Source organism: Phyllobates terribilis, unplaced genomic scaffold (assembly GCF_046119375.1).
Source record: "Phyllobates terribilis strain yellow unplaced genomic scaffold, ASM4611937v1 Scaffold_11__3_contigs__length_659146591, whole genome shotgun sequence".
Classification (NCBI taxonomy): Eukaryota; Metazoa; Chordata; class Amphibia; order Anura; family Dendrobatidae; genus Phyllobates; species Phyllobates terribilis.
Window position 1 is genome coordinate 551,611,056 of NW_027362771.1, and position 72,089 is coordinate 551,683,144.

Here is a 72,089-nt window from a genome sequence, read left to right on the forward strand (position 1 = left end):
TGATTGGTGCTCTAAATAGCGCCAGACATGCAGGACACGCTTTTGGTGCACGAACAGTTATCGAACATAACCTCGAACAGCCGAATTTTTTGCAAATCGTTCGGGTTCGTCGAACAACTCGAACACCGCCCAAAACAGCTCGAATTTGAGATTGGCGAACAGTTCTAGTCGAACACCGCTCATCTCTACTCCTTACCTGGATGATGATGTGGCCACGCTGTGCACTGCTGCAACCCATCCCTACGGTGCTACCTGACACTGCTCTGCTCCCCATGTATCAGCCGCCACCAGACACTGTCCGGCATGTGTGCAACCAGATTGTTGAGGGCCATAAGTTTGTACACCTCTATCTTAACGGCTCCCTTTCCAAAAATCACCAGTGACCGAGATGTAGGAGAACTGAGTAAAATCAGCGATGGTGACGGCGGCATCCTCCGGAGAATAGATTTATTTATTAAAATCAGTTTGTGTCCCCCACCCTTCTCAGGTGGCTTTCGCCTTGTTCTGTGGCTCAGTCTCTTGCTCGTACTCGATCTCCACATAGGCTCTTTTTCTGATCGCTCCTTTCAGAGGCGTCTTGCCCTTGGATTTTCCTTTTTCTTCTTCTTCCTCAGACTCCTGTTCGCTGGATTCTTTCTCCTCATCGCTGCCCAGTTTATCCATATCCTGCCAAGACAATTTATGACGACGTTAGTGAACAAATTAATTGCAAAAAAAAAAAAAAATGCTCATCCTGAGTACAGATCCTATAACAGATGTATGGAGCGCTGCCTGGGCGGACACGGCAATTTCGCTGCAGCACGTTGCTCCTGTCCAGGGTTACAGTTTACATGCAAAGGGCACTCAACAAAAATTCCCAAAAAGTGGTAGCTCCTGCGAGGTAAAAGTGGTCTCCTAGATATTTTTTCTCTTTATACATAATCTAAATAAAAGGGAAGTGGAGAATGGTATCTTTTAACCCTTTAATGATTGCTAATATACATTTACAGTGGTCTAAGGGCTCTTATCATAATTTCTGTGAAGTTCTGCACCCGGCTTCTGCCGAAACAGCTAGAAGCTAAGGAACCATTTGATGTAAATCAATCAAAGACTATGGCTTCCCCCAGGGGCCTGACATTATACCTAGAAAGGACCATTAAGCTGCCTGAAGAAAAGGCCAGCTGTTCGGGAACACTTTGGAGTGATTTATCAAGAGCGGTGTTGTCTTATCTCAATCCAGAGGCAGTTGGAGTAGCTCTTAAAGGGGTTCTCCGATAATGTAGTAAAATATCCTCTGTCACATAATTCAAACAGCTGCCTGTCCTAGTCACATATTGGGATGTGCTGCAGTCTGGGGTGGGGGTGGGGGGGATACCTGAGACCTGTGTCTCAACTGAATGAGGAGCTGTATCATAGAATCATAGAATGGTAGAGTTGGCAGGGACCTCCTGGGTCATCTGGTCCAACCCCCTGCTCAATGCTGGATTCACTAAATCATCTCAGACAGATGTCTGTCCAGCCTCTGTTTGAAGACGTCCATTGAAGGGGAACTCACCACCTCTCGTGGCAGCCTGTTCCACTCATTAATCACCCTAACTGTCAAAAAGTTTTTTCTAATATCTAATCTATGTCTCCTCCCATTCAGTTTCATCCCATTGCTTCTAGTCTTTCCTTGTGCAAATGAGAATAAAGATGATCCTTCTACAATGTGACAGCCCTTGACATATTTGTAGACAGCTATTAAGTCTCCTCTCAGTCTTCTTTTTTGCAAGCTAAACATTCCCAAATCCTGCAACCGTTCCTCATAGGACATGGTTTGCAGACCGGTCACCATTCTGGTCGCTCTTCTCTGAACTTGCTCCAGTTTGTCAATGTCTTTTTTAATATGTGGTGCCCAAAACTGTACACAGTATTCCAGATGAGGTCTGACCAAAGAGGAGTAAAGTCCGATAATGACTTCACGTGATCTAGACTGTATGCTTCTATTAATACATCTCAGAATTGTATTTGCCTTTTTTGCTGCTGCATCACACTGTTGACTCATGTTCAGTCTATGATCTATTAGTATACCTAAGTCTTTTTCACATGTACTGTTGCTTAGCTCTATTCCTCCGATTCTGTATATGCTTTTTTCATTTTTATTGCCCAGATGTAGTACTTTGCATTTTTCCCTGTTAAAAACCATTCTGTTGGTTGCTGCCCACTGCTCCAGTTTATTTAGGTCTTTTTGAATCCTCTCTCTCTCTTCTCTAGTATTAGCTATCCCTCCTAGCTTTGTGTCATCAGCAAATTTAATCAGTTTACCCTCAATTCCTTCATCTAAATCATTGATAAAGATGTTGAACAATACAGGTCCCAGGACGGAGCCCTGTGGTACCCCACTTGAGACATTCATCCAGCTGGATGTGAAGCCATTTACAACCACCCTTTGAGTCCGATCACTAAGCCAGTTATGAATCCACCTAACAGTTGCCTGGTCCATTCCATACTTGGTCATTTTTTCAATAAGGATGGTGTGAGATACTTTGTCAAATGCTTTGCTGAAGTCAAGATATACTATATCTACAGCATTTCCCTGATCCACCCAGTCATCATGTATCATAAGTACACATACAGGAGCTGCCAGGGATATACTGTGACAGGAGAAGAAATAAGTCTTCATGGCTGACTGCTCACAGAGAATAAAATCCTTTGTACTCAGTCAGCCGAGGAGAAGGTTTATATCTTCTCATGTCACAGCCTTACTCTCCAGTACGTGTGCTTAGATACAGCTCCTCTGTTAGTTGAGACTCAGTTCTCGAGAGCTGTGTTTCTTCAGACTGCAGCCCAACCTGACACGTGACTAGGATGGGCTGGCTGCTGTTTGAACTAAGTGATTAGGGTCATTGTATTATATCTTCGGAAAACCTGCTAATGAATATGGTGCACCTATTATAATTAGTCAGGCACTTTTGTCCACGCCTCTCCAGCTAAGCTCCAAGTCAAGTCTGGTGTAAAAAAAAAACCAACACACCATAAGTTGATAAAAATGTAACCCAATATTTGTGGAGTAATGTTTTGATGGAATTCCCCTAACAAGTTGCCCTAGGAGTACCTGGGTCATAACTTGGCCTTTAAAATTGTAATTTAATTAAGCAATTAAAAAAAAACCTACACAACAAAAATACTGGTAAAAAAAAGAAAAGACAAACGCAATTATTTCAAGTGAAAGAATCTGAACGTTATGGCTGCCAAGAGGCGATAATGAAAACATTCCGTACCCCAGTGAAAGAGTTGTCCAGTTAAGACAAGTTATCACCAGTCCTAAGGATAAGTGATAACCTGTTGATTGGTGGGGGTCTGACAGCTGGGGGCTGCACTGATAGAGTGGAGCAGCAGTACACATGCTCGACTGCAGTTCCATTCATTCTTTATCAGGCTGCTGACAGCTCCTCTGTCAGTTCAGACACAGGTCTCGAGTGCTGTGTTTCTTCAAACTGCACTTGGCTTTTTCTGACAGTTCCATGAATGAGAATGAATCGAGCGGAGGTCGAGCATGTGCACTGCTGCTCTGTTCTGTACCAAATGTTCCCTGATCTACCAATTATTGCGGTGCTCAGAGCACTTGTTTTCTGAATGCCCCTTTAAAGCCCAAACAGGCCTAATTATTGACAGGTTAAGAAAACAACAGGATTGTCAATGGTCGTCTTCTTCCCAAGCTTACCTCAAAGTCGCTCAGGTCGCTTTCTTCCACGTCTTCGTCTTCCACATACTCTCTCTTACCACTTTCCTGAAAACAAAACAAGTCAAAAGGTTAGTTAATCTTGTACACATCGGTCGTCGAGGAGAGCGATTCTGGGGTCTACGCAGTCTGGTCCAAAATAGCAGGGATGGGAGGGTGACATTTCAGGTTAATATGGTGGAAAAACCATAACAGAGTCGAACATGGCTGCATCTTTATAGCATAACCCAGATGTTTTACATTTTTGTTCGCCGCAGACCTTTGCGCTGCACATAGCTCATGCTGCGGATGTTAAAATTGTGACCACGTGGAGGACTATATCCAGGCTCTAACACATGGAGTCAGCCATCCATACATACTTCATCATCTTCCTCCTCCTCTTCTTCATCCTCAGATTCGCTTGCCTCTTCCTGATGCTCCAAGGCTTTGTCAAAGGCTTGAATTGGGAAGTTGTAGATATCTCCATACTGTAAAGAAATATTACACAGATGACATCTCTAGCCATTAATAATAATACATAATGTCCCCCAATACACCTTCATTTGGTAATGGCAGTGGAGTCGGAAAAAAAGTGCCGCCTCATAAGGAGTGCTAGGCTGTGTAAAGGAGGGTTCCTCGTTTTATGGTCAGAGGGCTCCCCTGGGTCACCAAGTGACTGAGGATTTGAGAGAAGCCCCGAGATCGGCCCTGAGGACATTAAAGCGGCCTGTGCTGCTGGGGCACGCTCGAGTTATGTTCACACAGAGCAGGTCTGCTGCAAAAAATACCTCCAATATTGCTTAAAAGAATTCATATTCAGTTCCATTGTAAAACCAATTTGCATATTCAATGGTTTGAGAATTTATTTTCCGCTTCAGATTGAGAATAAAGGAAGTGCGTGTCGCTCCTTTGCAGCATCTCCTGATGGAATTTGCTTCAAACTAGGCATGGTGTATTCAGAAAGCTGCAAAAAACTACTCCAAAAATCAGGAAACAAAAAGTTGGCGTGTGAGGATGCACTTACAGCTCCTCTGCTGTATCGAAGGCTAAGAAGCTGTAAGTGCATCAGCATGTTCAAAAGCACTTTCAGACAGAACTTCAAAACGTGACTTCTCACTGCTGGATCAGTGCTTTGGGGTCATAAAGGGTTTAACTTGGCTTATCATTCCTTGTAATAAATTTAGCGCATATTTGAGATGGCTGGGCATCAAAAAACAAAATCTATGCCAGTCGTGAGCTGTCGTAGATCTCATCTACAAAGTACAGCAGTTATCCGGTGTACATTATAGTAACTGGACAGCCTCGCCCTTTAATAAACCACACCTGTTTTTTTGGGGGGAAAACACGCCCAGGCCGGCACTGAGGGTTGCAAAGTTTTGCCCAAAATACCACTAAATTCAATAAATTTAGCAGCTTTGTGACCCCAGTCTTGTGCTATAGAGGGGCCGATCACTCCGCCCCCCCACTCAGTGCGTTCAGGCCCACATGGGATGAATTCCAGTTCGCTGTGCTATAAAGCTGGCCCGCTTGATTCCCCATCTCACCGCTCCCTGCTTCAGACGCTCCAGCAGTTCCTTCTCTATGGCGTTGTCCAGCTGAGCAGCCACCAGGGCTTTTTCCTGAAATTAAACGTGGACTATTAACATGGAGCTGAACACACAAGTATATAAGGAGAGCCGCATCCTCCTGCTATAAGGGACATAAGAAAGCTTAGTCCTCACCTCTCTCCTCCTTTCTCGTCGTTCCACCTTCTTGCTCAGTGGTACTAGTTTACGTCTTGGGGGTTAAGAACAGAAAAAAAGTCCATTTTATAGCCGAGAATATAAATAAAACTATTAAAAAAACGCCCACATCAGCCTATGATTTGGACTTACTGTCTCCGGAGGGTGAGTTTGCGGATGCGGATCAGGTACTGTGTGATTTTGGTGAACCGCTGCTTGCACTTGTGTCTGATGAACCGGGGCCAGTAGATCAGGTTCTCGTCTATCTGCTGCAGAGCTTGCTCGTAGTTCTTGCTCAGACGCACCTGCCGGGGACAGTTTCTTCGTTTAGTGCATCAAATTACTAAATACATACGAATGCGAGGGGTCACGGAGGAAAGTCTGGACCTTCCGACTGGCTAGATTGCAGTAGTGATAAAACAGTGACATCAAAACACGAGGCTGCGCACTTGGGACCCACATCGGTACTGTCACAAGACGGTGGGTGGTTAGGATATAGGGTTAAAAGGATATGGATAATCACTCTCAATGAAGTCATTGTGACCTCTTTAAGGGGTTGTCCCTGGCTGCAGAGATTCAGAGAGTGATCGGAGCACAGCGGGCACCGGCCCGGTATGGAGGGGGCACCGTACAGCCGCACCGGAGGTGTGAAGCAGGTGTACAGTTTAGGTCGGGGGTTGTGCAGTGAACCCGATTTCTGCATCAAGCGCTGAGACGCGCTCTGGCACGCCGGGCACACTAGCTGCCAAGGTAAGCATGAGATACAGAGGATTTCCTCTGTATCAGGTATATGTGTATGTAGCCTATAATGGGGGAATAAGGGCTTTTCGGCACTTACCCTTTCCCACAAACGTGCCGGAAAAGCAGCCCTCTCTATTGTCTTCATGTACAAGTAACAGATACCTGCGGGTAACAGACAGGTCAGATTCTCCTCTCCTTCCTCAGCGGTCTCAAGCACCAGCATCTAACATTTACCTTTCTCTTCCTTAATGGTGGCGTACTGGCTGTTAGCGAGCGGACAGGACGAACGGTTACACTGGCCGGTAATGTTGTCTTCGCTCCGGCAGAAATTCTGAGTCTTTGTCCTATAAAATATTAGCATTGGTTACACAGTAGAGCAGAAAGCCGCCCCATCCGTAAATTCAGGACATGTGAATTGCCTATTGATCTCCTCCATTGTTTTATGGCCAGAGGGGCTTCATAACAAGGGCCGACGGATGGAGGGGGGAGGCTACAGCTGCCTTACAGCCAGACACAGGTCTCAGGAGGGAGAATGAACAATGACTTTGTTCTACGTATGGAGGGGTGAAGGATCGAATGTAGCCTGGCTGAAAAATATCAAACATGTCCCATCGGCTTCTGTACGTATGTTTAAGGGGTATTCTGCCGCTGCTCACTTCTGCATTGGAGGGGAGCGGTGCATGATCGGCAGGTACGGTCCTACCCACTTTAAAGACACGTGTACCATACTTGTCGACTATACACGCATTGCACATGCTCACTACCGCTCCATTCACACAGGGGACTTTAGGACCCCCCATTCTCAGTGGAGGTCCCAGCTGTCAGACCCCCAGTAATCATTGATACATCATGAATGTACGTAGTATGGTAAACCCCTATAAATGTTTATGGGAGACTTAAAGAACAAAGCCATCGGATGACCATACGAGAAGATTTACAGAAACAGACACTTACTTTATCTTGAAGGAACAGAACTGTTTATTTCCCACGATGTCCCAGATAACCTGGAAAGAAAGATACGACATAAGTGCAAAGATACAAAACAGCAGAAACTATTAGGAAAACTATGAGATACAGGATCAAACAGAACATCAGAAATGACAGGGATTAGTCGGCAGAACCTACAGATTTCGGCTGGACTGACCGACCTTTAATATAAATGGGGTGCCCTGACTATCCCCCAACATAAGGGACATAAAGTAGTGCCGATGACATTGTGACCGCACAGACCTGCCAAAACGCAGACATGATCAGCAGACATTGTTACAATAACTGAAAAGGTAAGTGGGGTCATAACGTCAGACTACCTTTCACCTCCAATGCCGAAATACCCCTATAAAGAGATATCCTATCACAATGCTAGTGAGGGGCTGACCACAGGGACCCCCACTGTCCGGAGAATAAAGAATCCCCCTCTCCATGGTGGCGCTCTCAGCCAATCACCTGTGCAGATGAAAAGCCGTGTACTCCTCTCTCCCCACTGAGAACACAATACGCCCAGCAGAGCTTTCTGCCGCCCGCCATCTACGGTGTATGATCAGCTATAAGGGGTTGTCCCTTTCAGGAAACTTTCTGCTGTAAGCAAAGTAGTTCTAAAACAACCCTGAGTGTTATCTACCCTCCCCGGGACCAGACTCCGATGCCACCTCCGTCACTAGCAGCGCTGATGTAACACTGACAGCACTGCAGCCAATCACTGAGCTCAGTACTTTGCAATGTGTTGGCTGAATGAGTTTTCTATAGACTGCCATCTACACTGCAGGGCCAGGTTGAAGGTTTATTTCACCTCGTATGAGGCCAAGCACCTCTTGTCTACAGAGACCAGGCGATCGGACATGTGTCCCGGCCGATATCTGTAGATGCAGACGTAAGTGGCGCTGGAACAACCCTTTAATTACAGATTTATGCACATTGCAGGTGTAGGAATCGGATGATCACTTCCTACTTTTCACTACTGAAGAGAAGCCGTAGCCTAAATGCAATGGTGGCATCAGTGATCATGACAACCATCAAGAGTTCGCTACTAGCTAATAACCGCACATCCACTAGACCAATTATAGCTATTCATTCCTGCAGGGAGACAGGTGAAGGGGCAAGCAGACGGCGGACAACAGGAAAGCAACAAAAATATAGAATCTACGCACTCCACCGTCCCTCCTGGGGATGCCACGCTGACACTCACTGGTTCTCCTGGTCTTTGGTTATAAGTGATCATTACGTGACCGCTGCAGCCAATCAGTGGCCTCGGTAGTCACACTGTGTAATACTGGTATTACATGGCAGCAATGGGAGCCAGGATGTCAATAGCACGACATGTGAATGCGGAGGGGCCGCTGATGGCTTACCAGCCATTACATATGACCGACTGTATAGTATAGCATCCGCCCCCACACTAATGAATAGGGGTGAATCTGCAGTACCCGCTGTGGCCATAATACAGATGATGGCGCTGTGCTGCTCCACACCTGATTAGATGCAGCCACCACCTGGAGCAGCTGATCGGTGTCCTCCCCCCCACAGATCTGGTATTGATGACGGATCCTAAGGACAGAATATCTATAGTACAGCACCAGACAGCCCCTGTAAGACGCCATACAGGATGTCAGAAGGGGAAAACATGGCACCTGACGTCCAGGGGCAAAAAGAAATCCCCTGGATGCAGAAGTATGTGCCCCCTTCTGATCACGTGCAAAATAATAATACAAAAAAAGACCCCATAAGCCGGACACGACCGCCTGGAGGTAATTGCTGACTGTACAGTAACGTCTATGAGGCGCTCAGTAATGTTACTGCCCTCCCCTTCCTTACATCGTCGTGCTGCATCTCGGCGGCGTCACGTTAAAGCTTCTCCTCCCGGGGAACCGCACTATACACGCGTGTAGCCCTCAGAGAGCCGCCATCTGTAAAGAGGCCGGATCTCGCGAGACGCTACGTCACTTCCGCGTGCGAGAAAACCGAGTCCTCCTCCAACATGGCTGACGGAGACTGCGATTGGTCAATGTACTGCCTATATTAGCATACGTAAATGTACGGCGGACGATGAATTCGATTGGTCAGTGTACTGCATATATTAGCATAAGTAACGCACACTGCGATTGGTCAATTCCCTGCATATATTAGCATCTGTAATTTTTTACTTTAACATCATTATTACACAGTGAATATTACTACTGACAACCTAATGTTATAATAGGACGAGTCACGTGATGTCGCTGTGTCATGTGACGTGCTTATGATAAAGTCTCCATAATCCCAGTGGCGGGTGTCCGCTCCCGGGGTGACTCCGTGCCCGCTGCCCTGCGATCCTTCTGGTTCAGAAGTGTGATGAATGGGAGCTCACACGGCTGTGTGACATGTGCGGCCTTCCTGTTACGACGCGGCACATTACCCTTCTGATCCTGGACCGGAGGTTCTTGTAACTTACGTTGTCACCCAATCAGCGTGCAGCTTACATACAGTGATGTGTAACAAGCTCAATGATTGGTTGGTTACACTTTAACCCTAATGTTTTACATAAAGTGGCTTTATTCTATTAGTTGTGATCAAGATAACTTTTTCTTATTTGGTTTATGCAGTGTCTATTTTTTTACTGTATTTTTTTAATTTTTGGTCCTATTTCCCAACATTTTCATCTTTGATGAATTCAGTTTCAGTGCAACATTGTAACACTACCTGCGGATTAACCCTATATCAGCCGGGCGGCAGTGTAACACCATTTACCTGCGGATTAACCCTATATCAGCCGGGCGGCAGTGTAACCCTGTTTACCTGCGGATTCACCTTATATCTGGAGGTAAACAGCGTTTTCCCAGCTGACAGGTTCTCTTTAAGACTTGGTTCATTGATGGATTCTCCATTAAAGGGGTGTTCTCATGTTTATAGGTTACCCTCTCTCTATGGTATAGGACAGAACTTTCTGATCGTTGGGGGTCCGACCGCTCAGCAATGTCGGCGCTCCCGTTATGAATCAATGGAACAGTGGTGCATATGATTGACCTCTGCTGTATTCAGCCCCTGTCCTGTGGATCGCTGGGGGCCACAGCAGTAACCACCATCATAAGGTTATTCGTTATCTATTGAATTGGGGATAACTTTGAAAGGGGTTGTCCACTTGTCTCAATCTGAATGTTTGACCCCTGTTAAAATAAAAAAAAACTATAGTCACCTCGTGGAATGGCGCTGTTCCAGCAGCGTCGGCACTCGCGGTACCGGGACTCCTGTGTGGTGGAATGACACGTGATTAGTGTTGAGCATTCCGATACTGTAATATCGGGTATCGGCCGATATTCGCGGTATCGGAATTCCGATACTTAATTCCGATACTTTTACAATATCGGATACCGGAATCGGAAGTTCCCATAATGCCTGCGCTCTGCAGTGTCTGTGAAGGATGACAAGTTGGATGGCAGCGCGATCCAGCCTGTCATCAGAATGCCATCCCAGCGGGGGAGAATTCTCCTGATTGTTTAAAAGCCGGCGGGCGGTATAAAGCCGCCGGCTTTTAAACAATCACACAGCCCCATACTGCTTCCCGCAGCCTCCCACCCCGATCCTCCGCTCCCCTCGCCACCTCCCATCCCGATCGTAAGTTAGGACCGGGCGGGGAGCGCAGCTCCAAGGAGCGGGGAGTGAAGGACCCGGGCGGGGAAGCCGGCAGTGAAAAGACTTCACCGCCGGCTTTCCCGTTCTGTGCTGCGCTTTCCCGCCGGTTATTTCAAATGAACAGCTGAGGTATCAGGTGATGCCGATCAGCTGTTCATTTGAAGTCGCACCGTTGCCCTCAGAGGGTTCATGTGAGTTCATGCTTGACTGCATGAACTCACATGAACTTTCCCACGGCCGCACAGGTCAGCCTCACCTCCCAGACCCGTCATGATTAGTGTGTGTGCGGGGTGTGTGTGCGGGGTGTGTGCGCGATGTCTGCGTGTGTGTGCGGGGTGTGCGCGCGATGTTTGTGCGGGTGTGCGCGGTGTCTGTGCGATGTGTGCGGGTGTGTGCGGTGTGTGTGCGTGCAGGCAGACATAGGCCGATGTGACACTACTACTCCCATCGGCCTATGTCTGTCCCCCGTCCACTCCTGCCAGCAGGATCAGCTCAATGGGAGCAGTAGTTCCCATCAGACTGATCCTGCTATTTAAATTGCCCTACTGTGTCCCCAATAAATGTTAAATACATGTCATTGGTGGCCAGTGGTTACCTAAAAGAAATTAGTTCATACATTACCTGTCCCCGCCGATCGCCACCTAAAATAAAGTAAAAAATAAAAAACTACACCTATACTCACCTAGACACCTAATTCCCCGAAGCCATCGATCTCCTGTAATAAAATATAAAATAATAAACCACAACCTTATCCTTACCCCTCCGTAGCAGTCCACGAGTGTCCCACGAAGATCTCCAGTTCAGAGCAGCCACATAGAATGTGACCGCTCTGAACCGCTGCCGCCGCTAGAATGACGGGGCCGTAAGGGTTCACCGGAGTTCAGGCAGCGCTGCTCCGGTTAGCTCCTTTACGGCCCTGCTGTATCGTGAGAAATTCCCACGGTACAGCAGTGCCGTAAAGGAGGTCTCCGGAGCTGCGCTGCCTGAATGCACTCCGGTGACCTCAGTCAGTGGCTCCTGCTGCCGGGAGCGGACGTGTTCCCGGCAGCGTGAGCTCACAGCAGCCATGCACAGCTGTCACCATCTCCAGATGTGACAGCTGTGCATGGGAGATCAGCGCAGGAACGTGGACAGGTAACTATTATTTTTAGTAAACTAAGAATTAAATAAAATGGTGTGTTTTATTTCAAATAAATTATTTTTTTCTGGGTGTAGTGTGTTTTTTCTTTTTAACACTTTGTAGGTTAGTAATGGGGGTGTCTTATAGACGCCCATCATTACTAACCTGGGCTTCATGGCAGCTGGCGCTGACATGAACCCCACCACTATTACCCCCTGCCACCGCACCAGGGCAGCGTGGAAGAGCGAGGCTAAGTGCCAGAATTGGCGCATCCTATGGATGCGCCATTTCTGGGGCGGCTGACGGCTGGTGTTTCTAGCCTGGGAGGGGGCCGATATTCATGGCACCCTTCCTGGGCTATTAATATCAGCCCCCAGCTGTCTGCCTAGCCTTTGCTAGCTATTAAAATAGGGGGGACCCCACGTCATTTTTTTTGGGGGGGTCCCCCATTTTAATAGCTAGTAAAGGCTAGGTATTCAGCTGGGGGCTGATATTAGTAGCCTGGGAAGCTCCGTGGGTTTTACCCCCTTCCCAGGCTTCAAACATCTGCCCCAGCCGTCTGCTTAGCCTCCGCTAGAGACTAAAATTATGGGGGATCCCACGCCATTTTTTTTTTAAATAAATCCATTATTTTAACACTAAATGACATTTGAGGAGTTAATAAAGATGCAGTCCCTAAATTATTATTTATTTTTTAATTAATTTTTCCCAAAACTTTTGACGTGGGCTTCGCCATATTTTTGTATGCCAGCCAGGTACAGCATCCAGCTTCTATGAACGCGCCATTTTCCGGGGCGGCTGCGGACTGCAATTTTCAGCGGGGGGCAGAAAGCTTGGGCCTCCCTGCGCTGCAGATTCCAGCCCCCAGCTGCCTAGTTGTATCTGGCTGGACACAAAAATAGGGAGAAGCTCCACGTTTTTTTTTTTAAATTATTTCATGAAATTCATGGAATAATTAAGAAAAAAAGGGCTTCCCTATATTGTTGTGTCCAACCAGGTACAAATAGGCAGCTGGTGGTTGGGGGCAGCCCGTTCCTGCCTGCTGTACCTGGCTGGACCCAAATATAGTGCAAAGCCCCACGTCAATTTTTTTTTAATTATTTCAGGAAATTTATGAAATAATTAAAAAAAAAATATGTGGGGCTTCGCCCTATATTTGTGTCCAGCCAGGTACAGCAGGCAGGAATGGGCTGCCCCCAACCACCAGCTGCCTATTTGTACCTGGCCGGACACAACAATATAGGGAAGCCCTTTTTTTCTTAATTATTCCATGAATTTCATGAAATAATTTAAAAAAAAAATACGTGGGGCTTCGCCCTATTTTTGTGTCCAGCCAGGTACAACAAGGCAGCTGGGGGCTGGAATCTGCAGCGCAGGGAGGCTCAAGCTTTCTGGGCCCCACCCGCTGCAAATTGCAGTCCGCAGCCGCCCCGGAAAATGGCGCGTTCATAGAAGCGCCATCTTCTGGCGCTGTACCCAACTCATCCAGGGCCCTGGTGCGGTGGCTCACTGGGTAATAAAGGGGTTAAGGCCAGCTTGGCATTATCAGCTGGCCCTAAGCCCGAAATTCATGGGGTCACGCCAATATTAGACATGACCACCATGAATTTCTAGTAAAGTATTTAAAAAAAACACAAACACCCAGAAAAAAGTCCTTTAATTGAAATAAAGACACAATTCTTTATTGTTCTAAATTAAACCATACTTACAGTCACGCCCATTCCAGCTGAAGCCAACGATCTCCTGCAATAAAAGTAAAATAATAAAGCAACCTCATCCTTACCTTTCCATGGTTCCCAGGACAGCTTCAGCTCTGCTACATCGAGATGACAGGCTGGACCGCAGCAGAACGCTGCCATCCAGCCTGTCATCCCGCAGACACTGAGAAGCGCAGGCATGCTTGCGCTCCTCAGTGTCTCGCTGTGACGGTATCCAGATGAGCGGAGGTCATGTCCAATGAACTCAGCTCACCTCATGCACGTCACTGACAGCGTGGGAAAATTCTCCTGCACTCAGCACTTCAGCGTGAGAATTTTCCCACGCTGTCAGTGACGTGCATGAGGTGCGCCGAGTTCATTGGACATGACCTCACCTCATGCACGTCACTGACAGCGTGGGAAAATTCTCACGCTGAAGCGCTGAGTGCAGGAGAATTCTCCCACGCTGTCAGTGACGTACATGAGGTGAGCCGAGTTCATTGTCGGCTCATCTGGATGCCGTCACAGCCAGACACTGAGGAGTGGAAGTATGCCTGCGCTTCTCAGTGTCTGCGGGATGACAGGCTGGATGGCAGCGTTCTGCTGCGGTCCAGCCTGTCATCTCGATGTAGCAGAGCTGGAGCTGTCCTGGGAACCATCGAAAGGTAAGGATGATGTTGCTTTATTATTTTTCTTTTATTGCAGGAGATCGTTGGCTTCAGCTGGAATGGGCGTGATGGTAAGTATGGTTTAAATTAGAACAATAAAGAATTGTGTCTTTATTTCAATTAAAGGACTTTTTTCTGGGTGTTTGTGTTTTTTTTAAATACTTTACTAGAAATTCATGGTGGTCATGTCTAATATTGGCGTGACCCCATGAATTTCGGGCTTAGGGCCAGCTGATAATGCCAAGCTGGCCTTAACCCCTTTATTACCCAGTGAGCCACCGCACCAGGGCCCTGGATGAGTTGGGTACAGCGCCAGAAGATGGCGCTTCTATGAACGCGCCATTTTCCGGGGTGGCTGCGGACTGCAATTTGCAGCGGGGGTGGCCCAGAAAGCTTGAGCCTCCCTGCGCTGCAGATTCCAGCCCCCAGCTGCCTAGTTGTATCTGGCTGGACACAAAAATAGGGCGAAGCTCCACGTTTTTTTTTTTTAATTCATGAAATTCATGAAATAATTAAGAAAAAAAGGGCTTCCCTATATTGTTGTGTCCGGCTAGGTACAAATAGGCAGCTGGTGGTTGGGGGCAGCCCGTTCCTGCCTGCTGTACCTGGCTGGACACAAATATAGGGCGAAGCCCCACATCAATTTTTTTTAATTATTTCATGAATTTCATGAAATAATTAAAAAAAAAAAATACGTGAAGCTTCTCCCTATTTTTGTGTCCAGCCAGATACAACTAGGCAGCTGGGGGATGGAATCTGCAGCGCAGGGAGGCCCAAGCTTTCTGCCCCCCCCCCCCGCTGAAAATTGCAGTCCGCAGCCACCCCGGAAAATGGCGCGTTCATAGAAGCTGGATGCTGTACCTGGCTGGCATACAAAAATATGGCGAAGCCCACGTCAAAAGTTTTGGGAAAAATTAATTAAAAAATAAATAATAATTTAGGGACTGCATCTTTATTAACTCCTCAAATGTCATTTAGTGTTAAAATAAAGGATTTATTTTAAAAAAAATTGACGTGGGGCTTCGCCCTATATTTGTGTCCAGCCAAGTACAGCAGGCAGGAACGGGCTGCCCCCAACCACCAGCTGCCTATTTGTACCTGGTTGGACACAACAATATAGGGAAGCCCTTTTTTTCTTAATTATTCCATGAATTTCATGAAATAATTAAAAAAAAAAATGCGTGGGGCTTCGCCCTATTTTTGTGCCCAGCCAGATACAACTAGGCAGCTGGGGGCTGGAATCCGCAGCGCAGGGAGACCCAAGCTTTCTGGGCCACCCCCGCTGCAAATTGCAGTCCGCAGCCGCCCCAGAAAATGGCGCGTTCATAGAAGCGCCATCTTCTGGCGCTGTACCCAACTCATCCAGGGCCCTGGTGCGGTGGCTCACTGGGTAATAAAGGGGTTAAGGCCAGCTTGGCATTATCAGCTGGCCCTAAGCCCGAAATTCATGGGGTCACGCCAATATTAGACATGACCACCATGAATTTCTATTAAAGTATTTAAAAAAACACAACACCCAGAAAAAAGTCCTTTAATTGAAATAAACACACAATTCTTTATGGTTCTAAATTAAACCATACTTACCGTCACGCCCATTCCAGCTGAAGCCAACGATCTCCTGCAATAAAAGTAAAATAATAAAGCAACCTCATCCTTACCTTTCCATGGCTCCCACGACAGCTTCAGCTCTGCTACATCGAGATGACAGGCTGGACCGCAGCAGAACGCTGCCATCCATCCTGTCATCCCGCAGACACTGAGAAGCGCAGGCATACTTCCACTCCTCAGTGTCTGGCTGTGACGGCATCCAGATGAGCCGAGGTCATGTCCAATGAACTCAGCTCACCTCATGTACGTCACTGACAGCGTGGGAAAATTCTCCTGCACTCAGCACTTCAGCGTGAGAATTTTCCCACGCTGTCAGTGACGTGCATGAGGTGAGCTGAGTTCATTGGACATGACCTCACCTCATGTATGTCACTGACAGCGTGGGAGAATTCTCACGCTGAAGCGCTGAGTGCAGGAGAATTTTCCCACGCTGTCAGTGACGTGCATGAGGTGAGCTGAGTTCATTGGACATGAACTCGGCTCATCTGGATGACGTCACAGAGAGACACTGAGGAGCGCAAGCATGCCTGCGCTTCTCAGTGTCTGCGGGATGACAGGCTGGATGGCAGCGTTCTGCTGCGGTCCAGCCTGTCATCTCGATGTAGCAGAGCTGAAGCTGTCGTGGGAACCATGGAAAGGTAAGGATGAGGTTGCTTTATTATTTTACTTTTATTGCAGGAGATCGTTGGCTTCAGCTGGAATGGGCGTGACTGTAAGTATGGTTTAATTTAGAACAATAAAGAATTGTGTCTTTATTTCAATTAAAGGACTTTATTCTGGGTGTTTGTGTTTTTTTTAACTTTGACTATGGGGTTAGTAATGGGGGTGTCTTATAGACGCCTCTCCATTACTAACCTGGGCTTGATGTCAGCTGGCATTATAAGCTGACATCAACCCCAACCCTATTACCCCCTGCCACCGCACCAGGGCAGCGTGGAAGAGCGAGGCTAAGTGCCAGAATTGGCGCATCCTATGGATGCGCCATTTCTGGGGCGGCTGACGGCTGGTGTTTCTAGCCTGGGAGGGGGCCAATATTCATGGCACCCTTCCTGGGCTATTAATATCAGCCCCCAGCTGTCTGCCTAGCCTGTGCTAGCTATTAAATTAGGGGGGACCCCACGTTATTTTTTTTGGGGGGTTCCCCCATTTTAATAGCTAGTAAAGGCTAGGTATTCAGCTGGGGGCTGATATTAGTAGCCTGGGAAGCTCCGTGGGTATTACCCCCTTCCCAGGCTTCAAACATTTGCCCCAGCTGTCTGCTTAACCTCCGCTAGAGCCTAAAATTAAGGGGAACCCCACGCCAATTTTTTTTTAAATAAATCCTTTATTTTAACACTAAATGACAAGTACAGTAATCAACACTGTCACTGTACTTCATATATATGTGACTGACATGTTTCTATCTATCTAATCTATGTATGATTCTCTATTCTTTCTATTCTAAATTGTCGGGTACAGATGCTGAATTGCCGGCCGGCTTTCTTAAAGAGACGGTGCATGAAAACACTATTATTTTTTTAAATAAATCCTTTACACTAAATGACAAGTACAGTAAGCAACACTGTCACTGTACTTCTTATATATGTGGCTGACATGTTTCTATCTATCTAATCTATGTGTGAAGCTCTATTCTGTCTGTTATAAATTGTCGGGTACCGCTGCTGAATTGCCGGCCGGCTTTTTTAAAGAGACGGTGCACGAAAACACTAATATTTTTTTTAATAAATCCTTTACACTAAATGACAAGTACAGTAAGCAACACTGTCACTGTGCTTCATATATATGTGACTGACATGTTTCTATCTATCTAATCTATGTGTGAAGCTCTATTCTTTCTGTTGTAAATTGTCGGGTACCGGTGTATGCCGCTGCTGAATTGCCGGCTTTTCATGTCATTCTACATTATTCTTAGTTGTTTTACTTCATGTAGAATTAACCTACAAGGAAAGAAAGGGTTTATTTTCTTTCCGATATTTGTGTCCCATTGACTTGCATTGGTTTCCGGTATCGGAATCGGCGATATCCGATACTTTTTGGGTATCGGCCCGATCCAATCCGATACGATATTTCCTGATATCGGAAGGTATCGCTCAACACTACACGTGATGCCTGGCACCCAATCAGCACTGGCGTCACTGTCTCAAACATGAAGACGTCATAGATCAGCTGCAGCCCGGACTTCCTCTTCATGTTCGATTTGTCCAAAGGTGAGGACAGTGACCACGAGTGCTGGTGTAGCACCCCGAGGGTTCGGTCGCTACAGAGGTATTGCATCTCACCCAGAGGTGTGATATCTCACTTCCAGGTAAGGATGGAGTGTGGCTCAGGACCCTAACACCCACATGCACTACACCACATTTCCAGGGGACAGGGCGACAATGCTCCCAGGAGTGAGCACAACAGTCCCTGTCCCTGGCTGGAGTGGGGGGAGGGAACACCTAGAAAGGGGGAACCCGGTAGTGTGTGGGTGGGGAGAGTAGATTCTGGGTGCACTGAAAAGTAGGAGTATATAAGGTGGGCACCATCTTAGAGTCAGGGAGAAGTAGAGGGAGCAGAGTGAGAGAAGGAGAGTGGGAGCAGGGGCTCTGTGCGAGCTCTGCTCCGCGGGCAGGCCGAGTCACAAGGCCTGGGCCTGGAAGAGGAGAGGAACGGAGGAGGCTCCAGGAGTGGAGTGAAGGGACCCCAGGGGTGCGGACCGGCCAGTCGCCACCTTACGCCCTCCGCTACCAGAGTAGGGGGATCAGGCCAAGAAAGGGAACCGGATCCCTCATCTAGTGGAGGAGAGCAACTACCCTCAGCTAGTAACCGGAGGCTGTGGCATTGCACGTGTTACGGCCCCTCACTACACCCGTTAGGAAGGCACCACATAGGACCCAGGGAAACGGAACATACGTTTGCCCGCCAAGGCCCGAGGCAGGTGGACAGAAACATGGTCAATTGTGGGGTACGACAGGCCAGAGAAAGGACACACGAAGGGGGTCCTGAAAAGCATTCCAAAGGTACCTGGGAGTTGGCCGAGCCCCTCACCTGGTGAGCACAGCATGACGTGGGCATCCATTACCTGCAGAAGTGGCTTGGAGTGTAAAACTGTGAGTAAAGACCCTGGACTGCATCACTGGACTCTGAGTCATTACTGTTGCTCCCGCGCACCATCACCCCCACCATCTGCACTCACTGCCCTGAGGCTATACTCCTCCCGTGGGGCGTTATACTACCCTCTGCTGCGCACACAACATCAGCCTCAGCGGTCTGCCCCGCAGCGGCAGTTCTCAGTGACCGCAATCCACGGGTGGCGTAGTCGGACATTTAAACATTAAAAACCAAATAAAGAGATCCGCCACTGGTTTGACCACCCTGAGCCACGGGACCGGGTCGCCGCCACGGAGACTACAAACCCCCAGCATTACACAGAGACCCGGGCCCGGGTATTCCCCCACACAAGGCCCAGGGGGCACGTCACTGGCACCTTTGGAATGGCGCCAGCACGAGAGGTGAGTATAAGTGTTTTTATTTTATCGGGGCCAAACATTCAGGACGAGAAGGGGTTGTCCTAGTAGTAGAAAACCCCTTTAAACTCGAGAAAACCCCTTTAACTCATTCCTCAGCCATCAATAGACAGTGTCATACATCGGCTATAGGGGCAAACGGTGCAACATTTTTAAGAATACCCCATTGCAAAAATGATTCAAAGCTGCAAATATAGGCATTTAAATAAAAAAAAAAAATTGCAAAAGTAGACGACCCCTTTTAATCTTTTACAATCCAAGTGATTTTCCATTTTTGTGCTTTCATTTTTATCCTCCCCTTCTTCCAGGTGCCATAACTTTTGTATTCTCCCATCTACATGGCCATACGAGGATTCTTCTCTTCCACAGGATGAGTTGTAGTTGTGAATGACTCCGGTGTCTCGCTGTTTTTATTGATATCATTTTGGGTAATGTTTCAATAGGTTTTAGGACAATTTAAAGTGAGTGTGATCTGAGCTGCAATACCCAGAATGGTCACTACAGGGTGTATGGCGCTGTTCTGGTTCTGTCCACTGTGTATATGTAGTTACTTATGGTAGGAGCAGGGTCAGCGCCATCATCTGGAGGACCCGGGTAAGTGCCCCCTCGGCCCTGTGTGCACGCTGCATGGATGGAGCGGGCTCAGGACTTATACTGATTTTTGCTAGCTCCAATCGCAGCAGATTAACCCTTTTAGATGCCGCTGTCAACTGTGACATCAGCATTTAAGAGGTTGGGAATGTGATGTCGATGGCGTTGTGATGGAGGTGAGGAGCTTACTGAAGGTCTCCATGTCTGCTTGTGGCCAGGCCTCATAGGAGAATGGCAGTTTTACAATATACTGCAATATTACAAGCGATCACAGGATCAACTCCTGTAACGAGACTAATAAAAAGATGTAAAAACCAACATTGTACAGAAGAAGAGAAATTTATCACAAAAAAACTTGCAGCTGCCGTCACTCACAGGCAGCCGGTATGGGGAAAGCGCAGTACTGCAGAGTGATTGTAATGGGAAAGGTTCAGCTCTGCTGTGCTGTTAGCTGTGATCTCGCTGCAGAGCGCTACGTTGGTCAATTTGCTGCATATATTATCATATGTAATAGACACGGCGGACGATGACTGTGATTGGTCAATTCCCTGCATATATTAGCATATGTAATTTTTTACTTTAACATCATTATTACACAGTGAATATTACTACTGACAACCCAACGTTATAATAGGACGAGTCACGTGATGTCGCTGTGTCATGTGACGTGCTTATGATAAAGTCTCCATAATCCCAGTGGCGGGTGTCCGCTCCCGGGGTGACTCCGTGCCCGCTGCCCTACGATCCTTCTGGTTCAGAAGTGTGATGAATGGGAGCTCACACGGCTGTGTGACATGTGCGGCCTTCCTGTTACGATGCGGCACATTACCCTTCTGATCCTGGACCGGAGGTTCTTGTAACTTACATTGTAGATTCATAGTCGCTGTGTTCTCCAATCAGCGTGCAGCTTACATACAGTGAGGTGTAACAAGGTCAATGATTGGTTCTTTTGAAATGGATGTATTTATTTTAAAGGGGAATTATTTTCTTTGGCGTGCGCTTAATAACTATTTTTTCTTATTTGGTTTATTTCAAGTTTTGCAGGGTTTATTTTTTTACAGTATTTTTATTATTTTATACGTTTTGATTCCCAGCACTTTCATCTTTGATGTTGGTTGTGGTCATGAATTCACTTTCAGTGTGGAGGCCGGAGGGCAGTGTAACCCTAAATCAGTCGGAGGGCAGTGTAACCCTAAATCAGTCGGAGGGCAGTGTAACCCTATATAACCCAACATCTATAACCCTATATCAGTCGGAGAGCAGTGTAACCCTATATAACCCAACATCTATAACCCTATATCAGTCGGAGGGCAGTGTAACCCTATATAACCCAACATTTATAACCCTATATCAGCCGGAGGGCAGTGTAACCCTATATAACTCAACATCTATAACCCTATATCAGCTGAGCTGCAGTGTAACCCTATATATCCCAGCATCTATAACCCTATATCAGCTGGGCGGCAGTGTAAACCTATATAACCCAACATCTATAACCCTATATCAGTCGGAGGGCAGTGTAACCCTATATAACTCAACATCTATAACCCTATATCAGCCGGACGGCAGTGTAACCCTATGCAACCCAACATCTATAACCCTATATCAGTCGGAGGGCAGTGTGACCCTATATAACTCAACATCTATAACCCTATATCAGCTGGGCGGCAGTGTAACCCTATATAACCCAACATCTATAACCCTATATCAGCCGGACGGCAGTGTAACCCTATATAACCCAACATCTATAACCCTATATCAGTCGGAGGGCAGTGTAACCCTAAATAACCCAACATCTATAACCCTATATCAGCCGGAGGGCAGTATAACACTATATAACCCAACATCTATAACCCTATATCAGCCAGACCGCAGTGTAACCCTATACAACCCAACATCTATAACCCTGTATCAGCCGGACGGCAGTGTAACCCTATATAACCCAACATCTATAACCCTATATCAGCCGGAGGGCAGTGTAACCCTATATAACCCAACATCTATAACCCTATATCAGCCGGAGGGCAGTGTAACCCTATATAACTCAACATCTATAACCCTATATCAGCTGAGCTGCAGTGTAACCCTATATATCCCAGCATCTATAACCCTATATCAGCTGGGCGGCAGTGTAACCCTATATAACCCAACATCTATAACCCTATATCAGTCGGAGGGCAGTGTAACCCTATATAACTCAACATCTATAACCCTATATCAGCCGGACGGCAGTGTAACCCTATGCAACCCAACATCTATAACCCTATATCAGTCGGAGGGCAGTGTGACCCTATATAACTCAACATCTATAACCCTATATCAGCTGGGCGGCAGTGTAACCCTATATAACCCAACATCTATAACCCTATATCAGCCGGACGGCAGTGTAACCCTATATAACCCAACATCTATAACCCTATATCAGTCGGAGGGCAGTGTAACCCTAAATAACCCAACATCTATAACCCTATATCAGCCGGAGGGCAGTATAACACTATATAACCCAACATCTATAACCCTATATCAGCCAGACCGCAGTGTAACCCTATACAACCCAACATCTATAACCCTGTATCAGCCGGACGGCAGTGTAACCCTATATAACCCAACATCTATAACCCTATATCAGCCGGAGGGCAGTGTAACCCTATATAACCCAACATCTATAACCCTATATCAGCCGGAGGGCAGTGTAACCCTATATAACCCAACATCTATAACCCTATATCAGCTGGGCGGCAGTGTAACCCTATACAACCCAACATCTATAACCCTATATCAGCCGGAGGGCAGTGTAACCCTATATAACCCAACATCTATAACCCTATATCAGCCGGACGGCAGTGTAACCCTATGCAACCCAACATCTATAACCCTATATCAGTCGGAGGGCAGTGTAACCCTATATAACCCAACATCTATAAACCTATATCAGCCGGAGGGCAGTGTAACCCTATATAATAACCCAACATCTATAACCCTATATCAGCTGGACAGCAGTGTAACCCTATATAACCCAACATCTATAACCCCATATCAGCTGAGCTGCATTGTAACCCTATATAACCCAACATCTATAACTCTATGTCAGCCGGAGGGAAGTGTAACCATATATAACCCAACCTCTATAACCCTATAACAGCTGGGCGGCAGTGTAACCCTATATAACCCAACATCTATAACCCTATATCAGCTGGGCGGCAGTGTAACCCTATATAACCCAACATCTATAACCCTTTATCAGCCGGACGGCAGTGTAACTCTATATAACCCAACATCTATAACCCTATATCAGTCGGGGGGCAGTGTAACCCTATATAACCCAACATCTATAACCCTATATCAGTCGGAGGGCAGTGTAACCCTATATAACCCAACATCTATAACGCTATATCAGCCGGACGGCAGTGTAACCCTATATAACCCAACATCTATAACCCTATATCAGTCGGAGGGCAGTGTAACCCTATATAACTCAACATCTATAACCCTATATCAGTCGGAGGGCAGTGTAACCCTATATAACCCAACATATATAACCCTATATCAGCCGAAGGGCAGTGTAACCCTATATAACCCATCTATAACCCTATATCAGCCGGAGGGCAGTGTAACACTATATAACCCAACATCTATAACCCTATATCAGCCAGAGGGCAGTGTAACCCTATATAACCCATCTATAACCCTATATCAGCCGGAGGGCAGTGTAACACTATATAACCCAACATCTATAACCCTATATCAGCCGGACGGCAGCGTAACCCTATACAACCCAACATCTATAACCCTATATCAGTCGGAGGGCAGTGTAACTGACTCGCCCCCTTGGGCCGTGGGGCACTCGGATCCGGGCAATAGGGAAACGGTGGGAGTAGTAGTGGCAACCCGGTTCCGTGGCTCAGGGTGGTCAGGTCAGTGGTAGTCCGTTATGTGTTATTAATTACGTCCGACTACGCCACCCGTGGATTGCGGTTATTAGGAACCGCCGCTGCTTGCAGACCGCTGGGGCTGATGAGGTGTGCAGCTATGGTAGTGTGACTCCCCACGGGAAGAGTGCGGCCCCAGGGCAGTATAGTGGATGGTGGGAGTGATGGTAGTGAGAGTCCCAGTGATGATAGTGCTGGAGGAGCAAGGAGCACACAGACAACAGGTTGCAGTCCAGGGTCTTTACTGAAACAGGCAAACTGACCCATAAACAGTCCCAGCTAGGAGGGGACCTGGATGTCTAAGAGCAACGGGGAAATTGGCCCTGGTCAGGGTGAGGGTGTAGGCCTACCGTGCTTTCTGCGCTCCTTCTGGCTATCCCCTCCTTATAGAGTAACAGCCCACGTTTCCGAGCTTCCGTGCTTTCTCGCCTGTATGGCCTGCGACGTGGGTTCCTTTCTGCTCCCAGCCTTGTACGGCTTTACTGGTCCCTTCGGTTGTGGCAGGGCCTCCAGGCTTCTTAGGCCAAGGAATGTACAGTCCCTTGCGGACTGGTTCTCTGCTGGGGGATGTGGAATCCTTCCAGCCTCAGACACCAAAGTCTGGTAAAATGAAGTCTTTTCTCTGCCAAGACAGGCTCTCCTCGCCTCTTGTCTCTGGCTTGTGGCTCTCTCCTACTGCCACACTTCCTCTTAGGTGCAATCAACTTTCTGTCCCTGCTCCACTCTGGGACACGTCTCAAAGCTGAGACAGGCAATCCAGTTCTCTCTAACCCTGCCCTCAGTACCAGTTTTTATAGGGGCAGCCTGCTCCCCCTACTGGCCTGAGACAGGAGGCATTGCATGCTAATGTTCCCCTGACCAGAGAACCTCCCCCTTGCTCTCATACACAGTTTTATTACACTTGTGGCATCCAGGTAGGGTGACACATTCCCCCCTAGTGAAATTTAGTACTCCGGGACTAAACAATAAACAAAGACAATATGCATAACAATAAAACATTAATAGACAGACGGCGCACAAATTGAGTTCTTTAGGTCACAGTGTGGCCTGTGACCGGGTGTCCATATCACCAAAACAACGGGGAGCCTTAACCAGGTGGGGGTCTGTCCTACCCCAAGTCCTTCACAGTCTTAGTTCATTCCTGGGTTAGGCTCAGAATGCAGTCCATACAAGGTCCCGGTTATAAAAAGTCCATAACCTGTGAGTCCTTACGGTTGCTGCAAGAAACTGAAACACACTATTAATAAACATGCAGGTAACTTGGCAAACAATTCAACATTTGGCAACAGGGTTATTTACACTTTTAGTACACTCTATATTCTCCAGCGAGCGGGTATCTGTCCCTTTGTGCTCCTGGTTGACCTCCTTAACCCACTGTCTGGTGGTGGACTGACATGGCTTTCCCCACTAGCGTTAGGGGTACAGGTACCAGCTGGGTGTACAGGTAGGGCAGGCAGCTGTCTGCGGGTCCTTTGGCTTACCGCAGGCATGGCAGGCTCACTGTCAGCAGAGGGTTGACTCTCCTGGGCTGCTGGAACAGGCTCTTCTGCCTCTGGAACTGCTTGCTCCTCTTCACCTTCCGGCTCTGGTGTTGGTTGTTGCTGGGCCGGTTGCAGGAAATGCAGGACGGGTACCACTATAGCATCATTTATGCGAGTTCAGGACTGAGGGAACTCTCCGAGAACGGTGCTGATCATTTCTTCCTTGTCCTCTGCGGGTTCAAGGTCACTCTGATCCTCTTCTGCACTGCGGAGTTGCTCGGGGCACCTTTTGAGGTGGTCTCCGGAGACGACACTAGTGGTTTCTCCTCCGTCCTTGGTGATCACGCACACCTTTGGGTTGTCGTGGTCAGACTGCAGTACGGTGTAGGGTTCCCTTTCCCACTGGTCGTCCAACTTATGTAGCCTTCTTTTTCGCTTTAGGACTTGCTCACCAGGTTCTAGGGGACTAGCAGGGGCGTGTTGATTGAAGAGTCTTTCTTGCTTCTCTCTCACCTGGGCCAGGCTCTTCTCCACACTCTCCTGTACCTTCTTGTACTGCAGTTGCCTTTCCGTATCCCAGTCCGCATCCGGGGAGGTGTCCTCAGGTATTAGGACTCCCATCTCCAGGTCTACGGGCAGCTTACCCGGTCTGGCTCGCATCAGGTAAGCCGGGGTGCAGTTTGTAGCGTTCACCGGGATATTGTTGTACATGTCTACCAGGTCCGGCAGTTTTTCTGGCCACAGGCTGCTTTCCTCCAGGGGCAACGTCTTCAGGAGATCAATGACTATATTGTTCATTTTCTCACACATCCCGTTGGTTTGGGGGTGGTAAGGCGTTGTACGAATCTTCTTACAGCCATAGAGGTTGCATAACTCCTGGAAGATTTCAGCCTCGAACGCTGGACCCTGGTCTGTCAGGACCTGTTCCGGATACCCGTGTGGACGGCAGAAGTATTGCTGGAAGGCTCTGGCCGCTGTTTGGGCTGTCAAGTCCTTTACCGGGACCACCACTAGAAAACGGGAATAGTGGTCCACGATTGTCAGGGCATAGATGTATCCTGACCGGCTGGGAGCCAATTTGACATGGTCCAGAGCTACCAGCTCAAGAGGCTGCGTGGTGACAATGGGCCTCAAGGGTGTCTTCTGGCTGGTGCGGTCCTTCCTCCTCAGGTGACAAGGGCCACAGTCTCTGCACCACTTTTCTACTGCTCCTCTCATGCCGACCCAGAAGAACCTTCCTCTTAGTAGGAACTCCAGTTTCTTCCAACCGAAGTGTCCCGCTCTGTCATGGTAAGCCCCCAGGACCATAGCTGCATCTCGCCTTGGGACCACGACTTGCCAGGTCAGCTCGTGCGTCCGGTGGTTAACAATCCTTCTGCACAACTTGCCTTCGTAGAGGAACAGCTTGCTCTTCTCCTTCCATAGCTGCTTGGCTTCCTCTGGGGCATCTGGATCTAGGCGGGCATCTTCCCGGGTCAGCAGATCTTTTACCAGGCGGACTGCAGGGTCACTATCTTGGGTCTAAGCCCAGCTGTGGTGAGGTAGGGGATTCATCATCACAGTTGTTAGATCCTCCTCCTTCACGCGGTGAGAGTGTTGAGCGGCTCCATACCGGTGAAACGCGGGGAGTTCTACCTCCTCCAGCTCTTCTGGGTCTTCGTCACCTTCAGGTAAGTGAGGCATCCTTGATAGGGCGTCCGCGTTGGCGTTGGTTTTGCCTGCCCGGTACTTGATCACGAAGTCATAGTTGGAGAGACAGGCCATCCACCGCTGTTCCAGGGCACCCAGTCTTGCATTGTCCAGGTGTGTCAATGGGTTGTTGTCCATGTACACGGTGAACTTTGCGGAGGCCAGGTAATGCTTGAAGCGTTCCGTCACGGCCCACACCACCGCCAAGAATTCTAGCTTGAAAAAGCTGTAATTCTCCGGGTTCCTTTCGGTGGGCCTCAGCTTCCGGCTGGCGTATGCGATCACCCGTTCTCTGCCCTGTTGGTTTTGGGACAGTATGGCTCCCAGTCCCACATTACTGGCATCTGTGTGGAGAATGAAAGGCTGGCCGTAATCAGGGTAGGCCAGGATCTCATCCCCAGTGAGGGCCAACTTTAGCTGGCGGAAGGACTCCTCTTCCGGGTTATCCCACTTGAAGGGTGGCTTTTGACTTCTGGACTTGGACTGTCCGATCAGGAGGTCCTGCATAGGAGCTGCCATCTTAGTGAACCCGGGGATGAACCTTCGGTAGTAGCCTACCAACCCGAGAAACTGTCTCACCTCTTTGATGTTCGAGGGGCTTGGCCAGCTCTTGATTGCCGTGACCTTGTCAGGGTCGGGGGCCACTCCTTCCGCGCTTACCACGTGCCCTAGGTACTGGACCTTTGGTTTCAGCAGGTGACACTTCGATGGTTTCACCTTCAGGCCGTAGCCTGCCAGGGTTTCGAACACCTCGGCCAGGTGCTTTAGATGGTCCTCGTAGGTCTTCGAATAGACGATCACGTCGTCCAGGTAAAGGAGGACCGTCTCGAAGTTTCGGTGCCCTAGACAGCATTCCATCAGCCGCTGGAAGGTCCCTGGTGCATTGCAGAGCCCGAAAGGCATACAGTTGAATTCGCTCAGTCCCATCGGGGTGGTGAAGGCGGTCTTCTCCTTGTCAGCCTCTGCCACAGGAACCTGCCAGTACCCGCTAGTAAGGTCCAAAGTAGAAAAGAAGTTAGCAGATTTTAGTGCGGCTAAAGACTCTTCTATTCTAGGCAGCGGATATGCGTCTTTGTGGGTGATACGGTTGATTTGTCTATAGTCCATGCACATTCTCATGGTGCCGTCTTTCTTTTTGACCAGAACCAAGGGGGCTGCCCAGGGGCTACAGCTGTCTCTAATGACCCCAGCTTCTTTCATCTCCCTTAGCATGCCCTTGGCGTTCTGATAATGTGCAGGGGGTACAGGTCTGTGCCTCTCTTTTATTGGTGGATGGCTCCCTGTGGGGATGTGGTGTTCTATCCCTTTTACTCTGCCGAAGTCTAGCGGGTGCTTACTAAAGACTCTCTCGTACTCCCGTACCACCCGGTAGACTCCTTGTTTTTGGTGCAGGGGAGTGGAGTCAGCACCCACGTGGAGTTTCTGGCACCAGTCCTCCTTTTGTTTCTGGGAGCCATTACCCTCCGCCTGCGGAGATGGAGGCAAGGGTTCCACGGCCCTGATAGCTTGGTGTTCGACGACAAACAGTTTGGCGAGTGTAGCGTACCTGGGTAAGTGTACTTCCCTCTCCCCAATGTTGAGGATGCGGACGGGCACCCTCCCATGACGGACATCAACCACCCCCCCGGGCTGTCAAAATGGTGGGCCTGCTGTCTGAGTACACGGGTTCTACCATGGCTTGGTAGTCTCTACCTCTCAACCCGATTGCAGTCCGACACCAGATCATCATTTCACTTTTGGGAGGCATGGAAATGGGGAATGGATCACTGAGTCTTACGCTACCGATCTCACCACCAGACAGTTCTACCTGCTGCCGTCTCATCAGGGCTTTTATCTCCTTGTTGAGGACTCTCTGTTGGCTGGAACTAGCATTCACCGCCACCTGTTGTAAGATTACAATTACCTCTGAAAGACAATTTTCAATTATGTTAGTACCCACAGTTATTTTAGGGTGACTTTCATGACGGTCAATGTCCACAATAATCACTCCCTGTGCCGGCAGTTCAACTTTACTAATTTTAATGGTCATCTCCTTGAACCCCATCTGCGGCACGGGTAAGCCATTACTGGCGATGATGCTCAAGTTACTGTCTGGATACCGTGTGATATCAGCATCAGTCCAATACTGCTTAAAAAGTACATAAGGGATAGTGGTTACTTGTGACCCAGTATCCAGCAAGGCGCTCATGGGGATACCGTCCAGCACCACGGGTAAAACCGGGCGCCCCCCAACGTACTTATTACGCCAATTGTAAGGGCCTGGTGATCTTATGCCTGGGGGTCGGCCCTCTGCCCCAGGTTGGACCCGTTTAAATTACAGTACCTGGAAATGTGTCCGGGCTGGTTGCATCGACGGCAAATGGGCTGTCCATCCTCTGCGTAGCGGTCTGTGGGCCTCCCTCGGAACGACGGGATCCTCCTCTGTCGACGCCACGGGACATCCTCCGGACTTGAAGTCAGCTCGATGGGTCTTGACGGGTCCACTTGCAATGCCTGGACGGTCCTGGTCAACGCCGCAACGCTCCTGGTCAGCTCCTGGACTTGGTGGTGCAGGCCTTTCGACGGGGCTTGGTTCAGGGCCTGTGCATCAGCCTCCACGGAGTCCATAGAGGAGGGCGCCGCCTCCTGGTGGTAGGTGATAGCAGGGCGCCGGGGGTTTATAGCGCCACTGGTTGCAGATTCACGGAGCACCCTTATGGCCCTGTCCTTAAATTGGGCAAAGGTCAGGTCGGGGTTCTGAAAGAACATGAGGCGCAGCTGGGCCCTGTGGGCGCTGGACAGCAGACCCTCTATGAATTGCTCTGTTAGCAGCTTATCGGTTTCCTGCACACTGCCAGGGTCAGTTTGTTGAATAGCCCTCAAGGCTTCCTGCAGATTTAGGGCATAGTCTCTGATGCTGTCCTGTGCCCGCTGCTTACACCCATAGAACCTCATTTTAATCTCAGCGGAGGTACGTGTATCAAAGGTACCCCGCAGCCGGGCCAGAATACCCTTCACAGTCCCTTTCTCCTCAATGGGCCATGATTTTACCTCCCTTTGGGCTGCGCCAGTTAACTGCCCTGTCAATATGCTGACCTTCTGTTCCTCTGTCAGGGGGTAAACTTGGAACAAACTATACAGTCTTTCCTTGAAGTCAGTTAGGGCATGGGGCTCCCCTGAGTATTTGGGCAGCCAGACCGCTCCAGGGATGTAGGGCAAGGAAAAGGGCATCACCGCTGCTGCAGCTACGTTGGTGGTAGTGGGCGCCTCTGTGTCCGACATCTTCCTCCCCGCCTAGTGAAGTGTGGCCTACCTTCCGACGATCCTCTTCTGTAGGCCGCGGCTCCGCTGCTGCTGCTATGGACGAGGACCTGGCGTCGCGTCCTGATGACGTCAGCGTCGCTCTCTCTCCCTTCCAGGACCTTGCGCAGCGTCGGTGCGTGGGGCGGAGCTTCGGATCTCGCGCGGTTTTGACGTCCACGCCCCTCTTCTTCCCGCGCGGCGTCCTGAAGATGGCGTCCGATGGCGGGAAACAGCTGCGGATGGCGGGAAGACGGCAGAAGACGGCGGGAAACGGTCCAAGATGGCGTCTGATGGCGGGAATCGGCTCCGGATGGCGGGAAAAGACTCCGGACGGCGGGAAACTTCGCCACAGGTAAGTTACAAAAGTCTTTTTTCAGGCACGCAGTACCCGGTGGATGCGGGCACGAAATCCTGCCGACTACGCCAAAGCTGACTCGCCCCCTTGGGCCGTGGGGCACTCGGATCCGGGCAATAGGGTAACGGTGGGAGTAGTAGTGGCAACCCGGTTCCGTGGCTCAGGGTGGTCAGGCCAGTGGTAGTCCGTTATGTGTTATTAATTACGTCCGACTACGCCACCCGTGGATTGCGGTTATTAGGAACCGCCGCTGCTTGCAGACCGCTGGGGCTGATGAGGTGTGCAGCTATGGTAGTGTGACTCCCCACGGGAAGAGTGCGGCCCCAGGGCAGTATAGTGGATGGTGGGAGTGATGGTAGTGAGAGTCCCAGTGATGATAGTGCTGGAGGAGCAAGGAGCACACAGACAACAGGTTGCAGTCCAGGGTCTTTACTGAAACAGGCAAACTGACCCATAAACAGTCCCAGCTAGGAGGGGACCTGGATGTCTGAGAGCAACGGGGAAATTGGCCCTGGTCAGGGTGAGGGTGTAGGCCTACCGTGCTTTCTGCGCTCCTTCTGGCTATCCCCTCCTTATAGAGTAACAGCCCACGTTTCCGAGCTTCCGTGCTTTCTCGCCTGTATGGCCTGCGACATGGGTTCCTTTCTGCTCCCAGCCTTGTACGGCTTCACTGGTCCCTTCAGTTGTGGCAGGGCCTCCAGGCTTCTTAGGCCAAGGAATGTACAGTCCCTTGCGAACTGGTTCTCTGCTGGGGGATGTAGAATCCTTCCAGCCTCAGACACCAAAGTCTGGTAAAATGAAGTCTTTTCTCTGCCAAGACAGGCTCTCCTCGCCTCTTGTCTCTGGCTTGTGGCTCTCTCCTACTGCCACACTTCCTCTTAGGTGCAATCAACTGTCTGTCCCTGCTCCACTCTGGGACACGTCTCAAAGCTGAGACAGGCAATCCAGTTCTCTCTAACCCTGCCCTCAGTACCAGCTTTTATAGGGGCAGCCAGCTCCCCCTACTGGCCTGAGACAGGAGGCATTGCATGCTAATGTTCCCCTGACCAGAGAACCTCCCCCTTGCTCTCAGACACAGCTTTATTACACTTGTGGCATCCAGGCCAGGGTGACACATAACCCTATATAACCCAACATCTATAACCCTATATCAGCTGGGCGGCAGTGTAACCCTATATAACCCAACATCTATAACCCTATATCAGTCGGAGGGCAGTGTAACCCTATATAACCCAACATCTATAACCCTATATCAGCCGGAGGGCAGTGTAACCCTATATAACCCATCTATAACCCTATATCAGCCGGAGGGCAGTATAACACTATATAACCCAACATCTATAACCCTATATCAGCCAGACCGCAGTGTAACCCTATACAACCCAACATCTATAACCCTGTATCAGTCGGAGGGCAGTGTAACCCTATATAACCCAACATCTATAACCCTATATCAGCTGGGCGGCAGTGTAACCCTATACAACCCAACATCTATAACCCTATATCAGCCGGAGGGCAGTTTAACCCTATATAACCCAACATCTATAACTCTATATCAGCCGGACGGCAGTGTAACCCTATACAACCCAACATCTATAACCCTATATCATTCGGAGGGCAGTGTAACCCTATATAACCCAACATCTATAACCCTATATCAGCCGGAGGGCAGTGTAACCCTATATAATAACCCAACATCTATAACCCTATATCAGCTGGACGGCAGTGTAACCCTATATAACCCAACATCTATAACCCCATATCAGCTGAGCTGCATTGTAACCCTATATAACCCAACATCTATAACTCTATGTCAGCCGGAGGGAAGTGTAACCATATATAACCCAACCTCTATAACCCTATAACAGCTGGGCGGCAGTGTAACCCTATATAACCCAAAATCTATAACCCTATATCAGCTGGGCGGCAGTGTAACCCTATATAACCCAACATCTATAACCCTTTATCAGCCGGACGGCAGTGTAACTCTATATAACCCAACATCTATAACCCTATATCAGTCGGGGGGCAGTGTAACCCTATATAACCCAACATCTATAACCCTATATCAGCCGGACGGCAGTGTAACCCTATATAACCCAACATCTATAACCCTATATCAGTCGGAGGGCAGTGTAACCCTATATAACCCAACATCTATAACCCTATATCAGCCGGACGGCAGTGTAACCCTATATAACCCAACATCTATAACCCTATATCAGTCGGAGGGCAGTGTAACCCTATATAACTCAACATCTATAACCCTATATCAGTCGGAGGGCAGTGTAACCCTATATAACCCAACATATATAACCCTATATCAGCCGGAGGGCAGTGTAACCCTATATAACCCATCTATAACCCTATATCAGCCGGAGGGCAGTGTAACACTATATAACCCAACATCTATAACCCTATATCAGCCAGAGGGCAGTGTAACCCTATATAACCCATCTATAACCCTATATCAGCCGGAGGGCAGTGTAACACTATATAACCCAACATCTATAACCCTATATCAGCCGGACGGCAGCGTAACCCTATACAACCCAACATCTATAACCCTATATCAGTCGGAGGGCAGTGTAACCCTATATAACCCAACATCTATAACCCTATATCAGCTGGGCGGCAGTGTAACCCTATACAACCCAACATCTATAACCCTATATCAGCCGGAGGGCAGTGTAACCCTATACAACCCAACATCTATAACCCTATATCAGTCGGAGGGCAGTGTAACCCTATATAACCCAACATCTATAACCCTATATCAGCTGGGCGGCAGTGTAACCCTATACAACCCAACATCTATAACCCTATATCAGCCGGACGGCAGTGTAACCCTATATAACCCAACATCTATAACCCTATATCAGCCGGACGGCAGTGTAACCCTATATAACCCAACATCTATAACCCTATATCAGTCGGAGGGCAGTGTAACCCTATATAACCCAACATCTATAACCCTATATCAGCCGGACGGCAGTGTAACCCTATATAACCCAACATCTATAACCCTATATCAGTCGGAGGGCAGTGTAACCCTATATAACTCAACATCTATAACCCTATATCAGTCGGAGGGCAGTGTAACCCTATATAACCCAACATATATAACCCTATATCAGCCGGAGGGCAGTGTAACCCTATATAACCCATCTATAACCCTATATCAGCCGGAGGGCAGTGTAACACTATATAACCCAACATCTATAACCCTATATCAGCCAGAGGGCAGTGTAACCCTATATAACCCATCTATAACCCTATATCAGCCGGAGGGCAGTGTAACACTATATAACCCAACATCTATAACCCTATATCAGCCGGACGGCAGCGTAACCCTATACAACCCAACATCTATAACCCTATATCAGTCGGAGGGCAGTGTAACCCTATATAACCCAACATCTATAACCCTATATCAGCTGGGCGGCAGTGTAACCCTATACAACCTAACATCTATAACCCTATATCAGCCGGAGGGCAGTGTAACCCTATATAACCCAACATCTATAACCCTATATCAGCCGGACGGCAGTGTAACCCTATATAACCCAACATCTATAACCCTATATCAGTCGGAGGGCAGTGTAACCCTATATGACACAACATCTATAACCCTATATCAGCCGAACGGCAGTGTAACCCTATATAACCCAACATCTATAACCATATATCAGTCGGAGGGCAGTGTAACCCTATATAACTCAACATCTATAACCCTATATCAGTCGGAGGGCAGTGTAACCCTATATAACCCAACATATATAACCCTATATCAGCCGGAGGGCAGTGTAACCCTATATAACTCATCTATAACCCTATATCAGCCGGAGGGCAGTGTAACACTATATAACAAAAACATCTATAACCCTATATCAGCCAGAGGGCAGTGTAACCCTATATAACCCATCTATAACCCTATATCAGCCGGAGGGCAGTGTAACACTATATAACCCAACATCTATAACCCTAGATCAGCTGGACGGCAGCGTAACCCTATACAACCCAACATCTATAACCCTATATCAGTCGGAGGGCAGTGTAACCCTATATAACCCAACATCTATAACCCTATATCAGCTGGGCGGCAGTGTAACCCTATACAACCCAACATCTATAACCCTATATCAGCCGGAGGGCAGTGTAACCCTATATAATCCAACATCTAAAACCCTATATCAGCCGGACGGCAGTGTAACCCTATACAACCCAACATCTATAACCCTATATCAGTCGGAGGGCAGTGTAACCCTATATAACCCAACATCTATAACCCTATATCAGCCAGAGGGCAGTGTAACCCTATATAATAACCCAACATCTATAACCCTATATCAGCTGGACGGCAGTGTAACCCTATATAACACAACATCTATAACCCCATATCAGCTAAGCTGCATTGTAACCCTATATAACCCAACATCTATAACTCTATGTCAGCCGGAGGGCAGTGTAACCCGATATAACCCAACATCTATAACCCTATATCAGTCGGAGGGCAGTGTAACCCTATATAACCCAACATCTATAACCCTATATCAGCCGGACGGCAGTGTAACCCTATATAACCCAACATCTATAACCCTATATCAGTCGGAGGGCAGTGTAACCCTATATAACTCAACATCCATAACCCTATATCAGTCGGAGGGCAGTGTAACCCTATATAACCCAACATATATAACCCTATATCAGCCGGAGGGCAGTGTAACCCTATATAACCCATCTATAACCCTATATCAGCCGGAGGGCAGTGTAACACTATATAACCCAACATCTATAACCCTATATCAGCCAGAGGGCAGTGTAACCCTATATAACCCATCTATAACCCTATATCAGCCGGAGGGCAGTGTAACACTATATAACCCAACATCTATAACCCTATATCAGCCGGGCGGCAGCGTAACCCTATACAACCCAACATCTATAACCCTATATCAGTCGGAGGGCAGTGTAACCCTATATAACCCAACATCTATAACTCTATATCAGCTGGGCGGCAGTATAACCCTATACAACCCAACATCTATAACCCTATATCAGCCGGAGGGCAGTGTAACCCTATATAACCCAACATCTAAAACCCTATATCAGCCAGACGGCAGTGTAACCCTATACAACCCAACATCTATAACCCTATATCAGTCGGAGGGCAGTGTAACCCTATATAACCCAACATCTATAACCCTTTATCAGCCGGAGGGCAGTGTAACCCTATATAATAACCCAAAATCTATAACCCTATATCAGCTGGACGGCAGTGTAACCCTATATAACCCAACATCTATAACCCCATATCAGCTGAGCTACATTGTAACCCTATATAACCCAACATCTATAACTCTATGTCAGCCGGAGGGAAGTGTAACCATATATAACCCAACATCAATAACCCTATAACAGCCGGATGGCAGTGTAACCCTATATAACCCAACATCTATAACCCTATATCAGCTGGGTGGCAGTGTAACCCTATATAACCCAAAATCTATAACCCTATATCAGCTGGGCGGCAGTGTAACCCTATATAACTCAACATCTATAACCCTATATCAGCCGGACGGCAGTGTAACCGTATATAACCCAACATCTATAACCCTATATCAGTCGGAGGGCAGTGTAACCCTATATAACCCAACATCTATAACCCTATATCAGCCAGAGGGCAGTGTAACCCTATATAACCCATCTATAACCCTATATCAGCCGGAGGGCAGTGTAACACTATATAACCCAACATCTATAACCCTATATCAGCCAGACGGCAGTGTAACCCTATACAACCCAACATCTATAACCCTATATCAGTCGGAGGGCAGTGTAACCCTATATAACCCAACATCTATAACCTTATATCAGCTGGGCGGCAGTGTAACCCTATACAATCCAACATCTATAACCCTATATCAGCCGGAGGGCAGTGTAACCCTATATAACCCAACATCTATAACCCTATATCAGCCGGACGGCAGTGTAACCGTATACAACCCAACATCTATAACCCTATATCAGTCGGAGGGCAGTGTAACCCTATATAACCCAACATCTATAACTCTATATCAGCTGGGCAGCAGTGTAACCCTATACAACCCAACATCTATAACCCTATATCAGCCGGAGGGCAGTGTAACCCTATATAACCCAACATCTAAAACCCTATATCAGCCAGACGGCAGTGTAACCCTATACAACCCAACATCTATAACCCTATATCAGTCGGAGGGCAGTGTAACCCTATATAACCCAACATCTATAACCCTATATCAGCCGGAGGGCAGTGTAACCCTATATAATAACCCAACATCTATAACCCTATATCAGCTGGACGGCAGTGTAACCCTATATAACCCAACATCTATAACCCCATATCAGCTGAGCTGCATTGTAACCCTATATAACCCAACATCTATAACTCTATGTCAGCCGGAGGGAAGTGTAACCATATATAACCCAACATCAATAACCGTATAACAGCCGGATGGCAGTGTAACCCTATGTAACCCAACATCTATAACCCTATATCAGCTGGGTGGCAGTGTAACCCTATATAACCCAAAACCTATAACCCTATATCAGCTGGGCGGCAGTGTAACCCTATATAACCCAACATCTATAACCCTATATCAGCCGGACGGCAGTGTAACCCTATATAACCCAACATCTATAACCCTATATCAGTCGGAGGGCAATGTAACCCTATATAACCCAATATCTATAACCCTATATCAGCCGGAGGGCAGTGTAACCCTATATAACCCATCTATAACCCTATATCAGCCGGAGGGCAGTGTAACACTATATTACCCAACATCTATAACCCTATATCAGCCAGACGGCAGTGTAACCCTATACAACCCAACATCTATAACCCTATATCAGTCGGAGGGCAGTGTAACTCTATATAACCCAACATCTATAACCCTATATCAGCTGGGCGGCAGTGTAACCCTATACAACCCAACATCTATAACCCTATATCAGCCGGAGGGCAGTGTAACCCTATATAACCCAACATCTATAACCCTATATCAGCCGGACGGCAGTGTAACCCTATACAACCCAACATCTATAACCCTATATCAGTCGGAGGGCAGTGTAACCCTATATAACCCAACATCTATAACCCTATATCAGCTGGACGGCAGTGTAACCCTACATAACCCAACATCTATAACCCCATATCAGCTGAGCTGCATTGTAACCCTATATAACCCAACATCTATAACTCTATGTCAGCCGGAGGGAAGTGTAACCATATATAACCCAACATCTATAACCCTATAACAGCTGGGCGGCAGTGTAACCCTATATAACCCAACATCTATAACCCTATATCAGCTGGGCGGCAGTGTAACCCTATATAACCCAAAATCTATAACCCTATATCAGCTGGGCGGCAGTGTAACCCTATATAACTAAACATCTATAACACTTTATCAGCCGGACGGCAGTGTAACTCTGTATAACCCAACATCTATAACCCTATATCAGCCGGGGGGCAGTGTAACCCTATATAACCCAACATCTATAACCCTATATCAGCCGGACGGCAGTGTAACCCTATATAACCCAACATCTATAACCCTATATCAGTCGGAGGGCAGTGTAACCCTATATAACCCAACATATATAACCCTATATCAGCCGGAGGGCAGTGTAACCCTATATAACCCATCTATAACCCTATATCAGCCGGAGGGCAGTGTAACACTATATAACCCAACATCTATAACCCTATATCAGCCAGAGGGCAGTGTAACCCTATATAACCCATCTATAACCCTATATCAGCCGGAGGGCAGTGTAACACTATATAACCCAACATCTATAACCCTATATCAGCTGGACGGCAGCGTAACCCTATACAACCCAACATCTATGACCCTATATCAGTCGGAGGGCAGTGTAACCCTATATAACCCAACATCTATAACCCTATATCAGCTGGGCGGCAGTGTAACCCTATACAACCCAACATCTATAACCCTATATCAGCCGGAGGGCAGTGTAACCCTATATAACCCAACATCTAAAACCCTATATCAGCCGGACGGCAGTGTAACCCTATAAAACCCAACATCTATAACCCTATATCAGTCGGAGGGCAGTGTAACCCTATATAACCCAACATCTATAACCCTATATCAGCTGGACGGCAGTGTAACCCTATATAACCCAACATCTATAACCCCATATCAGCTGAGCTGCATTGTAACCCTATATAACCCAACATCTATAAGTCTATGTCAGCCGGCGGGCAGTGTAACACTATATAACCCAACATCTATAACCCTATATCAGTCGGAGGGCAGTGTAAACCTATATAACCCAACATCTATAACCCTATATCAGCCGGACGGCAGTGTAACCCTATATAACCCAACATCTATAACCCTATATCAGTCGGAGGGCAGTGTAACCCTATATAACTCAACATCTATAACCCTATATCAGTCGGAGGGCAGTGTAACCCTATATAACCCAACATATATAACCCTATATCAGCCGGAGGGCAGTGTAACCCTATATAACCCATCTATAACCCTATATCAGCCGGAGGGCAGTGTAACACTATATAGCCCAACATCTATAACCCTATATCAGCCAGAGGGCAGTGTAACCCTATATAACCCATCTATAACCCTATATCAGCCGGAGGGCAGTGTAACACTATATAACCCAACATCTATAACCCTATATTAGCCGGACGGCAGAGTAACCCTATACAACCCAACATCTATAACCCTATATCAGTCGGAGGGCAGTGTAACCCTATTTAACCCACCATCTATAACCCTATATCAGCTGGGCGGCAGTGTAACCCTATACAACCCAACATCTATAACCCTATATCAGCCGGAGGGCAGTGTAACCCTATATAACTCAACATCTAAAACCCTATATCAGCCGGACGGCAGTGTAACCCTATACAACCCAACATCTATAACCCTATATCAGTCGGAGAGCAGTGTAACCCTATATAACCCAACATCTATAACCCTATATCAGCCGGAGGGCAGTGTAACCCTATATAATAACCAAACATCTATAACCCTATATCAGCTGGACGGCAGTGTAACCCTATATAACCCAACATCTATAACCCCATATCAGCTGAGCTGCATTGTAACCCTATATAACCCAACATCTATAACTCTATGTCAGCCGGAGGGAAGTGTAACCATATATAACCCAACATCAATAACCCTATAACAACCGGATGGCAGTGTAACCCTATATAACCCAACATCTATAACCCTATATCAGCTGGGCGGCAGTGTAGCCCTATATAACCCAAAACCTATAACCCTATATCAGCCGGACGGCAGTGTTACCCTATATAACTCAACATCTATAACCCTATATCAGCTGGGCGGCAGTGTAACCCTATATAACCCAACATTTATAACCCTATATCAGCCGGAGGGCAGTGTAACCCTATATAACCCAACATTTATAACCCTATATCAGCCGGAGGGCAGTGTATCCCTATATAACCCAACATCTATAACCCTTTATCAGCCGGACGGCAGTAACTCTATATAACCGAACATCTATAACCCTATATCAGCCGGACGGCAGTGTAACCCTATATAACCCAACATCTACAACCCTATATCAGCCGGACCGCAGTGTAACCCTATATAACCCAACATCTATAACCCTATATCAGCTGGGCGGCACTGTAACCCTATATAACCCAACATCTATCAGCCTATATCAGCCGGACGGCAGTGTAACCCTATATAACCCAACATCTACAACCCTATATCAGCCGGACCGCAGTGTAACCCTATATAACCCAACATCTATAATCCTATATCAGCCAGAGGGCAGTGTAACCCTATATAACCCAACATCTTTAACCCTATGTCACAAACCGATCGGAGCCACTTGTCCCTGATCCTTCCTCACAACTTCCGTGAGTTCCAGGTTTAGGATAATGTGAAGCGAGCTAATAAATTTTATATAATTATTTACTCAAAAGAGCGATGCTAGGTACAATATATACAAGCGGTTGCAAGATATATATATACAGTAGTCAGACAAATACAGTAAGGAAGCAGTAATACGATACAGTAAAATTAAAAGGAATAAAAGTGAATATACCACACTTTCATCTAAGGTCTCTGGACACGGAAGGAAGGGTGCTGTCATGGGTCCAGGGCGGTTCCTAGTGTCTTTCTGCCCATCTGTAGTGACAGGTGACCCTCAACAGAAGACCCCTCCTCTCTCACAGAGGGACACATTTATACGTAACTTGGGCTGGGCAGAAAATAGGCCATTTACATGTAATCTCCTCTTCCCTTCTATCAGACATTTCATAATCCATTTCCCAGCAATATCCTCATTGTAAGGTGCGCATGATAATTGATCTAACACAGGAGCTTTCCTCTGACTTCAGAGGTAATTCAATAAGCTATTCCTCATTGCCATGATTCAATTAGATCCCCCATACTCTTGTCAGGAATAGGCGTTTGCACTACAAAGGTATATATCCTAGCTGACCTGTATTCAATTCTCTCCTGGGGTCCTTTGAAGTCAGACAGACTAGCATTCCTGCTGAGACCTTCAAAACTGGGAATATGAATTTCCAGTCCCTGGCCTCACCACACCCTATATCAGCTGAGCTGCAGTGTAGCCCTATATAACCCAACATCTATAACTCTATGACAGCCGGACGGCAGTGTAACCCTATATAACCCAACATCTATAACCCTATATCAGCCGGACGGCAGTGTAACCCTAAATAACCCAACATCTATAACCCTATATCAGCCGGACGGCAGTGTAACCCCATATAACCCAACATCTATAACCCTATATCAGCCGGAGGGCAGTGTAACCTTATATCAGCCGGATGGCAGTGTAACCCTATATAATAACCCAACATCTATAACCCTATATCAGCTGGACGGCAGTGTAACCATATATAACCCAACATCTATAACCCCATATCAGCTGAGCTGCATTGTAACCCTATATAACCCAGCATCTATAACCCTATATCAGCCGGAAGGCAGTGTAACCCCATATAACTCAACATCTAAAACCTTATATCAGCTGGGCAGCAGTGTAACCCTATATGACCCAACATCTATAACCCTATATCAGCCAGACGGCAGTGTAACCCTTTGTAACTCAACATCTATAACCATATATCAGCCGGACGGCAGTGTAACCCTATATAACCCAACATCTATAACCCTATATCAGCCGGAGGGCAGTGTAACCTTATATCAGCCGGAGGGCAGTGTAACCCTATATAATAACCCAACGTCTATAACCCTATATCAGCCGGAGGGCAGTGTAACCTTATATCAGCTGGACGGCAGTGTAACCATATATAACCCAACATCTATAACCCCATATCAGCTGAGCTGCATTGTAACCCTATATAACCCAACATCTATAACTCTATGTCAGCCGGAGGGCAGTGTAACCCTATATAACCCAACATCTATAACCCTATATCAGCTGGGCGGCAGTGTAACCCTATATAACCCAACATCTATAACCCTATATCAGCGGGGCGGCAGTGTAAACCTATACAACCCAACATCTATAACCCTATATCAGCCGGAGGGCAGTGTAACCCTATATAACCCAACATCTATAACCCTATATCAGCCGGAGGGCAGTGTAACCCTATATAACCCAACATCTATAACCCTATATCAGCTGGACGGCAGTGTAACCATATATAACCCAACATCTATGACCCCATATCAGCTGGGCGGCAGTGTAACCGTATATAACCCAACATCTATAACCCTATCTCAGCTGGACGGCAGTGTAACCCTATATAACCCAACATCTATAACCCTATATCAGTCGGAGGGCAGTGTAACCCTATATAACCCAACATCTATAACTCTATGACAGCCGGAGGGCGGTGTAACCCTATATAATTCAACATTTATAACCCAATATCAGTCGGAGGGCCGTGTAACCCTATATAACCAAACATCTATAACCCTATATCAGTCGGACGGCATTGTAACCCTATTTAACCCAATATCTATAACCCTATATCATCTGTGCGGCAGTGTAACCCTATATAACCCAACATCTATAACCCTATATCAGCCGGACGGCAGTGTAACCCTATATAACCCAAAATCTATAACCCTATATCAGCCGGACGGCAGTGTAACCCTATATAACTCAACATCTATAACCCTATATCAGCTGGGCAGCAGTGTAACCCTATATGACCCAACATCTATAACCCTATATCAGCCGGACGGCAGTGTAACCCTATGTAACTCATCATCTATAACCATATATCAGCCGGACGGCAGTGTAACCCTATATAACCCAACATCTATAACCCTATATCAGCCGGAGGGCAGTGTAACCTTATATCAGCCGGAGGGCAGTGTAACCCTATATAATAACCCAACATGTATAACCCTATATCAGCTGGACGGCAGTATAACCATATATAACCCAACATCTATAACCCTGTCTCAGCCGGATGGCAGTGTAACCCTATATAACCCAACATCTATAACCCTATATCAGCGGGGCGGCAGTGTAACCCTATACAACCCAACATCTATAACCCTATATCAGCCGGAGGGCAGTGTAACCCTATATAACCCAACATCTATAACCCTATATCAGCCGGAGGGCAGTGTAACCCTATATAACCCAACATCTATAACCCTATATCAGCTGGACGGCAGTGTAACCATATATAACCCAACATCTATGACCCCATATCAGCTGGGCGGCAGTGTAACCCTATATAACCCAACATCTATAACCCTATCTCAGCTGGACGGCAGTGTAACCCTATATAACCCAACATCTATAACCCTATATCAGTCGGAGGGCAGTGTAACCCTATATAACCCAACATCTATAACTCTATGACAGCCGGAGGGCGGTGTAACCCTATATAATTCAACATTTATAACCCAATATCAGTCGGAGGGCCGTGTAACCCTATATAACCAAACATCTATAACCCTATATCAGTCGGACGGCATAGTAACCCTATTTAACCCAATATCTATAACCCTATATCATCTGTGCGGCAGTGTAACCCTATATAACCCAACATCTATAACCCTATATCAGCCGGACGGCAGTGTAACCCTATATAACCCAAAATCTATAACCCTATATCAGCCGGACGGCAGTGTAACCCTATATAACTCAACATCTATAACCCTATATCAGCTGGGCAGCAGTGTAACCCTATATGACCCAACATCTATAACCCTATATCAGCCGGACGGCAGTGTAACCCTATGTAACTCATCATCTATAACCATATATCAGCCGGACGGCAGTGTAACCCTATATAACCCAACATCTATAACCCTATATCAGCCGGAGGGCAGTGTAACCTTATATCAGCCGGAGGGCAGTGTAACCCTATATAATAACCCAACATGTATAACCCTATATCAGCTGGACGGCAGTATAACCATATATAACCCAACATCTATAACCCTGTCTCAGCCGGATGGCAGTGTAACCCTATATAACCCAACATCTATAACCCTATAACAGCTGGGCGGCAGTGTAACCCTATATAACCCAACATCTATAACCCTGTCTCAGCCGGATGGCAGTGTAACCCTTTATAACCCAACATCTATAACCCTATATCAGTCGGAGGGCAGTGTAACCCTATATAACCCAACATCTATAACTCTATGACAGCCGGAGGGCTGTGTAACCCGTATATAACCCAACATCTATAACCCGATATCAGTCGGAGGGCAGTGTAACCCTATATAACCAAACATCTATAACCCTATATCAGCCGGACGGCAGTGTAACCCTATATAACCCAACATCTATAACCCTATAACAGCTGGGCGGCAGTGTAACCCTATATAACCCAACATCTATAACCCTATCTCAGCCGGACGGCAGTGTAACCCTATATAACCCAACATCTATAACCCTATATCAGTCGGAGGGCAGTGTAACCCTATATAACCCAACATCTATAACTCTATGACAGCCGGAGGGCGGTGTAACCCTATATAACCCAACATCTATAACCCGATATCAGTCGCAGGGCAGTGTAACCCTATATAACCAAACATCTATAACCCAATATCAGCCGGACGGCAGTGTAACCCTATATAACCCAACATATATAACCCTATATCAGCTGGTTGGCAGTGTAACCCTATATAACTCAACATCTATAACCCTATATCAGCTGGGCGGCAGTGTAACCCTATATAACCCAACATCTATAACCCTATATCAGCCGGACGGCAGTGTAACCCTATACAACCCAAATCTATAACCCTATATCAGCCGGAGGGCAGTGTAACCATATAACCCAACATCTATAACCGTATATTAGCCGGACGGCAGTGTAACCCTATATAACCCAACATCTATAACCCTATATCAGCTGGGCGGCAGTGTAACCCTATATAACCCAACATCTATAACCCTATATCAGCGGGGCGGCAGTGTAACCCTATACAGCCCAACATCTATAACCCTATATCAGCCGGAGGGCAGTGTAACCCTATATAACCCAACATCTATAACCCTATATCAGCCGGAGGGCAGTGTAACCCTATATAACCCAACATCTATAACCCTATATCAGCTGGACGGCAGTGTAACCATATATAACCCAACATCTATAACCCCATATCAGCTGGGCGGCAGTGTAACCCTATATAACCCAACATCTATAACCCTATCTCAGCTGGACGGCAGTGTAACCCTACATAACCCAACATCTATAACCCTATATCAGTCGGAGGGCAGTGTAACCCTATATAACCCAACATCTATAACTCTATGACAGCCGGAGGGCGGTGTAACCCTATATAATTCAACATTTATAACCCGATATCAGTCGGAGGGCAGTGTAACCCTATTTAAACAAACATCTATAACCCTATATCAGTCGGACGGCAGTGTAACCCTATATAACCCAACATCTATAACCCTATAACAGCTGGGCGGCAGTGTAACCCTATATAACCCAACATCTATAACCCTATCTCAGCTGGACGGCAGTATAACCCTATATAACCCAACATCTATAACCCTATATCAGTCGGAGGGCAGTGTAACCCTATATAACCCAACATCTATGACTTATGACAGCCGGAGGGCGGTGTAACCCTATACAACCCAACATCTATAACCCGATATCAGTCGGAGGGCAGTGTAACCCTATATAACCAAACATCTATAACCCTATATCAGCCGGACGGCAGTGTAACCCTATATAACCCAACATCTATAACCCTATATCAGCTGGGCGGCAGTGTAAACCTATATAACCCAACATCTATAACCCTATATCAGCTGGGCGGCAGAGTAACCCTATATAACCCAACATCTATAACCCTATATCAGCCAGGGCGCAGTGTAACCCTATACAACCCAACATCTATAACCCTATATCAGCCGGAGGGCAGTGTAACCCTATATAACCCAACATCTATAACCCTATATTAGCCGGACGGCAGTGTAACCCTATATAACCCAACATCTATAACCCTATATCAGCTGGGCGGCAGTGTAACCCTATATAACCCAACATCTATAACCCTATATCAGCGGGGCGGCAGTGTAACCCTTTACAACCCAACATCTATAACCTTATATCAGCCGGAGGGCAGTGTAACCCTATATAACCCAACATCTATAACCCTATATCAGCCGGACGGCAGTGTAACCCTATATAACCCAACATCTATAACCCTATATCTGCCGGACGGCAGTGTAACCCTATATAACTCAACATCTATAACCCTTTATCAACCGGACGGCAGTGTAACCCCATATAACCCAACATCTATAACCCCATATCAACTGAGCTGCATTGTAACCGTATATAACCCAACATCTATAACGCTATATCAGCCGGACGGCAGAGTAACCCTATATAACCCAACATCTATAACCCTATATCAGCTGGGCGGGAGTGTAACCCTACATAACCCAACATCTATAACCCTATATCAGCTGAGCTGCAGTGTAACCCTATATAACCCAACATCTATAACTCTATGTCAGCCGGAGGGCAGTGTAACCCTATATAACCCAACATCTATAACCCTATATTAGCCGGAGGGCAGAGTAACCGTATATAACCCAACATTTATAACTCTATATCAGCCGGACGGCAGTGTAACCCTATATAACTCAACATCTATAACCCTATATCAGCCGGACGGCAGTGTAACCCTATATAACCCAACAACTATAACCCTATATCAGCTGAGCTGCATTGTAACCCTATATAACCCAACATCTATAACCCTATATCAGCCGGACGGCAGAGTAATTCTGTATAACCCAACATCTATAACCATATATCAGCTGGGCGGCGGTGTAACCCTATATAACCCAACATCTATAACCCTATATCAGCCGGACGGCAGTGTAACCCTATGTAACCCAACATCTATAACCATATATCAGCCGGATGGCAGTGTAACCCTATATAAACCAACATTTATAACCCTATATCAGCCGGAGGGCAGTGTAACCCTATATCAGCCGGAGGGCAGTGTAACCCTATATAATAACCCAACATCTATAACCCCATATCAGCTGAGCTGCATTGTAACCCTATATAACCCAACATCTATAACTCTATGTCAGCCGGAGGGCAGTGTAACCCTATATAACAAAACATCTATAACCCTATAACAGCTGGGAGGCAGTGTAACCCTATATAACCCAACATCTATAACCCTATATCAGCCGGACGGCAGTGTAACCCTATGTAACCCAACATCTATAACCATATATCAGCAGGACGGCAGTGTAACCCTATATAAACCAACATCTATAACCCTATATCAGCCGGAGGGCAGTGTAACCCTATATAACCAAACATCTATTACCCTATATCAGCCGGACTGCAGTGTAACCCTATATAACCCAACATCTATAACCCTATATCAGCTGAGCTGCATTGTAACCCTATATAACCCAACATCTATAACTCTATGTCAGCCGGAGGGCAGTGTAACCCTATATAATAACCCAACATCTATAACCCTATATCAGTAGGACGGCAGTGTAACCCTATATAACCCAACATCTATAACTCTATGTCAGCCGGAGGGCAGTGTAACCCTATATAACCCAACATCTATAACCCTATAACAGCTGGGCGGCAGTGTAACCCTATATAACCCAACATCTATAACCCTATATCAGCCGGACGGCAGTGTAACCCTATGTAACCCAACATCTATAACCATATATCAGCAGGACGGCAGTGTAACCCTATATAAACCAACATCTGTAACCCTATATCAGCCGGAGGGCAGTGTAACCCTATATAACCAAACATCTATTACCCTATATCAGCCGGACTGCATTGTAACCCTATATAACCCAACATCTATAACCCTATATCAGCTGAGCTGCATTGTAACCCTATATAACCCAACATCTATAACTCAATGTCAGCCGGAGGGCAGTGTAACCCTTTGTAACCCAACATCTATAACCCTATAACAGCTGGGCGGCAGTGAAACCCTATATAACCCAACATCTATAAAACTATATCAGCCGGACGGCAGTGTAACCCTATGTAACCCAACATTTATAACTCTATATCAGCCGGACGGCAGTGTAACCCTATGTAACCCAACATTTATAACTCTATATCAGCCGGACGGCATTGTAACCCTATATAACCCAACATCTATAACCCTATATCAGCCGGACGGCAGTGTAACCCTTTATGACCCAACATCTATAACCCTATATCAGCCGGACGGCAGTGTAACCCTATGTAACTCAACATCTATAACCCTATATCAGCAGGAGGGCAGTGTAACCCTATATCAGCCGGAGGGCAGTGTAACCCTATATAATAACCCAACATCTATAACCCTATATCAGCAGGACGGCAGTGTAACCCTATATAACCCAACATCTATAACCCCATATCAGCTGAGCTGCATTGTAACCCTATATAACCCAACATCTATAACTCTATGTCAGTCGGAGGGCAGTGTAACCCTACATAACCAAACATCTATAACCCTATATCAGTCGGACGGCAGTGTAACCCTATATAACCCAACATCTATAACCCCATATCATCTGGGCGGCAGTGTAACCCTATATAACCCAACATCTATAACCCTATATCAGCCGGACGGCAGTGTAACCCTATATAACCCAACATCTATAACCCTATATCAGCCGGACGGCAGTGTAACCCTATATAACTCAACATCTATAACCCTATATCAGATGGGCAGCAGTGTATCCCTATATGACCCAACATCTATAACCCTATATCAGCCGGACGGCAGTGTAACCCTTTGTAACTCAACATCTATAACCATATATCAGCCGGACGGCAGTGTAAACCTATATAACCCAACATCTATAACCCTATATCAGCCGGAGGGCAGTGTAACCTTATATCAGCCGGAGGGCAGTGTAACCCTAGATAATAACCCAACATCTATAACCCTATATCAGCTAGACGGCAGTGTAACCATATATAACCCAACATCTATAACCCCATATCAGCTGAGCTGCATTGTAACCCTATATAACCCAACATCTATAACTCTATGTCAGCCGGAGGGCAGTGTAACCCTATATAACCCAACATCTATAATCCTATAACAGCTGGGCGGCAGTGTAACCCTATATAACCCAACATCTATAACCCTATCTCAGCCAGACGGCAGTGTAACCCTATATAACCCAACATCTATAGCCCTATATCAGTCGGAGGGCAGTGTAACCCTATATAACCCAACATCTATAACTCTATGACAGCCGGAGGGCGGTGTAACCCTATATAACCCAACATCTATAACCCGATATCAGTCGGAGGGCAGTGTAACCCTATATAACCAAACATCTATAACCCTATATCAGCCGGACGGCAGTGTAACCCTATATAACCCAACATCTATAACCCTATAACAGCTGGGCGGCAGTGTAACCCTATATAACCCAACATCTATAACCCTATCTCAGCCGGACGGCAGTGTAACCCTATATAACCCAACATCTATAACCCTATATCAGTCGGAGGGCAGTGTAACCCTATATAACCCAACATCTATAACTCTATGACAGCCGGAGGGCGGTGTAACCCTATATAACCCAGCATCTATAACCCGATATCAGTCGGAGGGCAGTGTAACCCTATATAACCAAACATCTATAACCCTATATCAGCCAGACGGCAGTGTAACCCTATATAACCCAACATCTATAACCCTATATCAGCTGGGCGGCAGTGTAACCCTATATAACCCAATATCTATAACCCTATATCAGCTGGGCGGCAGTGTAACCCTATATAACCCAACATCTATAACCCTATATCAGCCGGACGGCAGTGTAACCCTATACAACCCAAATCTATAACCCTATATCAGCCGGAGGGCAGTGTAACCATATAACCCAAATCTATAACCCTATATTAGCCGGACGTCAGTGTAACCCTATATAACCCAACATCTATAACCCTATATCAGCTGGGCGGCATTGTAACCCTATATAACCCAACATCTATAACCCTATATCAGCTGGGCGGCAGTGTAACCCTATATAACCCAACATCTATAACCCTATATCAGCCGGACGGCAGTGTAACCCTATACAACCCAAATCTATAACCCTATATCAGCCGGAGGGCAGTGTAACCATACAACCCAACATCTATAACCCTATATTAGCCGGACGGCAGTGTAACCCTATATAACCCAACATCTATAACCCTATATCAGCTGGGCGGCAGTGTAACCCTATATAACCCAACATCTATAACCCTATATCAGCGGGGCGGCAGTGTAACCCTATATAACCCAACATCTATAACCCTATCTCAGCTGGACGGCAGTGTAACCCTATATAACCCAACATCTATAGCCCTATATCAGTCGGAAGGCAGTGTAACCCTATATAACCCAACATCTATAACGCTATGACAGCCGGAGGGCGGTGTAACCCTATATAATTCAACATTTATAACCCGATATCAGTCAGAGGGCAGTGTAACCCTATATAACCAAACATCTATAACCCTATATCAGTCGGACGGCAGTGTAACCCTATATAACCCAACATCTATAACCCTATCTCAGCTGGACGGCAGTATAACCCTATATCAGTCGGAGGGCAGTGTAACCCTATATAACCCAACATCTATAACTTATGACAGCCGGAGGGCGGTGTAACCCTATATAACCCAACATCTATAACACGATATCAGTCGGAGGGCAGTGTAACCCTATATAACCAAACATCTATAACCCTATATCAGCCGGACGGCAGTGTAACCCTATATAACCCAACATCTATAACCCTATATCAGCTGGGCGGCAGTGTAACCCTATATAACCCAACATCTATAACCCTGTATCAGCTGGGCGGCAGTGTAACCCTATATAACCCAACATCTATAACCCTATATCAGCCAGGCGGCAGTGTAACCCTATACAAACCAACATCTATAACCCTATATCAGCCGGAGGGCAGTGTAACCCTATATAACCCAACATCTATAACCCTATATTAGCCGGATGGCAGTGTAACCCTATATAACCCAACATCTATAACCCTATAGAAGCTGGGCGGCAGTGTAACCCTATATAACCCAACATCTATAACCCTATATCAGCCGGACGGCAGTGTAACCCTATATAACCCAACATCTATAACCCTATATCTGCCGGACGGCAGTGTAACTCTATATAACCCAACATCTATAACCCTTTATCAACCGGACTGCAGTGTAACCCCATATAACCCAACATCTATAACCCCATATCAACTGAGCTGCATTGTAAACGTATATAACCCAACATCTATAACCCTATATCAGCCGGACGGCAAAGTAACCCTATATAACCCAACATCTATAACCCTATATTAGCCGGAGGGCAGAGTAACCGTATACAACCCAATATTTATAACTCTATATCAGCCGGACGGCAGTGTAACCCTATATAACTCAACATCTATAACCCTATATCAGCCGGACGGCAGGGTAACCCTATATAACCCAAGAACTATAACCCCATATCAGCTGAGCTGCATTGTAACCCTATATAACCCAACATCTATAACCCTATATCAGCCGGACGGCAGAGTAACTCTGTATAACCCAACATCTATAACCCTATATCAGCTGGGCGGCGGTGTAACCCTATATAACCCAACATCTATAACCCTATATCAGCCGGACGGCAGTGTAACCCTATGTAACCCAACATCTATAACCATATATCAGCCGGACGGCAGTGTAACCCTATATAAACCAACATCTATAACCCTATATCAGCCGGAGGGCAGTGTAACCCTTTATCAGCCGGAGGGCAGTGTAACCCTATATAATAACCCAACATCTATAACCCTATATCAGCAGGACGGCAGTGTAACCCTATATAACCCAACATCTATAACCCCATATCAGCTGAGCTGCATTGTAACCCTATATAACCCAACATCTATAACTCTATGTCAGCCGGAGGGCAGTGTAACCCTATATAACCCAACATCTATAACCCTATAACAGTCGGACGGCAGTGTAACCCTATACAACCCAACATCTATAACTCTATATCAGCCGGAGGGCAGTGTAACCCTATATAACCCAACATCTATAACCCTATCTCAGCCGGACGGCAGTGTAACCCTATGTAACCCAACATCTATAACCATATATCAGCAGGACGGCAGTGTAACCCTATATAAACCAACATCTATAACCCTATATCAGCCGGAGGGCAGTGTAACCCTATATAACCAAACATCTATTGCCCTATATCAGCCGGACGGCAGTGTAACCCTATATAACCCAACATCTATAACCCTATATCAGCTGAGCTGCATTGTAACCCTATATAACCCAACATCTATAACTCTATGTCAGCCGGAGGGCAGTGTAACCCTATGTAACCCAACATCTATAACCCTATAACAGCTGGGCGGCAGTGAAACCCTATATAACCCAACATCTATAACCCTATATCAGCCGGACGGCAGTGTAACCCGATGTAACCCAACATTTATAACTCTATATCAGCCGGACGGCAGTGTAACCCTATATAACTCAACATCTATAACCCCATATCAGCTGAGCTGCATTGTAACCCTATATAACCCAACATCTATAACTCTATGTCAGTCGGAGGGGAGTGTAACCCTATATAACCAAACATCTATAACCCTATATCAGTCGAACGGCAGAGTATCCCTATATAACCCAACATCTATAACCCTATATCATCTGGGCGGCAGTGTAACCCTATATAACCCAACATCTATAACCCTATATCAGCCGGACAGCAGTGTAACCCTATATAACCCAACATCTATAACCCTATATCAGCCGGACGGCAGTGTAACCCTATATAACTCAACATCTATAACCCTATATCAGCTGGGCAGCAGTGTAACCCTATATGACCCAACATCTATAACCCTATATCAGCCGGACGGCAGTGTAACCCTATATAACTCAACATCTATAACCATATATCAGCTGGACGGCAGTGTAACCCTATATAACCCAACATCTATAACCCTATATCAGCCGGAGGGCAGTGTAACCTTATATCAGCCGGAGGGCAGTGTAACCCTATATAATAACCCAACATCTATAACCCTATATCAGCTGGACGGCAGTGTAACCATATATAACCCAACATCTATAACCCCATATCAGCTGAGCTGCATTGTAACCCTATATAACCCAACATCTATAACTCTATGTCAGCCGGAGGGCAGTGTAACCCAATATAACCCAACATCTATAACCCTATCTCAGCCGGACGGCAGTGTAACCCTATATAACCCAACATCTATAACCCTATATCAGTCGGAGGGCAGTGTAACCCTATATAACCCAACATCTATAACTCTATGACAGCCGGAGGGCGGTGTAACCCTATATAACCCAACATCTATAACCCGATATCAGTCGGAGGGCAGTGTAACCCTATATAACCAAACATCTATAACCCTATATCAGCCGGACGGGAATGTAACCCTATATAACCCAACATCTATAACCCTATATCAGCTGAGCGGCAGTGTAACCCTATATAACCCAACATCTATAACCCTATATCAGCTGGGCGGCAGTGTAACCCTATATAACCCAACATCTATAACCCTATATCAGCCGGACGGCAGTGTAACCCTATACAACCCAAATCTATAACCCTATATCAGCCGGAGGGCAGTGTAACCATATAACCCAACATCTATAACCCTATATTAGCCAGACGGCAGTGTAACCCTATATAACCCAACATCTATAAACCTATATCAGCTGGGCGGCAGTGTAACCCTATATAACCCAACATCTATAACCCTATATCAGCGGGGCGGCAGTGTAACCCTCTACAACCCAACATCTATAACCCTATATCAGCCGGAGGGCAGTGTAACCCTATATAACCCAACATCTATAACCCTATATCAGCCGGAGGGCAGTGTAACCCTATATAACCCAACATCTATAACCCTATACCAGCTGGACGGCAGTGTAACCATATATAACCCAACATCTATAACCCCATATCAGCTGGGCGGCAGTGTAACCCTATATAACCCAACATCTATAACCCTATCTCAGCTGGACGGCAGTGTAACCCTATATAACCCATCATTTATAACCCTATATCAGTCGGAGGGCAGTGTAACCCTATATAACCCAACATCTATAACTCTATGACAGCCGGAGGGCGGTGTCACCATATATAATTCAACATTTAGAACCCGATATCAGTCGGAGGGCAGTGTAACCCTATATAACCAAACATGTATAACCCTTTATCATTCGGACGGCAGTGTAACCCTATATAACCCAACATCTATAACCCTATAACAGCTGGGCGGCAGTGTAACCCTATATAGCCCAACATCTATAACCCTATCTCAGCCGGACGGCAGTATAACCCTATATAACCCTACATCTATAACCCTATATCAGTCGGAGGGCAGTGTAACCCTATATAACCCAACATCTATAACTTATGACAGCCGGAGGGCGGTGTAACCCTATATAACCCAACATCTATAACCCGATATCAGTCGGAGGGCAGTGTAACCCTATATAACCAAACATCTATAACCCTATATCAGCCGGACGGCAGTGTAACCCTATATAACCCAAAATCTATAACCCTATAACAGCTGGGTGGCAGTGTAACCCTATATAACCCAACATCTATAACCCTATCTCAGCCGGACGGCAGTGTAACCCTATATAACCCAACATCTATAACCCCATATCAGTTGAGCTGCATTGTAACCCTATATAACCCAACATCTATAACTCTATGTCAGCCGGAGGGCAGTGTAACCCTATATAACCCAACATCTATAACCCTATAACAGCTGGGCGGCAGTGTAACCCAATATAACCCAACATCTATAACCCTATCTCAGCCGGACGGCAGTGTAACCCTATATAACCCAACATCTATAACCCTATATCAGTCGGAGGGCAGTGTAACCCTATATAACCCAACATCTATAACTCTATGACAGCCGGAGGGCGGTGTAACCCTATATAACCCAACATCTATAACCCGATATCAGTCGGAGGGCAGTGTAACCCTATATAACCAAACATCTATAACCCTATATCAGCCGGACGGCAGTGTAACCCTATATAACCCAACATCTATAACCCTATAACAGCTGGGCGGCAGTGTAACCCTATATAACCCAACATCTATAACTCTATGTCAGCCGGAGGGCAGTGTAACCCTATATAACCCAACATCTATAACCCTATAACAGCTGGGCGGCAGTGTAACCCAATATAACCCAACATCTATAACCCTATCTCAGCCGGACGGCAGTGTAACCCTATATAACCCAACATCTATAACCATATATCAGTCGGAGGGCAGTGTAACCCTATATAACCCAACATCTATAACTCTATGACAGCCGGAGGGCGGTGTAACCCTATATAACCCAACATCTATAACCCGATATCAGTCGGAGGGCAGTGTAACCCTATATAACCAAACATCTATAACCCTATATCAGCCGGACGGCAGTGTAACCCTATATAACCCAACATCTATAACCCTATAACAGCTGGGCGGCAGTGTAACCCTATATAACCCAACATCTATAACCATATCTCAGCCGGACGGCAGTGTAACCCTATATAACCCAACATCTATAACTCTATATCAGTCGGAGGGCAGTGTAACCCTATATAACCCAACATCTATAACTCTATGACAGCCGGACGGCGGTGTAACCCTATATAACCAAACATCTATAACCCGATATCAGTTGGAGGGCAGTGTAACCCTATATAACCAAACATCTATAACCCTTTATCAGCCGGACGGCAGTGTAACCCTTTATAACCCAACATCTATAACCCTATATCAGCTGGGCGGCAGTGTAACCCTATATAACCCAACATCTATAACCCTATATCAGCTGGGCGGCAGTGTAACCCTATATAACCCAACATCTATAACCCTATATCAGCCGGACGGCAGTGTAACCCTATACAACCCAAATCTATAACCCTATATCAGTCGGAGGGCAGTGTAACCATATAACCCAACATCTATAACCCTATATTAGCCGGACGGCAGTGTAACCCTATATAACCCAACATCTATAACCCTATATCAGCTGGGCGGCAGTGTAACCCTATATAACCCAACATCTATAACCCTATATCAGCCGGAGGGCAGTGTAACCCTATACAACCCAACATCTATAACCCTATATCAGCTGGACGGCAATGTAACCATATATAACCCAACATCTATAACCCTATCTCAGCTGGACGGCAGTGTAACCCTATATAACCCAACATCTATAACCCTATATCAGTCGGAGGGCAGTGTAACCCTATATAACCCAACATCTATAACTCTATGACAGCCGGAGGGCGGTGTCACCCTATATAATTCAACATTTATAACCCGATATCAGTCGGAGGGCAGTGTAACCCTATATAACCAAACATCTATAACCCTATATCATTCGGACGGCAGTGTAACCCTATATAACCCAACATCTATAACTCTATAACAGCTGGGCGGCAGTGTAACCCTATATAACCCAACATCTATAACCCTATCTCAGGCGGACGGCACTATAACCCTATATAAACCAACATCTATAACCCTATATCAGTCGGAGGGCAGTGTAACCCTATATAACCCAACATCTATAACTTATGACAGCCGGAGGGCGGTGTAACCCTATATAACCCAACATCTATAACCCGATATCAGTCGGAGGGCAGTGTAACCCTATATAACCAAACATCTATAACCCTATATCAGCCGGACGGCAGTGTAACCCTATATCCCAAAATCTATAACCCTATAACAGCTGGGCGGCAGTGTAACCCTATATAACCCAACATCTATAACCCTATCTCAGCCGGACGGCAGTGTAACCCTATATAACCCAAGATCTATAACCCTATATCAGTTGGAGGGCAGTGTAACCCTATATAGCCCAACATCTATAACTCTATGACAGCCGGAGGGCGGTGTAACCCTATATAACCCAACATCTATAACCCAATATCAGTCAGAGGGCAGTGTAACAATATGTAACCAAACATCTATAACCCTATATCAGCCGGACGGCAGTGTAACCCTATATTACCCAACATCTATAACCCTATATCAGCTGGGCGGCAGTGTAACCCTATATAACCCAACATCTATAACCCTGTATCAGCTGGGCGGCAGTGTAACCCTATATAACCCAACATCTATAACCCTATATCAGCCGAAAAGCAGTGTAACCCTATACAACCCAAATCTATAACCCTATATCAGCCGGAGGGCAGTGTAACCATATAACCCAACATCTATAACCCTATATTAGCCGGACGGCAGTGTAACCCTATATAACCCAACATCTATAACCCTATATCAGCTGGGCGGCAGTGTAACCCTATATAACCCAACATCTATAACCCTATATCAGCGGGGCGGCAGTGTAACCCTATACAACCCAAATCTATAACCCTATATCAGCCGGAGGGCAGTGTAACCCTATATAACCCAACATCTATAACCCTATATCAGCCGGAGGGCAGTGTAACCCTATATCAGCCGGACGGCAGTGTAACCCTATATAAACCAACATCTATAACCCTATATCAGCCAGAGGGCAGTGTAACCCTATATAACCAAACATCTATTACCCTATATCATCCGGACGGCAGTGTAACCCTATATAACCCAACATCTATAACCCGATATTAGTCGGAGGGCAGTGTAACCCTATATAACCAAACATCTATTACCCTATATCAGCTGGGCGGCAGTGTAACCCTATATAACCCAACATCTATAACCCTATATCAGCTGGGCGGCAGTGTAACCCTACACAACCCAAATCTATAACACTATATCAGCCGGAGGTCAGTGTAACCCTATATAACCCAACATCTATAACCCTATATCAGCCGGACGGCAGTGTAACCCTATATAACCCAACATCTATAACCCTATATCAGCTGGGCGGCAGTGTAACCCTTTATAACCCAACATCTATAACCCTATATCAGTGGGGCGGCAGTGTAACCCTATACAACCCAACATCTATAACCCTATATCAGCCGGAGGGCAGTGTAACGATATATAACCCAACATCTATAACCCTATATCAGCCGGACGGCAGTGTAACCCTATATAACCCAACATCTATAACCCTATATCAGCCGGACGGCAGTGTAACCCCATATACCCCAACATCTATAACCCTATATCAGCTGGGCGGCAGTGTAACCCCATATAACCCAACATCTATAACCCTATATCAGCTGAGCTGCATTGTAACCCTATATAACCCAACATCTATAACCGTATATCAGCCGGACGGCAGAGTAACCCTATATAACCCAACATCTATAACCCTATATCAGCTGGGCGGCAGTGTAACCCTATATAACCCAACATCTATAACCCTATATCAGCTGAGCTGCAGTGTAACCCTATATAACCCAACATCTATAACTCTATGTCAGCTGGAGGGCAGTGTAACCCTATATAACCCAACATCTATAACCCTATATCAGCCGGAGGGCAGAGTAACCCTATATAACCCAACATCTATTACTCTATATCAGCCGGACGGCAGTCTAACCCTATATAACCCAACATCTATAACCCTATATCAGCCGGACGGCAGTGTAACCCTATATAACCCAACATCTATAACCCTATATCAGCCGGATGGCAGTGTAACCCTATATATCTCAACATCTATAACCCTATATCAGCTGGGCAGCAGTGTAACCCTATATGACCCAACATCTATAACCCTATATCAGCCGGACGGCAGTGTAACCCTATATAACCCAACATCTATAACCCTATATCAGCCGGAGGGCAGTGTAACCTTATATCAGCCGGAGGGCAGTGTAACCCTATATAATAACCCAACATCTATAACCGTATATCAGCTGGACGGCAGTATAACCATATATAACCCAACATCTATAACCCTGTCTCAGCCGGATGGCAGTGTAACCCTATATAACCCAACATCTATAACCCTATAACAGCTGGGCGGCAGTGTAACCCTATATAACCCAACATCTATAACCCTGTCTCAGCCGGATGGCAGTGTAACCCTATATAACCCAACATCTATAACCCTATATCAGTCGGAGGGCAGTGTAACCCTATATCACCCAACATCTATAACTCTATGACAGCCGGAGGGCTGTGTAACCCGTATATAACCCAAAATCTATAACCCGATATCAGTCGGAGGGCAGTGTAACCCTATATAACCCAACATCTATAACCCTATATCAGCTGGACGGCAGTGTAACCCTACATAACCCAACATCTATAACCCCATATCAGCTGAGCTGCATTGTAACCCTATATAACCCAACATCTATAACCCTATATTAGCCGGAGGGAAGTGTAACCATATATAACCCAACATCTATAACCCTATAACAGCTGGTCGGCAGTGTAACCCTATATAACCCAACATCTATAACCCTATATCAGCCAGGCGGCAGTGTAACCCTATACAAACCAAAATCTATAACCCTATATCAGCCGGAGGGCAGTGTAACCCTATATAACCCAACATCTATAACCCTATATTAGCCGGACGGCAGTGTAACCCTATATAACCCAACATCTATAACCCTATATCAGCTGGGCGGCAGTGTAACCCTATATAACCCAACATCTATAACCCTATCTCAGCCGGACGGCAGTGTAACCCTATATAACCCAACATCTATAACCCTATATCAGTCGGAGGGCAGTGTAACCCTATATAACCCAACATCTATAACTCTATGACAGCCGGACGGCAGTGTATCCCTATATAACCCAACATCTATAACCCTATATCAGCTGGGCGGCAGTGTAACCCTTTATAACCCAACATCTATAACCCTATATCAGCCGGACGGCAGTGTAACCCTATACAACCCAAATCTATAACACTATATCAGCCGGAGGGCAGTGTAACCATATAACCCAACATCTATAACCCTATATTAGCCGGACGGCAGTGTAACCCTATATAACCCAACATCTATAACCCTATATCAGCTGGGCGGCAGTGTAACCCTATATAACCCAACATCTATAACCCTATATCAGCGGGGCGGCAGTGTAACCCTATACAACCCAACATCTATAACCCTATATCAGCCGGAGGGCAGTGTAACCCTATACAACCCAAATCTATAACACTATATCAGCCGGAGGGCAGTGTAACCATATAACCCAACATCTATAACCCTATATCAGCTGGACGGCAGTGTAACCATATATAACCCAACATCTATAACCCCATATCAGCTGGGCGGCAGTGTAACCCTATATAGCCCAACATCTATAACCCTATCTCAGCTGGACGGCAGTGTAACCCTACATAACCCAACATCTATAACCCTATATCAGTCGGAGGGCAGTATAACCCTATATAACCCTACATCTATAACCCTATATCAGTCGGAGGGCAGTGTAACCCTATATAACCCAACATCTATAACTTATGACAGCCGGAGGGTGGTGTAACCCTATATAACCCAACATCTATAACCCGATATCAGTCGGAGGGCAGTGTAACCCTATATAACCAAACATCTATAACCCTATATCAGCCGGACGGCAGTGTAACCCTATATAACCCAACATCTTTAACTCTATGACAGCCGGACGGCGGTGTAACCCTATATAACCAAACATCTATAACCTGATATCAGTTGGAGGGCAGTGTAACCCTATATAACCAAACATCTATAACCCTATATCAGCCGGACGGCAGTGTAACCCTTTATAACCCAACATCTATAACCCTATATCAGCTGGGCGGCAGTGTAACCCTATATAACCCAACATCTATAACCCTATATCAGCTGGGCGGCAGTGTAACCCTATATAACCCAACATCTATAACCCTATATCAGCCGGACGGCAGTGTAACCCTATACAACCCAAATCTATAACCCTATATCAGCCGGAGGGCAGTGTAACCATATAACCCAACATCTATAACCCTATATTAGCCGGACGGCAGTGTAACCCTATATAACCCAACATCTATAACCCTATATCAGCTGGGCGGCAGTGTAACCCTATATAACCCAACATCTATAACCCTATATCAGCCGGAGGGCAGTGTAACCCTATACAACCCAACATCTATAACCCTATATCAGCTGGACGGCAGTGTAACCATATATAACCCAACATCTATAACCCTATCTCAGCTGGACGGCAGTGTAACCCTATATAACCCAACATCTATAACCCTATATCAGCCGGACGGCAGAGTAACTCTGTATAACCCAACATCTATAAATCTATGTCAGCCGGAGGGTAGTGTAACCCTATATAACCCAACATCTATAACCCTATATTAGCCGGAGGGCAGAGTAACCGTATATAACCCAACATTTATAACTCTATATCAGCCGGACGGCAGTGTAACCCAATATAACTCAACATCTATAACCCTATATCAGCCGGACGGCAGTGTAACCCTATATAACCCAACAACTATAACCCCATATCAGCCGGACGGCAGTGTAACCCTATATAACCCAACATCTATAACTCTATGTCAGCCGGAGGGCAGTGTAACCCTATATAACCCAACATCTATAACCCTATAACAGCTGGGAGGTAGTGTAACCCTATATAACCCAACATCTATAACCCTATATCCGCCGGACGGCAGTGTAACCCTATGTAACCCAACATCTATAACCATATATCAGCCGGACTGCAGTGTAACCCTATATAAACCAACATCTATAACCCTATATCAGCCAGAGTGCTGTGTAACTCTATATAACCAAACATCTATTACCCTATATCATCCGGACGGCAGTGTAACCCTATATAACCCAACATCTATAACCCTATATCAGCTGAGCTGCATTGTAACCCTATATAACCCAATATCTATAACTCTATGTCAGCCGGAGGGCAGTGTAACCCTATGTAACCCAACATCTATAACCCTATAACAGCTGGGCGGCAGTGTAACCCTATATAACCCAACATCTATAACCCTATATCAGCCGAACGGCAGTGTAACCCTATGTAACCCAACATTTATAACTCTATATCAGCCGGACGGCAGTGTAACCCTATATAACTCAACATCTATAACTCTATATCAGCCGGACGGCAGTGTAACCCCATATAACCCAACAACTATAACCCCATATCAGCTGAGCAGCATTGTAACCCTATATAACCCAACATCTATAACCCTATATCAGCCGGACGGCAGAGTAACTCTGTATAACCCAACATCTATAACCCTATATCAGCTGGGCGGCGGTGTAACCCTATATAACCCAACATCTATAACCCTATATCAGCCGGACGGCAGTGTAACCCTATGTAACCCAACATCTATAACCATATATCAGCCGGACGGCAGTGTAACCCTATATAAACCAACATCTATAACCCTATATCAGCCGGATGGCAGTGTAACCCTATATCAGCCGGAGGGCAGTGTAACCCTATATAATAACCCAACATCTATAACCCTATATCAGCAGGACAGCAGTGTAACCCTATATAACCCAACATCTATAACCCCATATCAGCTGGGCTGCATTGTAACCCTATATAACCCAACATCTATAACTCTATGTCAGCCGGAGGGCAGTGTAACCCTATATAACCCAACATCTATAACCCTATAACAGCTGGGCGGCAGTGTAACCCTATATAACCCAACATCTATAACCCTATATCAGCTGGACGGCAGTGTAACCCTATATAACCCAACATCTATAACTGTATGTCAGCCGGAGGGCAGTGTAACCCTATATAACCCAACATCTATAACCCTATATCAGCTGGACGGCAGTGTAACCCTATATGACCCAACATCTATAACTGTATGTCAGCCGAAGCAGTGTAACCCTATATAACCCAACATCTATAACCCGATATCAGTCGGAGGGCAGTGTAACCCTATATAACCAAACATCTATTACCCTATATCAGCCGGACGGCAGTGTAACCCTATATAACCCAACATCTATAACCCTATATCAGCTGGGCGGCAGTGTAACCCTATATATCCCAACATCTATTACCCTATATCAGCTGGGCGGCAGTGTAACCCTACACAACCCAAATCTATAACCCTATATCAGCCGGAGGGCAGTGTAACCCTATATAACCCAACATCTGTAACCCTATATCAGCTGGGCGGCAGTGTATCCCTTTATAACCCAACATCTATAACCCTATGTCAGCGGGGCGGCAGTGTAACCCTATACAACCCAACATTTATAACCCTATATCAGCCGGAGGGCAGTGTAACCCTATATAACCCAACATCTATAACCCTATATCAGCCGGACGGCAGTGTAACCCTATATAACCCAACATCTATAACCCTATATCAGCCGGACGGCAGTGTAACCCCATATAACCCAACATCTATAACCGTATATCAGCTGAGCTGCATTGTAACCCTATATAACCCAACATCTATAACCGTATATCAGCCGGACGGCAGAGTAACACTACATAACCCAACATCTATAACCCTATATCAGCTGGGCGGCAGTGTAACCCTATATAACCCAACATCTATAACCCTATATCAGCTGAGCTGCAGTGTAACCCTATATAACTCAACATCTATAACTCTATGTCAGCCGGAGGGCAGTGTAACCCTATATAACCCAACATCTATAACCTTATATCAGCCGGACTGCAGAGTAACCCTATATAACCCAACATCTATAACCCTATATCAGTTGGGCGGCAGTGTAACCCTATATAAACCAACATCTATAACCCTATAACAGCTGGGCGCAGTGTAACCCTATATAACCCAACATCTATAACCCTATATCAGCTGGACGGCAGGGTAACCCTATATAACCCAACATCTATAACTGTATGTCAGCCGGAGGACAGTATAACCCTATATAACCCAACATCTATAACCCTATATCAGCTGGATGGCAGTGTAACCCTATATAACCCAACATCTATAACTGTATGTCAGCCGGAGGGCAGTGTAACCCTATATAACCCAACATCTATAACCCGATATCAGTCGGAGGGCAGTGTAACCCTATATAACCAAATATCTATTACCCTATATCAGCCGGACGGCAGTGTAACCCTATATAACCCAACATCTATAATGCTATATCAGCTGGGCGGCAGTGTAACCCTATATAACCCAACATCTATAACCCTATATCAGCCGGAGGGCAGAGTAACCCTATATAACCCAACATCTATAACTCTGTATCAGCCGGATGGCAGTGTAACCCTATATAACTCAACATCTATAACCCCATATCAGCTGAGCTGCATTGTAACTCTATATAACCCAACATCTATAACCGTATATCAGCCGGACGGCAGAGTAACCCTATATAACCCAACATCTATAACCCTATATCAGCTGAGCTGCAGTTTAACCCTATATAACCCAACATCTATAACTCTATGTCAGCCGGATGGCAGTGTAAACCTATATAACCCAACATCTATTACCCTATATCAGCCGGAGGGCAGAGTGACCCTATATAACCCAACATCTAAAGCCCTATATCAGCCGGACGGCAGTGTAACCCTATATAACTCAACATCTGTAACCCTATATCAGCCGGACGGCAGTGTAACCCTATATAACCCAACATCTATAACCCTATATCAGCTGAGCGGCAGTGTAACCCTATATAACCCAACATTTATAACCCTATATCAGCTGGGCGGCAGTGTAACCCTATATAACCCAACATCTATAACCCTATATCAGCTGGGCGGCAGTGTAACCCTATATAACCCAACATCTACAACCCTATATCAGCCGGACGGCAGTTTAACCCTATACAACCCAAATCTATAACCCTATATCAGCCGGAGGGCAGTGTAACCATATAACCCAACATCTATAACCCTATATTAGCCGGACGGCAGTGTAACCCTATATAACCCAACATCTATAACCCTATATCAGCTGGGCGGCAGGGTAACCCTATATAACCCAACATCTATAACCCTATATCAGCGGGGCGGCAGTGTAACCCTATACAACCCAACATCTATAACCCTATATCAGCCGGAGGGCAGTGTAACCCTATATAACCCAAAATCTATAACCCTATATCAGCCGGAGGGCAGTGTAACCTTATATAACCCAACATCTATAACCCTATATCAGCTGGGCGGAAGTGTAACCATATATAACCCAACATCTATAACCCCATATCAGCTGGGCGGCAGTGTAACCCTATATAACCCAACATCTATAACTCTATCTCAGCTGGACGGCAGTGTAACCCTATATAACCCAACATCTATAACCCTATATCAGTCGGAGGGCAGTGTAACCCTATATAACCCAACATCTATAACTGTATGACAGCCGGAGGGCGGTGTAACCCTATATAATTCAACATTTATAACCCGATATCAGTCGGAGGGCAGTGTAACCCTATATAACCAAATATCTATAACCCTATATCAGTCGGACGGCAGTGTAACCCTATATAACCCAACATCTATAACCCTATAACAGCTGGGCGGCAGTGTAACCCTATATAACCCAACATCTATAACCCTATCTCAGCCGGACGGCAGTATAACCCTATATAACCCAACATCTATAACCCTATATCACTCGGAGGGCAGTGTAACCCTATATAACCCAACATCTATAACTTAAGACAGCCGGAGGGCGGTGTAACCCTATATAACCCAACATCTATTACTCGATATCAATCGGAGGGCAGTGTAACCCTATATAACCAAACATCTATAACCCTATATCAGCCGGACGGCAGTGTAACCCTATATAACCCAACATCTATAACCCTATATGAGCCGGAGGGCAGAGTAACCCTATATAACCCAACATCTATAACTCTATATCAGCCGGATGGCAGTGTAACCCTATATAACTCAACATCTATAACCCCATATCAGCTGAGCTGCATTGTAACTCTATATAACCCAACATCTATAACCGTATATCAGCCGGACGGCAGAGTAACCCTATATAACCCAACATCTATAACCCTATATCAGCTGAGCTGCAGTTTAACCCTATATAACCCAACATCTATAACTCTATGTCAGCCGGATGGCAGTGTAAACCTATATAACCCAACATCTATTACCCTATATCAGCCGGAGGGCAGAGTGACCCTATATAACCCAACATCTAAAACCCTATATCAGCCGGACGGCAGTGTAACCCTATATAACTCAACATCTGTAACCCTATATCAGCCGGACGGCAGTGTAACCCTATATAACCCAACATCTATAACCCTATATCAGCTGAGCGGCAGTGTAACCCTATATAACCCAACATTTATAACCCTATATCAGCTGGGCGGCAGTGTAACCCTATATAACCCAACATCTATAACCCTATATCAGCTGGGCGGCAGTGTAACCCTATATAACCCAACATCTATAACCCTATATCAGCCGGACGGCAGTTTAACCCTATACAACCCAAATCTATAACCCTATATCAGCCGGAGGGCAGTGTAACCATATAACCCAACATCTATAACCCTATATTAGCCGGACGGCAGTGTAACCCTATATAACCCAACATCTATAACCCTATATCAGCTGGGCGGCAGTGTAACCCTATATAACCCAACATCTATAACCCTATATCAGCGGGGCGGCAGTGTAACCCTATACAACCCAACATCTATAACCCTATATCAGCCGGAGGGCAGTGTAACCCTATATAACCCAAAATCTATAACCCTATATCAGCCGGAGGGCAGTGTAACCCTATATAACCAAATATCTATAACCCTATATCAGTCGGACGGCAGTGTAACCCTATATAACTCAACATCTATAACCCTATAACAGCTGGGCGGCAATGTAACCCTATATAACCCAACATCTATAACTGTATGTCAGCCGGAGGGCAGTGTAACCTTATATAACCCAACATCTATAACCCGATATCAGTCGGAGGGCAGTGTAACCCTATATAACCAAACATCTATTACCCTATATCAGCCGGACGGCAGTGTAACCCTGTATAACCCAACATCTATAACCCTATATCAGCTGGGCGGCAGTGTAACCCTATATAACCCAACATCTATAACCCTATATCAGCCGGAGGGCAGAGTAACCCTATATAACCCAACATCTATAACTCTGTATCAGCCGGATGGCAGTGTAACCCTATATAACTCAACATCTATAACCCCATATCAGCTGAGCTGCATTGTAACTCTATATAACCCAACATCTATAACCGTATATCAGCCGGACGGCAGAGTAACCCTATATAACCCAACATCTATAACCCTATATCAGCTGAGCTGCAGTTTAACCCTATATAACCCAACATCTATAACTCTATGTCAGCCGGATGGCAGTGTAAACCTATATAACCCAACATCTATTACCCTATATCAGCCGGAGGGCAGAGTGACCCTATATAACCCAACATCTAAAGCCCTATATCAGCCGGACGGCAGTGTAACCCTATATAAATCAACATCTGTAACCCTATATCAGCCGGACGGCAGTGTAACCCTATATAACCCAACATCTATAACCCTATATCAGCTGAGCGGCAGTGTAACCCTATATAACCCAACATTTATAACCCTATATCAGCTGGGCGGCAGTGTAACCCTATATAACCCAACATCTATAACCCTATATCAGCTGGGCGGCAGTGTAACCCTATATAACCCAACATCTACAACCCTATATCAGCCGGACGGCAGTTTAACCCTATACAACCCAAATCTATAACCCTATATCAGCCGGAGGGCAGTGTAACCATATAACCCAACATCTATAACCCTATATTAGCCGGACGGCAGTGTAACCCTATATAACCCAACATCAATAACCCTATATCAGCTGGGCGGCAGTGTAACCCTATATAACCCAACATCTATAACCCTATATCAGCGGGGCGGCAGTGTAACCCTATACAACCCAACATCTATAACCCTATATCAGCCGGAGGGCAGTGTAACCCTATATAACCCAAAATCTATAACCCTATATCAGCCGGAGGGCAGTGTAACCTTATATAACCCAACATCTATAACCCTATATCAGCTGGGCGGAAGTGTAACCATATATAACCCAACATCTATAACCCCATATCAGCTGGGCGGCAGTGTAACCCTATATAACCCAACATCTATAACTCTATCTCAGCTGGACGGCAGTGTAACCCTATATAACCCAACATCTATAACCCTATATCAGTCGGAGGGCAGTGTAACCCTATATAACCCAACATCTATAACTGTATGACAGCCGGAGGGCGGTGTAACCCTATATAATTCAACATTTATAACCCGATATCAGTCGGAGGGCAGTGTAACCCTATATAACCAAATATCTATAACCCTATATCAGTCGGACGGCAGTGTAACCCTATATAACCCAACATCTATAACCCTATAACAGCTGGGCGGCAGTGTAACCCTATATAACCCAACATCTATAACCCTATCTCAGCCGGACGGCAGTATAACCCTATATAACCCAACATCTATAACCCTATATCACTCGGAGGGCAGTGTAACCCTATATAACCCAACATCTATAACTTAAGACAGCCGGAGGGCGGTGTAACCCTATATAACCCAACATCTATTACTCGATATCAATCGGAGGGCAGTGTAACCCTATATAACCAAACATCTATAACCCTATATCAGCCGGACGGCAGTGTAACCCTATATAACCCAACATCTATAACCCTATATGAGCCGGAGGGCAGAGTAACCCTATATAACCCAACATCTATAACTCTATATCAGCCGGATGGCAGTGTAACCCTATATAACTCAACATCTATAACCCCATATCAGCTGAGCTGCATTGTAACTCTATATAACCCAACATCTATAACCGTATATCAGCCGGACGGCAGAGTAACCCTATATAACCCAACATCTATAACCCTATATCAGCTGAGCTGCAGTTTAACCCTATATAACCCAACATCTATAACTCTATGTCAGCCGGATGGCAGTGTAAACCTATATAACCCAACATCTATTACCCTATATCAGCCGGAGGGCAGAGTGACCCTATATAACCCAACATCTAAAACCCTATATCAGCCGGACGGCAGTGTAACCCTATATAACTCAACATCTGTAACCCTATATCAGCCGGACGGCAGTGTAACCCTATATAACCCAACATCTATAACCCTATATCAGCTGAGCGGCAGTGTAACCCTATATAACCCAACATTTATAACCCTATATCAGCTGGGCGGCAGTGTAACCCTATATAACCCAACATCTATAACCCTATATCAGCTGGGCGGCAGTGTAACCCTATATAACCCAACATCTATAACCCTATATCAGCCGGACGGCAGTTTAACCCTATACAACCCAAATCTATAACCCTATATCAGCCGGAGGGCAGTGTAACCATATAACCCAACATCTATAACCCTATATTAGCCGGACGGCAGTGTAACCCTATATAACCCAACATCTATAACCCTATATCAGCTGGGCGGCAGTGTAACCCTATATAACCCAACATCTATAACCCTATATCAGCGGGGCGGCAGTGTAACCCTATACAACCCAACATCTATAACCCTATATCAGCCGGAGGGCAGTGTAACCCTATATAACCCAAAATCTATAACCCTATATCAGCCGGAGGGCAGTGTAACCCTATATAACCAAATATCTATAACCCTATATCAGTCGGACGGCAGTGTAACCCTATATAACTCAACATCTATAACCCTATAACAGCTGGGCGGCAGTGTAACCCTATATAACCCAACATCTATAACCCTATCTCAGCCGGACGGCAGTATAACCCTATATAACCCAACATCTATAACCCTATATCAGTCGGACGGCAGTGTAACCCTATATAACCCAACATCTATAACGCTGTATCAGCTGGGCGGCAGTGTAACCCTATATAACCCAACATCTATAACCCTATATCAGCTGGACGTCAGTGTAACCCTATATAACCCAACATCTATAACCCTATATCAGCCGGACGGCAGTGTAACCCTATACAACCCAAATCTATAACCCTATATCAGCCGAAGGGCAGTGTAACCATATAACCCAACATCTATAACCCTATATTAGCCGGACGGCAGTGTAACCCTATATAACCCAACATCTATAACCCTATATCAGCTGGGCGGCAGTGTAACCCTATATAACCCAACATCTATAACCCTATATCAGCGGGGCGGCAGTGTAACCCTATACAACCCAACATCTATAACCCTATATCAGCCGGAGGGCAGTGTAACCCTATATAACCCAACATCTGTAACCCTATATTAGCCGGACGGCAGTGTAACCCTATATAACCCAACATCTATAACCCTATATCTGCCGGACGGCAGTGTAACTCTATATAACTCAACATCTATAACCCTTTATCAACCGGACGGCAGTGTAAACCCATATAACCCAACATCTATAACCCCATATCAGCTGAGCTGCATTGTAACCGTATATAACCCAACATCTATAACCCTATATCAGCAGGACGGCAGAGTAACCCTATATAACCCAACATCTATAACCCTATATCAGCTGGGCGGCAGTGTAACCCTACATAACCCAACATCTATAACCCTATATCAGCTGAGCTGCAGTGCAACCCTATATAACCCAACATCTATAACTCTATGTCAGCCGGAGGGCAGAGCAACCCTATATAACCCAACATCTATAACCCTATATTAGCCGGAGGGCAGAGTAACCGTATATAACCCAACATTTATAACTCTATATTAGCCGGACGGCAGTGTAACCCTATATAACTCAACATCTATAACCCTATATCAGCCGGACGGCAGTGTAACCCTATATAACCCAACAACTATAACCCCATATCAGCTGAGCTGCATTGTAACCCTATATAACCCAACATCTATAAACCTATATCAGCCGGACGGCAGAGTAACTCTGTATAACCCAACATCTATAACCCTATATCAGCTGGGCGGCGGTGTAACCCTTTATAACCCAACATCTATAACCCTATATCAGCCGGACGGCATTGTAACCCTATGTAACCCAACATCTATAACCCTATATCAGCCGGAGGGCATTGTAACCCTATATCAGCCGGAGGGCAGTGTAACCCTATATAATAACCCAACATCTATAACCCTATATCAGCAGGACGGCAGTGTAACCCTATATAACCCAACATCTATAACCCCATATCAGCTGGGCTGCATTGTAACCCTATATAACCCAACATCTATAACTCTATGTCAGCCGGAGGGCAGGGTAACCCTATATAACCCAACATCTATTACCCTATAACAGCTGGGCGGCAATGTAACCCTATATAACCCAACATCTATAACCCTATATCAGCGAAAGGGCAGTGTAACCCTATATAACCCAACATCTATAACCCTATATCAGCCGGACGGCAGTGTAACCCTATATAACCCAACATCTATAACCCTATATCTGCCGGACGGCAGTGTAACCCTATATAACTCAACATCTATAACCCTTTATCAACCGGACGGCAGTGTAACCCCATATAACCCAACATCTATAACCCCATATCAGCTGAGCTGCATTGTAACCGTATATAACCCAACATCTATAACCCTATATCAGACGGACGGCAGAGTAACCCTATATAACCCAACATCTATAACCCTATATCAGCTGGGCGGCAGTGTAACCCTACATAACCCAACATCTATAACCCTATATCAGCTGAGCTGCAGTGCAACCCTATATAACCCAACATCTATAACTCTATGTCAGCCGGAGGGCAGAGTAACCCTATATAACCCAACATCTATAACCCTATATTAGCCGGAGGGCAGAGTAACCGTATATAACCCAACATTTATAACTCTATATCAGCCGGACGGCAGTGTAACCCTATATAACTCAACATCTATAACCC

General features: G+C 46.1%; 1 protein-coding gene and 2 non-coding genes across 3 annotated transcripts; 2 read left to right on the top strand and 1 right to left on the bottom strand.

Moving 5' to 3' along the window:
• Positions 1–432: 432 nt before the first annotated feature.
• Positions 433–9,103, bottom strand: MAK16 (MAK16 homolog). The gene is made up of 10 exons (XM_073650928.1): positions 8,950–9,103; positions 7,096–7,145; positions 6,376–6,485; positions 6,239–6,303; positions 5,554–5,705; positions 5,401–5,455; positions 5,224–5,298; positions 4,060–4,167; positions 3,683–3,748; positions 433–666 (listed from the first exon to the last, which is right to left on the bottom strand). The coding sequence occupies exons 1-10, from the start codon at positions 8,962–8,964 to the stop codon at positions 484–486; spliced, it is 879 nt and encodes a 292-aa protein (XP_073507029.1). The 5' UTR covers positions 8,965–9,103; the 3' UTR covers positions 433–483.
• Positions 9,104–9,443: 340 nt separating this feature from the next.
• Positions 9,444–9,539, top strand: LOC141168052 (small nucleolar RNA U13). The gene has a single exon (XR_012251807.1). It is a non-coding gene; the product is annotated as a small nucleolar RNA U13 (small nucleolar RNA).
• Positions 9,540–20,676: 11,137 nt separating this feature from the next.
• LOC141168053 (small nucleolar RNA U13) lies at positions 20,677–20,772 on the top strand. The gene has a single exon (XR_012251808.1). It is a non-coding gene; the product is annotated as a small nucleolar RNA U13 (small nucleolar RNA).
• Positions 20,773–72,089: the final 51,317 nt, after the last annotated feature.

Bases quoted from the DNA above. Each gene is read 5' to 3' on its own strand.
- MAK16 (XM_073650928.1), bottom strand. The intron at 5,706-6,238 runs GTAAGTGCCGAA...TGTCCCCGGCAG, and splicing joins CGGCACGTTTGTGGGAAAGG to GTGCGTCTGAGCAAGAACTA. The intron at 3,749-4,059 runs GTATGTATGGAT...TTTTGTTTTCAG, and splicing joins AGGAGGAGGAAGATGATGAA to GAAAGTGGTAAGAGAGAGTA.